The 72,089-nt window shown below is 42.0% G+C and overlaps 2 protein-coding genes across 2 annotated transcripts; one reads left to right on the top strand and one right to left on the bottom strand.

Annotated features, from left to right (window-relative positions):
• The first annotated feature begins 3,670 nt into the window (after window positions 1-3,670).
• On the top strand, window positions 3,671-32,694 carry LOC147429013 (tubulin gamma chain). The gene is made up of 11 exons (XM_086494894.1): window positions 3,671-3,934; window positions 4,828-5,028; window positions 5,273-5,384; window positions 5,457-5,857; window positions 29,709-29,762; window positions 29,843-29,947; window positions 30,048-30,122; window positions 30,265-30,309; window positions 30,430-30,558; window positions 32,090-32,194; window positions 32,284-32,694. The coding sequence occupies exons 1-11, from the start codon at window positions 3,806-3,808 to the stop codon at window positions 32,341-32,343; spliced, it is 1,416 nt and encodes a 471-aa protein (XP_086351020.1). The 5' UTR covers window positions 3,671-3,805; the 3' UTR covers window positions 32,344-32,694.
• A 31,866-nt stretch (window positions 32,695-64,560) lies between these two features.
• Window positions 64,561-65,738, bottom strand: LOC147429014 (uncharacterized). The gene is made up of 2 exons (XM_086495181.1): window positions 65,545-65,738; window positions 64,561-65,391 (listed from the first exon to the last, which is right to left on the bottom strand). The coding sequence occupies exons 1-2, from the start codon at window positions 65,645-65,647 to the stop codon at window positions 64,694-64,696; spliced, it is 801 nt and encodes a 266-aa protein (XP_086351307.1). The 5' UTR covers window positions 65,648-65,738; the 3' UTR covers window positions 64,561-64,693.
• Between the last annotated feature and the right edge of the window lie 6,351 nt (window positions 65,739-72,089).

The following is a 72,089-nucleotide window of genomic DNA, read 5'->3' on the forward strand; positions in this document are numbered from 1 at the left end:
CTATGTAGATTGATGTGTTTTTTGAGTCACTTTAGCGCCATTTTGAATTCTAAGCTAGATTATGAGAAAAAGATTAGGATTTTATTTGTGGAATGTCTCCGGTAGTTGTTCTTTTTCCAAAGATGGATGTAATGATATCTCACAAGTCACACTATTTCTCTTTCATTTTTGAGTTACATGTCTCCGAAAAGGGCCATTTTCCAACACTTAAAAAAAATATATTCAATCTTCTAATTTCCCTCATGTATCTTATGTTTGTCGCATTCATGTGTTTTGGATGTTTTTTGCTAGTTAGTTCACAACTGACCTAACCATGATTAAGACTATGATTGAGATTGTGATTGTATGCATGCAAGCTAGAGCTCGGGGTGGTCGAGAGGTTCCAACTCTGATGCGCAGAGTGTGCCTAATGATTGATTGTAATTGCCAATTCTACAATTCAAGAAACTTTTCTTCCTATTGAATTGCAATTCTTCTCTCTTGTATGCTCATATCACTGTGTCTTTTCATTAATTACTATGAAGACTGGTGATTTGTGTCACGTAGAAATCCCATGGCTTGATTCTTATTTCAAATGCTACGATGAGAGCTTGCTACTTGTCAAGACATCTCGATCAAAAAACATCGGGCTCATTATTGACCATTTAAATGTGAGCCTCCTTCCTTCAATCATAGTGCGTTCATCTTAAAACAAATGAAGAGAGAACCCACATTAAGCTCATGGTACAAGAAGATAACTATATGTACGAGATCTAGGGTTAAGGTGGGTGGATTAGTGTGCCATTGATGCTAATGGCATGCTTTGTAGAGGTTAGTGTAGAGCTTGAGAGAGAGACTATTGCACAATATGATAGAGTGTAATTGCAAATGATAAAACTTACTTTTATTCAGCATAATGTGCCTCTATATAGGCATATACAAAAGAGACAACCTTTTGACACAGGAGCACAAGATGCGGCTACCTATGCACAAACACAAGTGGCTTTTCTTTACACATGGGTTGTAAGGGGTTCTTCACATGGGTTACTGACACATGACACTTTTTTAGGTGGAAGAGATTGTTCACACGAGAGATGCAACAAAAGCCCGCATCCCAACAATCCTCCCCTATGTGGGTTTTGGTTGCATATCCCTCACATCAGATTATCCTCCCCTCAAAACACACTAGGGTGAGGCACACAAAACACATGCCTCCCCTTGAACACAAATCTACCAAACTTTGAAGATATGCATTGACTTTTAGCTTATGTGACAACTAAAAAAGTGAAACAGATGGAATGAGAGATTTAAAGCTCCAAACAGTTTTGAAAGCTAGGTGGGAATGGGCCTTTTAAAAAAAATGTCCAATGCTAAAAATATATGTCAAATAATCACTAGCTGTAGATGCCGACGAGGGAGGTGGGGTCATGAGCAGGTGCGCGGGCCAACCGACATCCGAGGGCAATGAAGGGGGGCAAGGTTGGGCTTGCAAAAGGGGTAAATGGCAGTGGATGAAGGACAAGCAGTAGATAGCATTGCTGGCGGCAATGTGCCAATGACAGCGAGGTATGCAATTCAGTGGAGCAAGTAAGTAAAATGAACGGCACTTGTTTAGTTGAGCGTGTTGAGCGACGCTCAATCACCAACAAATGGCGGGTTGGCTTTTGCAGGTGAAGATGGCGATGAGGCAGTAGGGCCGCTTGCTGTGTGCTTGGTGGTGGTAATAAATAGCACTGGCCTCCGATTGAGGAGCAATTGAGCGGCGAGGATGGAGCTCTAAGTTGGGTCACGAGTGTGTGTTGATTGACCAACGGCTACATAGTGCTCCGACAAAGCCATCAAGCTTTGCAAGTTGATTGGTGGCTATTGCATATGCCAAGGGTAGCGTGTTGATGGCGAGCGAGGTTGGATGCAGAAGCCAACAATGTGGTTGGGCGAGGGTCCACATGATGTTGGGCATAGCAGCTAGTTGCCAGGGCTTTCCATAAAGTCAAAATAGGCTTTTATATTCCTCCTTGTCATTTCTAGGGTGAGCACCACCAAATGAAACACACACACACACACACACACACACACACACACACACACACACACACACACACACACACAAGTTATCGCACTTACAAAATTACAATGGCTAATAATTGATAGATTTAGCAAATGAGGACTTTAATTGAGCTTGGGGCTCAAAATTAAAGCATAAATAGAGCGCTACTAGCATACCGTTTGTACAATCAAGATTCAAAATGGGCCTTTGAATTTGTAATAGAACCAAGTTAAAAGGCACACAAATTACGTAAAAATAATATAATTAGTGACACTAATGATATGCCAATCACGATGCAGCTATGAACAACCGTTATCTTCTCCTTTTAATCAGTTAGCATGGGTAGTGGCACTGACAATACATATCCCATTACTAAAGGACTTGAAAAAAAGAAAGTTAACGATGTAATTGACACGATGATTAATATGCAATGCAAAGGGGTATTGAATTAACAATTGAATGGCTAAGGGAGAGAGGGCCGTTGCAATCTGGCATAGTGAGGATGCTTAAGATCTAAAATAGATTAGGAAACGCTAATCTAAGCCATGCTCTGATACCAGTTGTAGGTTAAGGTGGGTGGATTAGTGTGCCATCCATGCTAATGGCATGCTTTGGAGAGGTTAGTGCAGAGCTTGAGAGAGAGTCTGTTGCACAATACGATAGAGTGTAATTGCATGATAAAACTTACTTTTATTCAGCATGATGTGCCTCTATATAGTCATACACAAAAGAGACATCCTTTTGACACATGAGCACAAGATGTGGCTGCTTATGCACAAACACAAGTGGCTTTTCTTTACACATGGGTTGTAAGGGGTTCTTCACATGGGCTATTGACACATGACATTTTTTTAGGTGGAAGAGATTGTTCACACAAGAGATGCAACAAAAGCCCGTATCCCAACACGAGAAGCATGCAAATTTTTTTTCTTAGGCTACCTTATGCTTTTGAGAGTCTCTCTCTCTCTTTGCTTTGAGGAGACTCCCGACGACGAGGTATCTTCCATCTCATGTGACAACTTCTTGTCATGTAGAGCCGAGTGGAGCGGTTGACCCTATCACCATTCTCCCATGGATACTTCTTTATCAACAACTCTCTACTGGTAGCTTCTTAATTATATTCATACATTCAAAAGATTCCTCCTTCCCATCCTCATGTTCAAGTGCCAATGTTGAAACTCATCTCTCTCATCCTCTAAAAGATAGCACGTAGGATTCAAACACGCATAGGCATATACAACATCCATTGCACAACTCGCGTAACCAACCCCACATCTAGCTGATGCTGTTGTAATTTGCAAACCATAGCTTTACAAAAAGCAAAACCTGCGCCAACAATAGCCTCGCCACATTGCCCCTTCCCTTCCTCGTTTGTTGTTTCCCGCCTCATTGACGCCTCGCATCATGCCTGCACCTCGCCCGATCGCCCCCTCCCTTCCTCGTTTGCTGTCCCTCGCCTCAATTCTCGATGCCTTGCATCAACAATTTCCCATTTTTGAATTAATCCCAGCTGGTACTCCCTACTAATGGAGAAGGGATTTACCTTCTTCTTGTTTTATTGGATCATAATGCTTTTCTAGTGTTTGAAGGTCACATTATTACACCCAACACACAAATACAAGCACTTTCCTTTCAGCCTTGTCATTGTAACTCCAACACTCAAATACCAGCACTTTACTTTCACTATCAAGCGTCGACTGCAAACGTTGCAAGGGCGGGAAATGCCGATCTACGCTGAGCTAGACGCGCGAGGAGAGTGAGAGTTCCTGTTGCGAGACAATGCCGCGCGAGATTATCACACTGCAGGTGGGACAATGCGGCAATCAAATTGGTATGGAATTTTGGAAGCAGCTTTGCTTGGAGCATGGCATCAGCAAAGAAGGCATGCTTGAAGACTTCGCCACACAGGTTCTTGTTCACTAAGCTCCTCTCTCTCTCTCTCTCACACACACACACACACACACACACACACTTTCGCAATAAGGCCATTAGATCCATTTCTTTTGTGATGGATTATCGTAATAGCTTGGTCTGGGAGCGCATGCGCACACATGCACACGTCCCATTTTACATCCCCACTCAAATTTGATGCTGGATGCACTGTCTGCAATCTTTCAAATGCAGCTGCAAGCTCTGCGCATTACATATCAACTTTGTGAACGTTTCAAAAATCCATGTTTTTGCTTACTGGTATTTCAGATCAGCTTGGTCCCTCTTGCTTCACTCGCATTCAGGCTACCTTATTTGAACCCTATTCGACTAAAGAAACCCACAAATTTCCGCCCATGCTATTGTCATTGGATTCTATTCCAGATTACTGTCGCCGTATTTGTCTTGTTCTCATTTTTGCTACCTAACTTGCATCCTTTTTTAACTGTGAGACATACGCTTAATTGTGCTCCTTCATCGTCTTTCGGATGATAAGTACACGATTGTTTTCGTGATAAGTTCATGCATACACTGGCCAAATCTTTGCACCCATTGCTTGTGCTCTTGTCTGTCCCATGTAAAGTTTCACGATGAGCATTGGCATTCTCAGCCTGATAGATTTTGTCACAGATTGATCATAACCTTTTTCTTATGGCGTATATTGCTACCCATTTTCTTTTGATATATTGAAAACTTGTGTGTATTGCAGAGTTAAATCTGAATACCAGTAATGCTGCATTAGATTTTGTTTTATTAACATGTGGTGTTTTCTTTATCAGTTATAAAGGTATTTAACTAATAAATACCTTTATTAGTTATAAAGGTATCTAACTGCCACATGACACCCCTCTTCGCATCTTGAGTTTTTGTAGGGTGGAGACAGGAAGGATGTTTTCTTTTATCAGGCCGACGATGAGCACTACATTCCTAGAGCCCTGCTATTAGATTTGGAGCCAAGGGTAATCAATGGCATTCAGAACAGCGAGTACAAGAACTTATACAATCATGAAAATGTGTTTGTAGCTGACCATGGAGGTGGTGCTGGAAATAATTGGGCTAGTGGCTACCACCAGGTTTTTGTTTTATTTTAACATTGTAGTTTTACTATATTGATATCAAGTTTACTTCCAATTGGATTTCTGATGGCCATTCCTACCACCAGTTTTTGTTTTATTTTATCATCGAAGTTTTACTATATTGATATCAAATTCACTTCCAATTGGATTTCTGATGGCCATTCCTGGCTGTTATTCCTAGCATGTTTTGCGTGCTAGAGTGTTTTGCTTGGTTAGGAATAATATCTGTGTGGTGCAACAGGGAGAACAAGTTGAAGAGGATATAATGGATATGATAGATAGAGAGGCTGATGGCAGTGACAGTCTTGAAGGATTTGTGCTTTGCCATTCTATTGCTGGAGGGACAGGTTCCGGTAAGACTTGTATTAAGAGTGCGTATGAGTAAGCACTTTGCAGCTGGCAGCTCATTGTTATAACTGTTGTAGGAATGGGATCATACCTGCTGGAAGCTTTAAATGATCGATATAGCAAGAAACTCGTACAAACATACAGTGTATTCCCAAATCAGATGGAGACAAGTGATGTGGTTGTGCAGCCTTACAACTCTCTTTTAACGTTAAAGAGATTAACGTTAAACGCGGATTGTGTAGTTGTGCTTGACAACACTGCACTGAACAGGATCGCTGTGGATCGTCTTCATCTCCCAAATCCAACCTTTGCTCAGACAAACTCTTTAGTTTCTACAGTAATGTCAGCAAGTACGACCACTCTTCGCTATCCAGGATACATGAATAATGATCTCGTTGGTTTGGTTGCATCGCTCATACCAACTCCTCGATGTCACTTTCTAATGACAGGGTATACTCCTCTCACAGTTGAACGCCAGGTTAGTATTTGCTCTATGTATATAAAATGAAGCTCACTCTGATTCTGTTTAAGTAAGGTAAGAAAGTATCTTGAACTTTGATGGTCATGTATGCCTTGGAAAGACTGGAGTGCGCTCGAGAGAGAGGAAGTAAGATCCAATAATGTCTCTTAAAGGCCAGAATATCATGAGACCAACAATATGTACAACTGTTGATGATGACATCACATCAAATAAGATCTGAATAAATAAACCTAGCCTGAAAAAAAGGCAGAAGTATAAGCTCTCGTCTGTCTGGGCTGTAGGCAACCTTAGAACTGAACATAAACTGACAAGTTTTTGCAGTAGTCTGCTCAAATTTAATCTCTCTAAAAGATCTTTTTGGAAAGAGAGACTTCTCAACGGCCTTGGTTTGATGGTGAGCAACTATGGTCCCAATATGCCGAGAGAGAAATGAAATGTTTATTTTGCGCTTGCGAAAGGCCTTAAAGACCTGCGAGACAAAAAATTACAGTATTGTTTTAATATCTAATACAAAAGACTCAGGTAAAAAATGCTAAAAATGTTAACAAATAGGTGAAAAAATAAAGCAAGCTGGTAGCATACCTCCCAGAGTCTAATTTCATACGTAGGCTGTCACAATAGGTACAATTGCATAACTTCTCTCATATGCCATTGCATTATGGGATTAATCTCTTCCTTTTAAAAATCTCGTAGGAGCTGCTATGTCGTTCATTCCGGGTAGAATTTGAGAGGCCAGAAGATATATCTCCTGACATAGAGGAGTGGAGAAGACCCGATGTGGAGAGAATGAACAATAGGTGAGGATGTAGAGGGTATAGAGGAACCAATAATCAATTTAGAGGGGTAGTGGTGGTGACAAGGGGTGGAGATGCTAGAAGAGGGGGTGTACCATCTGAATATGTAGGAATGGTTTAATACCAACATGGGATGAAGAAGCTCCAATAAATTCAAGACCAAATCTAGCCTCGTCCAACCGATTTCAAAGTAGGATCCCAGAACCAAAATCCTTTGGATGGAGAGACATAACCATAGAAAATTATCTCTTTGGATTTAGTTGTTAGAGTTTCATCCTCTAACCGATGGTGGCTGCAATATCTCCCAAGAGAAATTTAGGGAGCGAGGGTTGTTTTGTGGCTGTGCTCTGTCATATTTGAGGTGGATGTACCCTTTTTGGTGGTACGAACCATGTATGTGTGTAGGTTGGCATGAGCCAAGACCCTTGTTCCTAGGTTTTTTCGAGGTCAATTTCTTCGTTTTTGCAGTTTTCGTCGATATGTACAAGTTAGTGGTCTAACTATGTCAGGCCCGTTAGGTCCTTTTTATAATGATTGTGGCATTATTTTTGGGCATCCACTTTTATCTAGGTCGTGGGGTTTTTATGTGAGTCGGGCAGATGAGGGGACTCCCAATAAAGAGACTCCTTATAAAGGGACTCCTTTCCCCCTTGTATATCACTCTAGAGTTGCAGATCGTTAGCTAGCGTTTTAGGCTAGCGTTCTCTCTCTAAGGTTTTTGCATCTTTCTCTCTCTCTCTCTCTCTCTCTCTCTCTCTCTCTCTCTCTGGCGTTTTTGCATATTGTTGCAGGTTTGTGGTTGTGTGAGGCCCATGTGTAAGGTGCAGTGAAAGTGAATGTTGAACTTTGCTCAAGATAAGTGCTCCGAACTATGCTCAAGGTTCCTTGTTCTTAGGGAAGGGAGAGCCTTAGGGAAGGGAGTGCTTTAACGAGAGAGTGCAAGTGATCACAAACAAAGTGAATGAACACTGAATGAAGGTGCTGAGACTGAGAGATAGAAGAAGAGAATACGACACGAGAATGTTGTCAAACCCTCCTCCGAATGCCCCACTCCCTATGGCGAGAGCGCTCTACTATTGATTGCACAAATCTCTACAATGCTTGGACTTGCCGACGACAACGAGATGGGCTGAAATCCGAGAATGCTAAGGGCTGAAATCTGCAAATCTTTATCTGCTGAATTTTGACTCTATGTTGGTGACGATGTCGATGGCGACGATGCGACGACGACGCGTTGAAAACGCAGTTGTTGAAATCTGCGTTTTCCGGGCTGAATTTGTAAACTTCGTGGGATCTAATCGTGCGGCAAGGATCTGATGTGGGAGGGTGAGATATGCGAGATTCGGGAGTTGTTCTGCGATGTCTAAAGGCTGAAAACTGAAAATGCTGAGTCTAGGGCTGATTCCGTCGCGAAGATCTGCAAAAATGCTAGGGCTGATTTGTCTTGATCTGCAAAAACGCTGTTGATCTGCTGGTGCAAATTGCTAACGCTAGGGCTGATCTGTCTTCTGCTGTCGCTAGGCTACTGCAAATGCAAAAACGCTGGCTGATCTGGGTGCAAAACGCTAGACCTTCTTGCAGATGCAAAAACACTAGGCCTGCTGGGGTCCTGCTGAGAAGGTGCTTGTTGAACTGAGTTCCTGCTGCCTCTTCTGCCAGAAAGTGCTAGTGCTAGGTTTCTACTTATACAAACTTAGCAAAATTGCCCTCCCTACTTTCCAACAAAAGTCACTTAAAAATAATAAGTGAAAAATGTCAAAAATAGGAAAAATAGTCTATGCACTGTAAAAATGTGTAAGGTACAACGAAATGAATGTTGAACTTTGCTCAAGATGAGTGTTCTGAACTGTGCTCAAGGTTCCTTTTTTTCTTATGGAAGGGAGAGCCTTCCGTTCTTAATGAGAGAGTGCAATGGACAAACAAAGTGAATGGACACTGTGAGTGAAAGTGCGTGAGATTGAGAGATAGAGAGAGAAGAGAATACGACATCAGAGACGTAAAACCCTCCTCCAAGGGCCCCACTCTCGATGGTGAGAGTGGTCTACTATTGATTGCACAATCTGGTACAATGGCTGATGCAAATCTAATGGCTATGTCGAGGCCGATAGTGGTGGCGACGAGGACGAGGTATCTGCTACTGTGACTTGCTGTGCAACAACGTTGTCTTGCGTGCTTGGAATTTGCTGGATCTGTTGCTCTTTTGTCTGCTGAATTGGCTGATGCAAAAGCTGATATGCTGGATCAAAACGCTGCTTAGGGCTGATTAAGACGTTGAAGTGGTATGGCTGAAAGTCTGCTTCAAGTCTTGACTGAAACTGCTGGCTTATTGAAGCTGAAAACGCTGGTTTAGGGGTTGCAAAAACGCTGTATCAAATGGCTGAATAAAATGCTGTTATGCTGCCTGAAAACGCTAGTTCTAATGGTTGAGAAAAACGTTGGCATTGCTGATGGGGAATCGCTGTGGAAGGTGACTGAAGTTTGCTGATCTTGCTTGTTGAAAACGTTGAGGTCTTATTGTGGAAAATGCCAGAGCTTCAGGTAGTCTTGCTTGAGACAGAGGGTGAGGAACCTGCTGCACTTGTGCCTGTGTTCTCCTTGCCCTTCTTCTGCCAGATAGTGCTAGCCTAGGTTTGCTTATATATTATCTTAGCAAAATTGCTCTACCTAGTTCCCAACAAGTCACTTAATAAATAAGTGAAAAATGTCAAAAATAGGGAAAATAGGTTTAATGCATTGGAAAATTCCCTTGATGGATTCTGATGGGAATGCTTTTAATCATGCTATGTGCAACCGGAGGATATGCATCTACTCTACGTGTTTGGTCATGCACGGTCTGCAAATAGACTCACAAAAGTGCTAGAACGCTTCCTATTCTAGATTGACTTGACGGAACTGAACCCTGGTCATGCTGTAGCTTGTCCACGGACACATAGGGTTGGATGTGTCACGTGACAAAATGCTACTGATGGGTTCTGATTGTAATCTGATGATCATGCTGTGTGCAACCAAAGGATATGCATCTAATCTAAGTGTCTGGACATGCACGGTCTGCGAACAGACTCACAAAAGTGCAAGATCACTTCCTATTCTAGATTGACTTGATTGAACTGAACCTTGGTCATGCTGTAGCTTGTCCACAGACACATAGGGTTGGACGTGTACGTGACACCATGTGGTGGGTTGCCCTAGTTTAGAGGCTGATTTGGTGAAGATCCGCTGCGGTAGATCTGTGATCCTTTGTTTGCCCATGTTTTTGAGGAGGTTTGCTTTGCAGTTTCTGACTTGATCATCATCCGATTCACCTTTACGTAGCACCTTTTCGGAGCCAAGGCGCGCTCTTGAGTTGGATTGGTGATCAATTCAAGTTTGTAGTGCTGATTTTTTGCGACAAAGAGGAGTATATGGCTGGTTGCTATTGTTTTTCACGTTCTTGGGGCTGATTTGGTGTTGTTTGTGGACGATTTGGAGAACTCTCTTTTGCTCAACTTTCCCTAGCCTTTTCACATGCCCATGTTTTCCTCAACCATGGAAGTGGGTGAAGGTTTTGATAGAAATTTGGTCCACGACGAAGTACACGAAGAGGTTGCCAATGATGGAGCAACACTGTCACGTGCACATGGCTCTGTGTGCGATGTGGACATGCTTCATCGACTTCTAGAGCCAATTTTCCACCTATTCCTAGATAGGAGTGTTTAGATTCCTAGGAGTATTAGTATCGGCAATTTTGTGAGCCAGTTCGCAACACCTGCATGTATGAACGAGTCCATTAGATTAGGTTTTTCAATTTTGGAAACTTCTTGCATAAATGGATTGTACAAGACTTTTGACAGATGTTACACTACGGTGGGCATGTGACATGACGTGCATGTAGTTTAAGGTTAGAGGATCCAATGAGCCATTTCTCACGTCAATTGGATTCGTGGATCAACAGATGTGCACGACAGTTTCACCCAAAAACGTAGCCCTGGTCAAACTTATCAATAAATCATTTTAATGATTTATTTTATAAGAGTTTGACAAAGGTTTTGTCCTACCAAAGCCTTAAGGAGTTCTTAATCCCAATTTCTCACCTATAAAGGGAGCAGATTAGCTAGCGATCTCATTAGATGCAGCAAGCACTCAATTCAGCACTAGCGTTTTTGCAGTAGGACAACCATCGTTTTTGCCTCAACAATCTTCATGGCGTTTTTGCTCCACGGCGGCAGATCAACTTAGCGTTTTGCAAAATCTGAGCAGAGCAGTCCAACGTTTTCAGATTTCGGCCCCTTTCCTTGTCGGAACAGGTTGGGATCTGTCCTCACTAGTCTGTTTGTTGCGGTCGGGTATTCTTGCAGCCTTTTTCGGCCATGCCCTCACCGCATTGAGTGCTCCCATTGTTGTCCATTGTCGGCCCTATCAGCCTTTGCATTTTCAGTCCTTCATTCCTCTCACATCTGGAGCGCAAATCAGCTCTAGATCTACTTCTTGGTGGCCATCAACAATCCCACATCGAGAAGGATCCAAAGAAGCATAAAATCAGCCCCGGAGGTGCTTCATCTTGAAGAGTTACCGAGGCGACATTCCCCATTGGAGTCAGTAGAGTTTGCACTTGAGGTATTGCACGTGTGTACATTACATTTACACAATCAAAAGCAAATACCACATCGACAATGGTGTGGGGGGCCTTTGAGAGGTTTGGGTGGATCCCATGGGGTGTCATTCTCCTCTCTCTCTTTCTCTGTCACAAAATGATGACGGGGCATCCCAAAAATGGAAATTGACAAAGAATAAGTTGTCACAAAATGATGACGTGGCATCCCAAAAATGGAAATTGACAAAGAATCTAGGTATATCCTGGATTCATCTAGGTATATATATAACTTATGGTACCCCCTTTGAAGGGGCCCAAAGGGACAAAAGGGCAAAAAGTGCAGAACGCATGTTGACGTGGCAGAGCTGTACGGACGGCCCGCGAATCATGCTCACTGTTGACGTGGCATCATACGGATTTCTGGGATTTGCGTTGGCTGTTGGGCAGTGCTAGCTTTTGGGACTTGAAGCTTTTGGACTGATTGCTTTGGCATCCCTTGTATTGCTTATAAGAGCCCTTGGGGCCTCATTTTGCAAAGCATCAAGACACAGAGTTTGAGAGCAGAGGTCCCTTGAGAGTTGTACTTTGCAATGATCAATGATAAAGAAACACTGAAAGGGGCGTCGGACTTTGGGGCCAATACCTCTGGACACGAAACTACGTTGGGTCGTGTCGACTCTCTCTCTCTCTCTTTCTCTCTCTCTTAAAGTTAAGTGATTTTAAAGTTTCTGTTCATGTGTTGCTATTGATTTCTCGCTTGGAGTGTCCAAGCCTGTGACAGTGGTATTAGAGCTCAGAAAGATTCTTCTTCTACGGAGGATCCGATCCTTTTTGTTGTGCGCACCGTTTTTTTTGAAAGAATCTTTGTGTCCCAATCTTGGACATATTAGCCACTAAAGAACCCCAGATTACACATGGGTTTTCGCGGAGAATTTGAGAAAGATAACAGGGAGGCAAAGAAAAGTTTAAATCCGGCGCGGGTACTGAAGGAAAGAATAAAGATTTGGGGCAAATTTTCGGCAGAGAAATTTGCTAGAGCGGAGTACAAGCGTCAACTGCAGGTTGAGACATGTGTGAAAAGATTGATCAAGTACTCCAGAGACCTAAAGAATTACCCGATTGATGAGATGTTCTCGAGATGGTGCGAGGCCATTGATTCTCCTATCAAGTCAGGAGGAAAGCTGAAAGGACAGACGAGTGTATAAAAGCGAAACCTGTACTCGCAGACAGAGCTCGACAGAACTCTTGAAAAGAAGATGAGACCAAAAGACCACCAGAAGATAGGCTAGAGAGTTATAGAGCAACTGCCGAGTGCGGAAGAAAAGGAAAGACGAAAGTAGGGTTGGTACTTGATTTTGTGGGGACCGTCAACCTGATCAGATGAACGAAAATACCGAGCTTTGCAGAGCATGGGTCAAAGTGCGAGACCAAGAAACCCTTATCTTCTTTGATGGAGAAGCCAAGGTAAACTTCAACCGAATTGGTGGCTCGATTTGGAATTACGCCCAAGGAAATGGAGCCACAGGTCGAGGCTATTCTAGTGGCACTTGGACGGGATGTTGCCATTACACTTGTCATTGGCAAACTATGTTTGCATTGTTAGGGGAATTTCCGGCACGAGGATTTTTACATCATGCCTTTGGAAGTGTGTGACGTCCTCCGAGGAATTCCTTGGTTCCACAAGAACAACGCCTTGGTTGATTATAGGGCAAGGAAAGTCATCTTGAAGAATGAGAAGGGCAAAGAGATTATACTTGATGTAAAATTGAAAGGTGAGTCCGTCCCACTTGATGAAATCCAGTTTTTTTTTGTTTATTCGATCTTCTTGGAAGAAGTGAATGATGATCAAAGGTCAAATATGTCTGACCTCGACAAGGAACGACAAGAATTTCTGCAAGCTCAGGCTGACTGTTTCCCTAAAGGCTTACCAGGAGAGTTACCTCCTGCACGTCTGAAAGATCATACGATTTATTTGATTCCTGGTAGTACACCACCGAACCGGCTACCTTACTGAGTTAGTCAAGTCCAAAATGAAGAAATAATGAACTAGAAGAGATTTCCCATTTCGAGGATCGATGATAAACTCGACAGCCTTCAGGGTTCTACTTGCTTTAGCCAAATTGATATGAAGAGTGGTTATCATCAGATTCAAATTGCTCTTGGAGACGTCTACAAGATAGCTTTCAGGACGCCTTTTTGAGTATGAATGAATATTTGGTGATGCCATTTGGCCTTACAAATACTTCAGCTCCGACTACATTCAACCGCATGATGGATAGGATTTTTAGAGAGTATCGATCATTTGCGGGTACTTTCTTTAACGACATCATCGTCTTCTCCAAGAGTGAGTCAGAGCACTAACACCATCTGTTATAAGTTTTCCAGACAGCGGCAACATAAACTGGTTGTAAGTGTGAAAAAGAGCGATTTTTTCTTGCGAGAGATACACTTTTTGGGAGTTGTATATTTTAGTTTACCCATCAGATCGTGGATGAAATGCAGATTTTTTGTTTAACTTAGTGCCAAAGTTTTCAAACAAATCACGCAAAAAAGAGATGTGAGCTTTGTATAACGATCTGACATAATTGATTTGGGTAGACCATACAATGGATACCAATGCTTATGAACAATCGTACATCTTGTGCAATAACATTGGTCTTGCAAGGGATGAACATGCAAAATTTGCTAAATCTATCAACGGTAATCAAACATTGTGTGTTCCGTGCAGATTAGAAAGGAGATAAATTAGTTACAAAATCCATTCTTACGTCCTTAAACGGTTCGTTAGGGATAGGCAACGACATGAATAGCCCTTGTTGCTTACTATGAGGGACTTAAACTTTTTGACATAAAACACATTCAATAACATAGTTGTACACATTCTTACGCATCTTTGGCCAATAGAAATATCGTTTAACTTTTTCTAGTGTAGCATTGATACCTCTGTGACTACTCGTCAATGCATCATGTGCGTCATGCAAAATTGGTGTTCTGCAAGAAGATAACACACACAAATGGTTCCTAAAGAAAAGACAACCATCATGAAGGACATAATTGCACGGACTTGGTGCATTAAGTGCTTGTAACCAACGCTATTCAAATTTTGAATCCACGTAATTATCTTTTAGAGCACTAAAACCAACACCTTTAATAGAGAAAAAAGAATGCGTTTCTAACGAGAGAACTTGGCCTTTGCTACTCAATGCATCCGCAACATGTCAGCTTTGCGAGGTACATACTCAATCATACCACCAAATTGCTCAAAAATTGAGACCATCATGCTTGTCTATGACTCCAATGTGCACTAGGCATAGATTGCTAAGGGCTTGGTGATATGTGCGAACGACAAACTCACGCTCATAAATGAAATGCTTCCAATGTGTTAATGCATGAATGATAGAGAGAAGTTTCTTATCATAGACAAAATAATTTTTCTCAGCATTATTTAGTTTACTAGAGAGAAATGTCACTAGATGATTATTTTGCTGTAACACTGCGTCTATGACAATGTTGCTAGCATCAATCCAAATCTCAAAAGGCTCCTCTGAGAGGCAAGGACGAGGCATGGTGTCTGTGTGATGGTATCATGTCTCATCCTTGCCTTTTGGGAGGAGCCTTTGTTCGCATAGACACCATGCCTCGTCCTTGCCTCTTGGGAGGAGTCTTTTGAGGTCTGGACTGATGCTAACAACTTACCTTAAGCGCAGTGCTGCAACAAAATAATCATCTAGTGGTTGTGATGGCACCATGCCTCGTCCTTGCCTCTTGGGAGGAGCCTTTTGAGGTTTAAACTGATGCTAGCAACATTGCTATAGACACAGTGCTACAATAAAATAATCATCCAATGGCATTTCTCTCTCGTAAATTAATTAGTGTTGAGAAAATTATTTTGTCTATGATAAGAAACTTCTCTCTATCATTCATTCATTAACACATTGGAAGTATTTACTTTATAAGCGTGAGTTTGTTGTTCGCACATATCATCAAGCCCTTAGCAATCTATGTCTAATGCACGTTGGAGTCATAGACAAGCACGATGGTCTTAATTTTTGAGCAATTTGGTGGTATGATTGAGTATGTACCTCGCAAAACTGACCCTGTTGCGGATGCATTGAGTAGCAAAGGCCAGTTCTCTCGTTAGAAACACATTCTTTTCTCTCTATTGAAGGTGTTGGTTTTGGTGCTCTAAAAGATAATTACCTGGATTCAAAATTTGAATAGCATTGATTACAAGCATACGGTGGGACATGACTCTTCCGTTACCTTACAATGGCCTAGTGACACAAAATCTGCCATGCATCATCATACAATCATCTCTGAGGAGGTAGTGCTCATTATGTTGCCCCTCTTGTAATTGTTCAAAGATCGTTGCAAAATCTTCATCAGCAACATACTGTTCCTTCACGTCATCCAATTCATGATGATAAGGAATTGACACAGTGGAAATTTGTGGCTTCCTTGATAACGCATCAGCCACAACATTCTTTTTGCCTTCCACATGAATAATCTGGAAGTGGAACATAGAAAGAATGTTTGCCCATCGCATATGCTTTTTGGATAACTTTGACTGTGTCAAGAAGTATCGCAAGGTGTGATGGTCTGTCTGGACAACAAAATCAACACCTAAGAGGTAGTGCTTCCAACTAAAAAGCGCATGAATCACGGCCAAGAGCTCTTTCTCATAGACTTGCATAGTCTTCTTTGGCCCTTGCAAAATTCGGCTTTCATAAGCTACTACCCGTCCAACTTGCATTAGCATTGCTCTGATGCTACTACCATACGTGTCACACTGGACCACAAATGACTTCCTGAGATCTGGCAAAACAATTATTGGATTTGAAGTCAACTTTTCTTTTAAGAGACTAAAAGCTGAAATCTCTTTTTGGGTCCATCTGAAAGTGACCTCTTTCTTTTGCAAAGCGTAAAGAGGTGATGCTATCTCTGCAAAATTCCCGATAAACCTTTTATAGTAGGAACATAATCCCAAGAAGCTTCTGACATCGTGCACAATCTTCAAGTCTGGCCATGTCTTAATAGCTTCGACCTTTGCGGGATCCATTCTGACACCATCCTTTGAGACTATGTGGCCAAGAAAGTGGATCTCTTCCAGGAAGAATTCACTTTTCTTAGGATTGACAAGTAACCTGTGATGACTGTGCAATTCTTCGAACACAATGGTCAAGTGATGCCTATGCTCCTCTTCATTCTTCGAATAGACTATCATGTCTCGAAGAACGTCCAACAAACTGTTGATGCGAGTAGAAAATCCGGTCCATCATTCTGTTGAACGTGGCTAGCGCATTTGTTAGCCCAAACGACATCACTAGAAACTCATAAAGACGAAATATCGTTCTAAACGCAGTCTTGTGCACATCCTCTGGCCTTAAACGAATCTGATAGTACCCACTCTTAAGGTCTATCTTGCTGAAAATTGCAGCATCCTCTAATTGATCGAGAATATCATCAATCCTAGGAATAGGAAACCTATTCTTGATGGTATTCTTATTCAACGCATTGTAATCAATACACATGCACCATGAGCCATCTTATTTCTGTACTAGGAGCACTTGGGAGCAAAAGGGTGAAGAACTAGGTTGAATCAGCCCCTTCTCTAATAACTCCTCAACCTGGCCCATAATCTCCTTCTGCTGCGCTGCACTAACCCTCTAGGGAGGTTTATTTGGTGGGCTACACCCTGGCACCAAATCTATCCGATGGTCCTCAGGTCTCTATGGCGGCAATTGCTACGGTACTGAATCAGAAAAACAGTCACTAAACTCTCGCAAAAATGTTGACCTTTCTTTATCTAACACATATAAATTTGATTGACAATTATCTGAGACATTACGTGCAAAAATCAAGTACACAGGAAGATGATTCTTTATTACAGAAGTGATAGCCGAAGCACATACAATAGGGGTAGACTCCCCTTTGAGCTTTACATCCAAAACATGAGTTTTGCCCCTATGCTGAAGGGTGATCGTCTTGCCGAAGGCATCCAGCATGCCATGTACTCTGAACATCCACGGAATTCCAAGTAGCGCATCGCACCCTTCCAATGGCATGATATAAAATTCTTCTGTGTCTACATACGACTGAATATGCAGACGCAACTTTCCAATAGATTGGCCAAGACATGCCAACCCTGCCTCTGCTGTGTACCCCATCTCTTCAGCTTTGATGCCCAGCTTCAAAGCTAACTCTAGTGAGATAAAGTTTGCTTTGGCACTTGGATCAAAGAAGCTGAGTGCCGTCTGATCTCTAACTTTACCCCATGCTTTGCATAACTCGTTGGTATCTGTACTGGGCATGTCACCCACCATATTTGGCACCAAACCTGTTGTGGGTTTAGGCTTCTTGCCTTTCTGGTCCTCTTTATCATCTGAGTCAGTTGGTCTTTTCCTTTGTGGACAATTGGTAGCAAAGTGACCAGGCTGCTCGCATATAAAGCATTTGTTTTCAGCTATTAAGACCTTCTTCTCCTCGAGCGACTTACACACAAAAGGCTTCCTTTTCTATTTCTTTGCCTGCGCTCTAGAAGTCCCGGTTGAGTCCTTATCTTTGTTGGCCTTTTTTGACCCTTGTGACGCTTCAGGAGCCGTTTTCACAAAGGGCTTCTTCGCTGAATTTTTCTTCTACTGCCCTCCTTTTTCATTGCTCGGAAACCCATTGTCCTCTCCTTTCAACAAGGCAAGACCAGTGTTAGCAACTTCCATGAGCTGGGTGAGGGTAGCTACTTTGTTCTTGGTACAATAGTCCCGAAGCCATTTAGGTAGCCCACAATAGTACTCCTCTATTTGCTCTGTCAATGGCACAAATCTGTAGGAAGTTATTGAGAGTAATGCTTTACAAAACCTCCGATTGTACTCCAACAAGCTCTTGCATGTAGCCGAAGTAAGCTGGTGCCGATCTGTCATGATGCGGCTTCAAATTCATTTGATAGCCAAGCAGATGCAAACATTTGTTTGAAGTAGACCCAAGTGGCAGGTGCCTGTCCTTGCATTATCAATGTCGTCCACCATGTAAGCGCATTGTCCTTCAAGAAAGTGGCAGCTTTCTTGACCTTAGAGGCCTCTATAAAATTCCTTCTTGCATAAGCTGTATCAAATTGTTGGAGGCAGGTGAGAGCCTTTTGCCTTATTCTTGAAGTTGCTAAAAGTGTTAAACTTTACAGCTGCACCACCTTCTTTGTAAAGCTTTCGGCTGTTTCAGTGCCCTCAAATTGTCATAAGGAATTGTCCGCAACATGGGCACTGTAGTAGGCATCATCGACACATCTTGGCCATTAACATTTTGCGTCAGAGGTGCCATATCTGGCTGCTGTCCAGAAAAACCAGCCATGCCAAAATGAGCCTGTGGCATCCCAAATTGGCCTTGGTTGCTTTGAAAACCTTGCTGCATGCTGATGCTACCATACATGGGGTTTGGCATCATGCCTTGCATACCCCCAAACACTGTTCCTAGCATGTACCGCTGACTTCCAGCGCATAACCAACCATACTCTAGAACAGAGATCCACCCCTGAAATACCCAGGATGTATCGTGGGTGGTGGAAAAACTGGATACATTGCTTGGTAACCAGTTCCCTGTCCATTCAAGACAGCATGCGGGCTCTGAAAGGTGGCGGGCTGAACTGGCATAGCCTGTGGAATAGGCGTCCTAACCACCTGTTCAAGGACGGGAGGAACGTATTTTGGAGTCCTTGACTTTGCAACATGCGAGTGTTCCCTATCCTGCCTGAGACACATGAAGTACTTGGGCTTGAGCCTCAACAAGCTGTGTTCGCGGTGTAGGTTGTCTATTTTGCTGTGGCATTGGTGGCAATTGCAAGAACTCTATAAACCTTGGGTTTTGCACAAGTTGCGAAAACACATTCATCGCGGCAACTAACTGAGTTCGGAACGCATCATCCTCGAGTTGCCCAGTCATAAAGCTTTGTACTGGAGGGACATTCACATCAACAGGAGGTACAAACAGACGTGGCCGTGAACTCTCGCCAATCTCGAACACCATAGGAATTTCCTGTCTGTCCTTCGAAGAGGAACCCTCTTCCATAATGCCCTTCCCTTTGTCGGCCATAGTGTAATCCGGCATTTCTGTACTCTTTGTCTTTACCCAAAACAATGGAGGCTCACTTCTTGAGGAAAAAGTGGTTTATGTCCCGGCGATGGAACCTTGAAACTGGCCCGTGGGGCGCTAGGCTTTGGTTTTCACCCGAAATTCTTTACTTTACTTTAGACACAGAGAGAGAGAGTACTTAGCAAAGGTAACCTGCGACGGGAATTAACACTTAAAGCACACACACGGCTCGAAAGCTAAAATGCTTCGAGCGGAGGTCGACAACTTGTAGGCCCCAAAATTGGTGTCCCTTTCGGTCTTTCTTTGTACTTTAAGAGGGTAGATTACAAAGAAGAGTCTCGGGAATTCTTTACCCGTATCCAGCTAGATACCATCTGTTTTGGCAAAATTTCGGCAGCATAACAACCCCAAAACTTGCCCGAAACCAATTCCCCACTTGGAAGTCACTTCCATTGACATAAACCCTCTGATTTCTGCCCAGGAAAACAGTAAATTCAGCACGCTGTATTTACTGATTTTTGCCCTGTTTTCAGCCCTAAACAGTCCATGAACTGTCCTCTAACAGTGGGGCACTGTTCCCAATGGTTTTGGCGTCCGTATGACTGAAAAACAGTCAAAATTCAGTTCATAACCAGCGCTGAAAATGCACCTGTACGGTGAGGTTATCACCCTCACCGGTGTCTGCTTTTGGAGTAGCAGTTAGCTACTCTTGGTCCTGCTCAGAGAGGCTCTTGCCTCAGCAAAAACGCATGTAACCACACGGCTGTACATGAGTCAAATGAAGAGCCCTCTTGTGGGGCATCACATTACTGCACGTAGGGGAGAGAGAGAGCACTGTGAGGTGTGCAGGACATGACTTCTTGCACCACACTGTACATGAGAAGGAAAGCTTGCAGTCAATAGCTCTTAACCTGTGACAGACTGCAAATGAGCTCTCTCTCAGCTAGAAATCGAGCGCCCAACTTCTTCTGCATGAGGCAAGTACACAGGAAAGTGCCACTTGGCACATTTACAAGCAGTTTCCCGCTTTGGGCTTCCCGCTTAAAAATCTCCCGATTGGTTGCCCAGTTGACTTTACAATAGAGTTCTAAAATGTTCCCCTTGTTATTCCGAAGGTAATGACGCGAACAGATTTGGTGGCCCAAAATAGCAATTCCCTAAAATTTAAGAGATGCTTCCATTGGACTCCCACTGGTCATCTGACCATCTATCCCCATTGGGACCGCATCCAAAATTGCAATGTGGCCCAACTGTTGGGTACTTTCCCTTGGTGACCCCACCTTGGCACTATACCTTTGTTGAGTTCACTTCCTATATCCACCAACTTGATGGGGGGACCTACATGATCTTTAACTGAGCCTAGACATCCTCTTACTATACGAATTCCAGTGCCGACCAACTTCCCCTCTGCGGGTGAAACTACTGTTCACATTGGCCATACAATGTTCGACCATTTGCAACTTCAAAAAGAGGGTCTCAAAAATAAAACAGGCATACCAAAACCTTGCTTGGCATGTCCCCCCTGTCTCTGAATAGAATCAGACTATTTTTGCAGGCAAAATTGCTATATCTCTTTGGGTAGACCACAACAAAACCCGCTCAAACCTCAATCTGGTCCTTCAAAGCGATCCTCTGAAACGAGGACATTGGCAAAACGATATCCCAAAACCTCTCGCAGTAGTCATCCAAAGTGTCTTCTTTCTTCATTCTCAAATATGCCAAGCCGTGATGACATCTTCTTCGTGAAAATTCTTTTGAATTTTATCCGCTTCTTAAGTGTTTCTTTGTGCAACAACAAAGTGGACCATCATTTGTGTGCGTTTGCTTTCAAGTAAGATATCGCCCTTCATATCATCCCGAGAAGGCGATGTCAAATTGTTGTATGAATGGGTGTCATGATAGTTTGAAAACATGCCAAACTTGACTGCTAGACCCCCTCTGTCAATGTGACTTGAAGGGTGATTGGTTTTTCATCATAATGGAGTGTAATGACTTGTTGTTGAATGACAATGTTGTAATCATTGTGATGATGCCTTGGTATGCCGTATGTCCTACAATGCAGTCACAACGCCCCAACTTAATAATGCACTTTGTTGTGACATCCTTGGGATAATAACTGAAAGACTTTACTAGTACTGCCGGTAGCTATCTCTGCCTCTATTTTTGAACCGACTTTGATTATAATAAACTCCCACACTCTTGACAAAGCTTGTTGAAATGAAATTCTTCGTTGTTTTGGTGCCTTGAATTTTGCCATAAGCTTGGGATAAGTCCTTTGATTGAAAGAGTTAGGGCCCAAAATGTGGAACTAATCCCATCGTGGCTTTTGTCTTCTTGGTGGGAGATTGCTTTGTAACTTGTTTATCTGTTTTGTTAGGGCAGTAATTATAATCGTGTCTTGTTTCGAAACATTCGAGACATCTGCCTTCTTGTTGAAGAGTCTCTCTTTGTTAGGTGCAGCGGAATGAATGTTTGAACTTTGCTCAAGATGAGTGCTCCGAAGTGTGCTCAAGGGTTCCTTTTTGTTCTTATGGAAGGGAGAGCCTTCCGTTCTTAATGAGATAGTGCAATGATCACAACAAAGTGAATGGACACTGTGCGTGCAAGTGTATGAGACTGAGAGATAGAGAGAGAAGAGAAATACGACACCAGTGACGTTGTAAAACCCTCCTTCGAAGGCCCCACTCTCGTCGGCGAGAGTGGTCTACTATTGATTGCACAATGTGGTACAAAGTGGATGCATGTGACTGATGCAAGTTTAGGCTAGATCGATGATGACGACGGGGATGGCGAGACCGATCTAAGGGCTGAATTCTGCTGTTCTTGTACTGCTGTCCAAAAACGTTGCTGGCTGAATTCTGCTACTGCTGAAAACGCTATGGAAAACGCAGATTTGCTGGTCCTTACTGCTGAAAATCTGTTGGTCTTTATCTGCTGAAATCTGTCGGTGCTTATCTTCTGAAAAACACCAATAAAAAGGGGGCGATTTGGGTCTAGAAAACGCTAGGGCCGTGGGTCTTCTTGCGGTGGAGCCTTGATGAAAAACGCCAGCAAGGGCTATGCGATGCTGATAAAAAACGCTAGGGAAGTCTTTGCTTGGAGGAGAAAACGCCACCAAGGGTTCTTGCTATGAAGTTGCTTGTTGAGCAATGGTGCTCCTGTTGCCTCTTCTGCCAGAAAGTGCTAGCCTAGGTTTGCTTATATACAAGCTTAGCAAATTTGCCCTACCTACTTTCCAACAAAAGTCACTTAAAAATAATAAGTGAAAAATGTCAATAATAGGAAAAATAGGCCTATGCATTGTAAAAATGCTATTGATGGGATCTGACTGGAATCTGATGGTTATGCTGTGTGCAACCAGAGGATATGCATCTAATCTAAGTGTCTGGACATGCACGGTCTGCGAACAGACTCACAAAAGTGCGAGATCACTTCCTATTCTAGAATGACTTGATTGAACTGAACCCTGATCATGCTGTAGCTTGTCCACGGACACATAGGGTTGGATGTGTCACGTGACATCCCCTCTTTTTCAAAGTGAGGTACTGGTACCGAATTGTATGGCGTCGAGGGAGATCGCCAACAGGGTCTGGAATCCTCGAAAGGACTCTTCGCCGGCCCAGTCTGTGGTGTGGGTCGTGCGATACTTGAACTTCATAAAGGTTTGCAACGCTTGCTTCTTTGGGCCGCGCCGAAAGCGACAAAGTCTTTTGAGGCTCCTTCGATGCTTCAACTTCATCTAGAGTCATGCTTCTTTCTTCTTCAAGAATCTCCATGGCTGAAAATTCCTAAAACCATTTCCAACACAAAAACATGAACATACCCATTCCATGTAAAGTAATTGGAAAAAATCTTGTCGTCCTAATAGACTGTGCATGAAATGTAGATGAACAAAGAGATGGAGTGCCAAACCGTTCACCACACACACACGCAAACAATGAGATCGAATCTTTCTCTTCTGCTCTAAAGCAATCAACTGTGGCAATTCACAACGGAAATGCCCATGCTTGATGCTCATACTTTCATGTGCTCTTTCTACAATTGTGTCGTGCCAAGGAAGAGACATGGAATGTGACTTCCTTACATACTTACTTTTCAGCTTTTCATGAACAACTGGCATACATTCGTGCTCATTCATGAGTGAAACGTGCTCAACGTACAATATGTCATGCTTAGGAAAAGGGATCACAAAAAGAGCTGACTAAAATACAGGAACGATCATGAATGAAACACTTGAACAATGCATGCGTACTAATCATGCGAACACATAATACTTTCTGTGAGGGTTCTTTGGACCGAGGCTCGAGAGCCAAGATCGGTTCTCCCTGAAGGGGTGCTTTGGACCTAGGCTCGAGAGCTAAGATTGATCCTTCGTGGTTGATCGAATCTGCAATGAGGTTAGCTTCACTAGAAACAATATCAACTACCCTATCATTCTTGTGATCAATCACATTGTGGGCATACAAATCATTATGCTCGTGAGAAATTACATGTTGCTCATCATGCAAATCATCATGCTTGTCATTGTCCTCCAAATCATCATGCTCATCATTATCATTCAAATCATCATGCAAATCATTGTCATTCAAATCATCATGCAAATCATGTGTGTCATGCTTTGGAGAAGAAGAGACTGAGAGAGTCTCTTTTTCCTGAATCCTTTCAATCTTCGCTTGCACATTAGAAATGAGAGAGGAAGAATGAACAACGTTCTTGCGATCCAATTCTGTTTGTCTTTCGGTGTACTTGCGATCAAATTCTTTGGCCTCCAAGCGTAATTGCTCGCGCTCACGCTCCATGGTTGCCATTCTTGCTTCATGCCACGTTGTCATCATGTCCATCATCGTCTTGCACCAAGCCTCTATAGGATCTGGTGTAATCCTTGGCGTAGATGGGGAAGGGGGAGGATCAGAAAAAGCTCTTGGTGGGGAAAATTCTTCTTCGCCTCTCTCATGCTCATCACCTGAATGTGAAGTATCCATTCCGCTTCGGATGATGACCATGCACTATGATCTTTGGTTCTTAAGTTCACGAGGAGCTTGGGTTCTTGAGGGTCTTGGGTTCTTGGGTTCTTGAGGTCTTGAGGTTCTTGAGGGTTTTCTTTCGCTTGCAATCTGTGTTTGAGAAGGATCTTCTCTTCACCCGAGTTCTGCTCTTTTCTGCACCCCTTGGCGGCCTTGCGCTCACACCAAGGTTGCTTTTTCCCACCTCACGTCGATTGGCCGGCCGCTAAGTGCACGGTCTGCTATCAATGACTGAAAAGAGGTACAAGGGGAGGCTGGACAAGCCCTTCGTTCTTGGGATTCCTGTCACTCTTCAAAAACACGATTAGGAATCGACATGTCCAAGCGAACTTGGGTTCGTGCGACCGCAACAAGCAAAAAAAATTCTTTTGATTCTTGTGGTTCTTTCCTTGAGTGATATAGAACACTGCCAAAGCTCTGATACCAATGTTAGGTGCAGCGGAATGAATGTTTGAACTTTGCTCAAGATGAGTGCTCCAAACTGTGCTCAAGGGTTCCTTTTTGTTCTTATGGAAGGGAGAGCCTTCCGTTCTTAATGAGATAGTGCAATGATCACAACAAAGTGAATGGACACTGTGCGTGCAAGTGTATGAGACTGAGAGATAGAGAGAGAAGAGAAATACGACACCAGAGACGACGTAAAACCCTCCTCCGAAGGCCCCACTCTCGTCGGCGAGAGTGGTCTACTATTGATTGCATAATGTGGTACAAAGTGGATGCATGTGACTGATGCAAGTTTAGGCTAGATCGATGACGACGACGGGGATGGCGAGACCGATCTAAGGGTTGAATTCTGTTGTTCTTGTATTGCTGTTCAAAAACGTTGCTGGCTGAATTCTGCTACTGCTGAAAACGCTATGGAAAACGCAGGTTTGCTGGTCCTTATTGCTGAAAATCTGCTGAAATCTGTCGGTGCTTATCTGCTGAAAAACGCCAGCAAAAAGGGGGGCGATTTGGGTCTAGAAAACGCTAGGGCTGTGGGTCTTCTTGCGGTGGAGCCTTGATGAAAAACGCCAGCAAGGGCTATGCGATGCTGATAAAAAACGCTAGGGAAGTCTTTGCTTGGAGGAGAAAACGCCACCAAGGGTTCTTGCTGAGAAGTTGCCTGTTGAGCAATGGTGCTCCTGTTGCCTCTTCTGCCAGAAAGTGCTAGCCTAGGTTTGCTTTTGTACAAACTTAGCAAAATTGCTCTACCTACTTTCCAACAAAAGTCACTTAAAAATAATAAGTGAAAAATGTCAAAAATAGGGAAAATAGGCCTATGCACTGTAAAAATGCTATTGATGGGATCTAACTGGAATCTGATGGTCATGTTGTGTGCAACCAAAGGATATGCATCTAATCTAAGTGTCTGGACATGCACAGTCTGCGAATAGACTCACAAAAGTGTCAGATCACTTCCTATTCTAGACTGACTTGATTGAACTGAACCATGATCATGCTATAGCTTGTCCACGGACACTTAGGGTTGGATGTGTCACGTGACACTCTTGCTTCGGATTAAATCGTGCATGTTTTTGCTGAGGTTGATTTGAGTGATCTCTAGAAGCAGATCGATTTTGTTGGCCTAAGCAAAAGGGTCTTGGGTCTTTTTCAGGCTCAAAAACAAGGTTGCCTTTCATAAGATTATAGACGTTTGCGGCGTTTTTGTGAGGTCTTGCATAGTGGTTACTTGTTTGGAAAGGCAATTTGCTTGTAGCCGTGAAGGTAGTCCAATAGTGTATCACTCACATGGATCCTCCAAGGTTAGAATTTCAAAGAAAATAACTTATAGATACACATCCCAGAGTCTGTGATTCTAATTGTCTAAAGTTTCAATAGAAACCATCTTAAAAATTATTTCACTTTGCAATTAGTTGCAATCCAAAGAGAGATGTGAGGTAAGTGTGAGCAAATGTATTCTTGAAAGCTTGCTATGTTCTTGGAGCATGAGGCTTTGTGAACAAAGAACTCCACCACTGCATAGGATTATCTTTGACGAAGGTGGTTGCAAGAGAACTATTGATTTCCTTTGTATAATTTCCCAGTAAATAAATATTGTTCAATTGTTGTAAGAATTGAAGTTCTTTTTTCTAATGTTTAACCCCGGAGACGGTAGAACCACTATCCTTAAATTCTTTGATTGAGGAAGAGCAGACAGTGTTGGTGGATAATCGAAAATTAACAATTGGAAACAATTTTAGCACTTTAAATGCTTCAACTAAAAAGATCTTCACACTTGAAATGATACACGGAGTGGTGAAGTTCCACTTGTAGAGACAGTGGCGCCCTAACTAGGCACCCCCTGCGGTACTTCTTTATTATTGCTCTTCACAGATCCAACTGTCGCGAGGAGCTTATCCATAAACTCTCCAATTGAGGCTCTCCCAAGGGTCATATTTGAAGGCCCTTGGCCATTGCTTTTGCAACAAGTCAAAAGCTCAATCGCTTTTAAAAATTGGGGCTCCAAAGCTGCAAAAGTCAACCGATTTAAAAATAGATGCCAAAAAATCTCCGCCCAAAATTGCTTTGTCAGCACCTTGCAATTTGCAATGCAAATTCCATCACAAATTCTGTCGCAAATCATGCAAAATCCCTCTCCTTTTCATCATAACTATGGCAACAAGGAGAACCCTAAGGCTGCCGTCATCCACCAAGCTCCCTCCATCCCACCCCGCTCATCAAAGAATTGGCATAGGAGTCTTGCCTCATGGAGGTATTGAAGACATTATAAGTGGAGATGGGAGCTATGCGGCAAGAAATATCCAAGAAGGAAAAGCAGATTTCAGAGTTGAAATCCTAGATGCATGCCATCAAAGATTGAAAAAAGAAGAGCACGAGTCCCTGTAAGGTGCAACGGAATGAATGTTGTATTTTCGCAAGATTAGTGATCTTTATTTGCTCAAGGTTCCTAGGGAAAGAGAGAGCTTTCCGTCTTATGGAGAATGCTATGATCACGAACAAAGTGAGTGGATATTGTGCATGCAAGTGAATGAGACTGAGAGAAGGAGAGAGAAGAGATACGACACTCGAGAGGTTGTAAAACCCTCCTCCGAAGGCCCCACTCTCGTCGGCGAGAGTGGTCTACTTTGATTGCACAAAGGTGTACAATGCGAATGCAATGGACTGATGTAATGGGTCTATGCCGATGACGACGACTGTGACGATGACGACGACTTGATGGCTGAAATCTGAGATCTTCTAATCGTTGAATTTCGGGTCTGTTTCGGTGGTTGAAAATGACTGTTTTGGCTGCATTTTTATGGCTGAAAATGGGGGGAACCTCTGCAACCGTCTAGGGGCTGATCTGCTACTGTGTCATAGGCTGAAAACTGCAAGAATCCAACTGCTGAATTCTGCGTTTTTGCTACTACTGAGCTGGCGTTTTTGACAAGGCTGAAAAAACATTGAATCTGCAAGTGATGCTGTTGTTGTTTGTCAAGGCTGAAAAACGCTGGCTGGGATGTATCTGCTGAGGTTGGAAAACGCCAGGCAAGAGAACTTGTAGGCGATGGCTTGTTGGGAGGAAACGCCAAAGGGAAGGAGTGGATGGCGAGGGTCTACTGCTAAGGGGGGGTGCTGCTGAGAAGTTGCCTGTTGAGCGGGAAGCTCCTGCTGCCTCTTCTGCCAGAAAGTGCTAACTTGGGTTTGCTTATATATTAACTTAGCAAAATTGCTCTACCTACTTTTGTTGGAAAGTCACTTAAAAATAATAAGTGAAAATCCCAATAAATAGGAAAATAGGCTAAATGCATTGGAAAATTCCCCTAACTGATACTAATGGATTCTGATGGGAATTCCGATGATCATGCTGTGTGCAACCGGAGGATATGCATCTATGCTAAGTGACTGGGCATGCACGGTCTACGAATAGACTCACAAAAGTTCCAGATCATTGCTAATCTAAACTGACTGAACTGACTGAACCCTGCTGTGGTGTAGCTTGTCCACGGACACATAGGGTTGGGATGTGTCACGTGACAGTCCCCCATGCCAAAGACATCGCAACAAGAAATGACAAAATAATTGCTAAAGGTGAACTCATGTAACTTAGACCATTTTGTGCATGAATACCGATAGAGAAGAAGGAAAGGGCTGAGAGCATTACGAATGAAGTCAAGTGTGGAGGTCCCCCTAGGTTGGGATAGGGAGGACATTGCCGAAGAATTGAAAGATGACTACATACTCGAGATAGAGGTTCTTAAAGCAGAGCTTAGCAAGGTAGTTCCCTTTGTGGATCCATCATAGTTAAAGGCACACATGCAAAGGTGCCTATTTGGAAAGATTTGAGAAAACAGCAGTAATGAAGCAGCCGAAATCACTCCAAGGGGCAACAGTATGGATAACTGATGAGCTTGTGCCACCACAGCTCAAGAATAGGCCAGCAGAGCTGGTGGAAGCAAGATGGAATGACAAATGGGCAGTATACAGAGGAGGAAAGGCAATCATTCGAGATTTCCACACCTCACTCCCTAGGACTGAACCCACTCCTTTTAGATATAGCTATTTTCATCCCATGTAATGAATCTCACTGTAATTGTAATTCTTAGGACTCCTAAGAGCTCCCGTTTTCCTGTTGAGAGATCTCTGCTACTGACGGGGCACATTAGGTATGTTGCCAGATACTATTCATGCTTTTCAGAAACCCCCGTGAATTGATTTCGCTACTGTGGTTGCAGTCACCTTATGGATGATTTGGAAGGCTAGATGCTTACATGTTATTGGTGTTCAGTCTTCCGCTTGTGCGGATACACTCAGTGGGTACCGGTATCTGGACAGAGCTAGTTCACACTCTCTGGGGTACTTCAGTTAGCTCCTCGAGGGCAGTGGAGGAGTGCTGCCACGCTTTCTTGAGACGGTGGGCGTGTACTGCTACGTTCTGTACAGTGTCTCGAGGCCGGACTACCTGGCAATTTTTCCCCCACCTTGGTTCATCTTCTATGACTACAGACCGCCTGGAGCTTGGAGTCCTTGTACGTATGTTCTGATCTGTACAGCTTCTTGAGGACAGGCTGACCCAAGCATCCTCAAGGACCCCTAGTACTCAGCAATACAGACTTGTCTTCTCAAAAGAAAGAGCTCCCAATAAGCTATTCTCATTTTTATTTTTGCTTTATGCCTCTATGGCATTGATGCATTGAGTGGACTGCAACTCAGATCTATTGATTTGTCCTCTAGGTCGGCTTCAGCCTCAAAAGGACGTTAGTATGAGTCAGTATGACTTTCTTTCTTTCCTTCTTTCTTCTCTCATTAAAAGGTAAAACCCGCAGTGTTGTTAGAGGAATCATGAAGTGGACACCGTTCATTGTGGTATCATTCATGCCAGCCATACTAGAAACAATGAAAGAAAGCCCCCTTCCCCCCCAAAAAAAAAACCGTATTGATACTGTTTTTATTCTCAGGCTAATGCAATACGGAAGACAACAGTGCTTGATGTCATGAGAAGGCTTCTTCAAGTAAGTGCTGAAACTCTTATTGCAGGAAATTACAGAATGCAAAGTAATTAACAGCGTTCCTTTTCTTGCAATTCAATCAGGCAAAGAATATCATGGTTTCCTCTTATGCTCGTACGAAGGAAGCTAGTCAAGCAAAGTATATCTCAATTTTAAATATTATTCAGGGAGAAGTTGATCCTACTCAGGTTAGGAGGCAGCTAGAGTTGGCATTTTGCTTTTGCAAATCGTGAGGAATTCTGATTGTCCTATTAAGTGGGTTTACTTGATCGTTTTAAAATGTTTCAGGTTCACAAAAGCTTGCAAAGGATACGGGAAAGAAAACTTGCAAATTTTATTGAATGGGGACCAGCCAGCATACAGGTGACTAAGTTATTAGCTGTTCTGGTTGGTTTGTGTCTATTTGTCTACGTTCTTGTGCTATGTCATGTTAGCATTTGCATTTTGAGCTTGGGCTGTGCAATATTTTTCTGTTCGATAACATAAAGATATGTTCGGATGACAGGTTGCTTTGTCAAGAAAGTCGCCATATGTTCAAACAGCTCATAGAGTGAGTGTTTCACAAACCTTTTTGTTCAGTAATTACTGGTGGGTTGTTTGAGTCTAGGGTGATGTTTCATGCAAAGTTTTTTTACTTAAACCTTAAATTACCATGGTATATTTTTTCCAGGTTAGTGGTCTCATGTTAGCAAGCCATACCAGTATCAGGCATCTCTTCAGCAAATGTATTAATCAATATGAGAAGCTGCGGAAGAAACAAGCCTTTCTCGACAATTATCGAAAGTTTCCAATGTTCGCTGTAAGTGTACACGCTTTGAGTTGCTTTCATAGGTGCAAGTGCACTATTATCAGATCTTTGCATGCCAAGAAGATTTATGATTTCAAAACTGTAACGAGCAGTCATGAGGGAGAAAAAATACCAGACTGAGAGCCAGCAAAGCAGGGGATGCAAGCTGGTAGCATATGCAAGCCTCTCAAGGGGATAGGGGGGCAGAGGAATAGGGCTATTGACCAATTGAGTGGAAGCCAGTAGCACTTATTCAAAAAGACCATGCATGGAGTATGATGCACCATTAAGCATGTGGCTGATATCAGCCCATAGTTCAGCATCTGCACGGGAGTGGTCTATCACGTCAAGGATTAGCAAGCTTTCCAGATCTGCCAGCAGCCATTCGTGCGACCAACCACTGAGTATATTTCTGCTCTCCCTTTCATGTTTCGAATCTCCTTGTGAGCGGAAAAGAGTGTTATATCCCTGTACCGATAGTGAAAGCCACCACCTACCAAAGGACAGTGGAAGATGAACCTCTGATCTCAAGGGAGAGGGAAAGGATATGAGAGAAAATGTAGGAGGAGAGAGAGAAAGAAAGAGAGCAAAGGAAAAAAAAAAACAATGACGCCTCTTATAGGCTGAAGAAACCAAAGCATATACAACTGTCTGTATATTGTCGGCAGCATACAAGTGCAAAACCAAAATCAACTGTAATTAGATGAGGGTATCATGGAACATGGATATAACAAGATGGAAAAGGAAGGGGGGGGGGGGGGGGGGAAGCTGAGGGCTGGTAAGGCTCAATGCATATCCATACGATGGGTTGTACACATGTAGGGTCTTTCCCCATGGCACTTAGTGTTGCACCTTTTGGGGTTTTTCTCTTCCAAACCAATCTCATATTTTGCCTCTGATATATACCCAAGAGCCCCCTACGACAGCGTGCAAAACAGCCCCAACACAAACCAAAGCTTCACTATCTCGAAGTAGAGAAGGTGCCTGGCTAAAAGCTATGATCCCTTTCCAGCAGACCTGCTTGTAAGGTGCAATTGCACCTCTTGCTTATACATCTCATCACATTTCTGCAACACAAAGTCTTTGCTTCATTTCTTCAGATTCTCTAGCAAATGATGTGCCATGGGCAACCACCCAAGCTCCGTCAACACGGTCTCTCAAAGCCAGATCGCCTCAGTGTAGCAAGGAATGAGGGCGCTGAAAGAACAACCAGGGTAAACTATAATTAGGGGTTTTGGCTCTGTTTCATAAACCAATATTTCAGGATAATTAGTGACAATCAAGTTCCCATGTGGCAGAGTTGGAGAAAGAACCATAGGGTTTCTCAATCACAAGGTAAGCATTGCCTGGGCTAGGCAGTGGAAGTAAAGAAAAACTGCCTAATGCTTGTTTTTGCCGTATACTCGTTTCGCTGCAGTTGAACACTGCTGTACAACAACATTTATGCGAGTTAGCAAGTTGCCGCAATTAGAGAATGACACATTCTTGTCTTGGGTCCACATCAAGACAGGATCATGAAGATGTTTGTTTATTTCCATTACAGGATAATGATTTAACCGAGTTCGATGAATCTAGAGAGATTGTACAGAGCTTGGTTGATGAATACAAAGCTTGTGAATCTGCAGACTACATAAAATGGGGGATGGAGGTATTGTTTTCTCTAGTAAGCGGCTGATGAAAACCTTATTTCTCTGTTGGGATATTGAAATTGTTGGTTTTTTCCCTGTTTTTCTGCAGGATCGAAGCAAGACATTATCGGGAGATGGAACACTGGATATGAGTGCACCTAGCTCATAGAATCAATTTAGGCTGGACTTCCCGACATAATTGCACAGGTCTCAAAAGGATGACCGTCAGAAAAAGGGTGGCTGGTTCCAAGAGTGCAAAGGACGGCCCATGTCTATTAGGGTGTTTTACAAGTATTTATGCCCCTGATGTTCCTTTGGAAGGGGGTTGCCTACCACACTCACAGTTGTAAATTTAGTTATCACAATCGTCAGAAGCAAGCATAGGCCTGTATTCTTTAGCTTTGAGTGTTTCATCAAAGTGTATATTTTTTGTACGGTTGAACCTCTTTTCGGCAGATTTTTACTTACTTTACCCCTGCACTGCTGTCTGATTTTGCCTTTGCTTTTGGATTTAGCTTTACTTCATTTCTTGTTGCATTTTATGGTGAGAGACATTGCTATGAGTTTTACTTTGTTCTGGTTCATGTTCCATTGTGGCCTTCAAAAGGTGATGATATCCTTTCTTTCTTCCTACGTGTTTTTGGCCTACAAAAGGCTGTAGTAAATTTAGCATTGAACTCTTGGGAGCAATCGTGGACCATTGGATAAAGCTTCTTGATTAGTGCTGTTTCTTGTATGAGAGACGTTAACTAAGCATTATCTTTTGTATATGTAGGCAATTGGGAGATAGTTGACATTTGTTGTGTAAATGGCCTTCGTGCTTTTGCCTATGTCGGGCCGCCCACACCCACATTTAATCTTTCTAACATATTCATTAGTTTCTTGATATGTAGAGCAATAAGGAGCTGCAGATGCTGGTTTAGGAAGCTCCACCCTACCTGTGTGTTCTCGCCTTCCAACATTTGTTTTCCTATTTCATAGAGAGGGGCATTGAGTGGTGGGTCACACTTTCTCATCCTCTTACGTAGGCCATTGTGACCTTGTTTTTGTTGCGTCGGTCATGGCTGTGCCATATTTGACATAATTCCTGCAGCTTCATGGACCCCATCCAATTGGTACAAGGATTTTTTTTTTTGAAATTTAACCCTCCCTCCATTGAAGAAGAATCACATGAAGAACTCTGAACCCTACCATCCAAGCTGAACCTGCTGTATGGTTGTGTGTGTTCTCCAAGCAAATAAACTATCAAAAAGGACTTGAAAGCCACAAATGTACGTTTGTATGATTTAGCATATGATGTAATTTTGGGCATCTTTCGTGTCTAATCTATTTTTCGACTATCTAAATTTGCTAGCTTGTGACTTTCTCCCTTTTTTCTCTAGTTCAAACTTCGTAGTCACAAACTTGAAATAAAAATGCTTGTGGGGTGGCATGTGTATTTGTCTAATCTTCGTGAATATGATCTCAGTAAGAACATATTGAGCAGGCTGTTAAAATGGATATTGATCCAAGCTACCAGAGCCTCTAGAAATAGACAGCCCCTTTAAGTTCTACCACATAGGCTTTGCTTGTTACATGGACGTCACGTCTCAGTTGGAGAGCCATGTGATGTGCGACCATCTCACATGGATTGGTGAACACCTTTTGCATAATTCATTGGCTTTCTTTGCTCATATAAAGGGTTATTATATAGGGCCTTGAAGGGAGATTTCAAAACAAGCCACTTCTATGTATGACAATGCCCTTCTTGTGGGCTTACGGTCTGGTCGTATGTTCCCTTCCTTGTCCTGGTTCTTGCCCCTTCAAAGTAGATTGTAGATTGCAACACCAAGTCTCTACTACATCTATGCTGTTCACGTGAGCCCATGGTTTAATTTGTTGCCATTTTTTTGTGTTCGCATAGTGTTTCCACCGGAAAATTGGCAACAGTTTGCCAACAAGTTTCCAATGGGCTCCATGTCAAAGGGGTTGAGCAGGGTGGTAACCACAAGTGAAGACAAAGGGTAAAAGGTTTTCTCTCATAGGGAGGAAAATATCAAAACTGTTCAGACACTCTCATCTCACTTACTTTTTCCCTCTAGTTCTCCTAGAATGGACTCCTCCATTTTCTCTTATCACTTGCTACACCGTTTCAAAACAATTCCATGAGCACTTGACATGGTGAGTTTTTGGTTGGCTACTACACCATCATGTGAACCGGCTCTATAGCTATTCTATTTGTAGTGAAACAAGAACCCATATCGACAAACTACCTACCTTTTTGGATTCCAATAAGCTTAATCCAATAACTATCTTATTTTGCTTCATGCCATTTATCTTGGAGTTTTGCTAGGGTGGTCCTTTATTTCTTACCAGTACTTCTGCTTGTTTATGTGTATGGAGTCATGGCTTGGTGCCACTTTAATCTCTTAGAAGTAGAATATTGTAGCTCTTAAACTAATGTTGGGAGGCTATCTCATTAAAGTTTGGATGACTTTATATGATCAATAATACGTCTAAGTATGAGAGATGCCATTGGGTATTGAACATGGGTCTCTATGCACCCACACATCCAACTCGCTAGGTTAAGATAGTCGTACCTCTTTAAATAAAAGGATTGAAGTTAGTGAAGGATTTAAATAGAGTCCCTATTTTCAAGTCTAGTAAGATTGAAGTTAGTGAAGGATTCAAATAGACTCTCTATTTTCATTTCTAGTAACATTGTGGACAAGATTGCATAGCTCGATCATCACCTCATGCATAAATTGGAAGAGTATCATAGCAAACCAAGGAGTAGTTTCATATTTCAATTCAATTTTTGGACTTCGTTTCTCCTTCTTTGAAGATAACCTTAGTCTTCTTAGACTTTAATCCACGAGGCAAGCTAAGAGATCTAAAAACAAAAGCGATGCATGCTAGTACTGACAGTGATAATTTGACAACAACAGTGATATTTTGCTTTAAACATGATCCATGTTGGCAATGCCCTTCTTCTGCTTGCGTTACAGAACGCACCTATCGACAACGCCCCTTGGCAGCGACACCACGTGCACCCGGTGGCCTACTTGGTGTCGATAGCGGCCGTGCTTCCCACCCCCTCACCCCCCTTTTTAGCCAGCATTTTAAACGCTACGGGCACGTTGTCGGCATTGCCATGGATTGTCTTGGAGCGGAATCTTGCCGAGAGCATTGTTTTTTTTCTGGGAGCGGCTTCGTGCCAACCCTCTGGTCATTGTTAAAGAGCTTTGACGTGCGGCTTGGGAGACGAAGAGGCGGAGATTAGAACTCTAGAGAGGGACAACAAATTTTGAAAAGCGTCTTGGAGATTATTTTGCGACTTTTGGAGTGCAAGAAGGCATTTGCTACAAGATCTTGCAACTTCAACATGGCTCCCCCTTGCTCTAGCGCCAACGACAAACTGAACAGCAATAACTATGTCCATTGGAACTTGATTATGCGATTCTAGTTCTCACAGGATTCTAGATCTTGCAACTTCAACATGGATCCCCCTTGCTCTAGCGCCAACGACAAACTGAACAGCAATAACTATGTCCATTGGAACTTGATTATGCGATTCTAGTTCTCACAGGATCCTAATAACATGTACATTCATCATCTTGTCTAGTTCTCACAGGATCCTAATAACAGGTACACCCATCTTCAAGATGACGAGTATCTAAAATCGTGTGTCGATTGGGAAGCTGCTAATGCGAAGGCAATGTCGGCCATTGCGTAATCTTCTTGCAAAGGACATTTCTCCAACCATTCAGACTTTGAAAACTGCCAATGATATGTGGTTTAAGATCGTTGAAATGTTTGATCGGGATTCTACGATGCGAGCAATCACCCTTCTTAGACAATTATCTGCCATCTAGTTTCCACGAGGAAATCCCATGCAATCATTTCTCATGAAGGCTAATGTTATTCATGATCAACTATCGACTATGAAAAGTGCACTCACGAGTACTCAGTTAGTTGATTTGGTTCTCATGGAGCTGCCTGAGGCCGCCTGAGGCATATGAAACGGTGTCTAGGACACTGGCAACTACAAATCATGAAGAAAAAGCTGAAATTTAATGATCTTAGCTCTTTTCTCATTGAGACAGAAGCCGCATAGATAACTCAAGGCAAAATTCAGATTTTTGAGAAAGGTTTGGAAGAACTTGTTACTTCGGATTCCAGAAAGAAGACCAAGAACCGTTATTACTATTGGAATTAGGGTTGCAGAGAAACGCACACAACTTGGAGAAGACGAAGGAAACTCAAGGCACACAATATAGAGTGTGTTACTTAGTGTGCAATGGAAAGATAGATAGCCCTAGAGTGATGGGCGTATATACAATGCTCGGGGGAAAAAACCTTCTAAAGAGGGAAAAAAATGCCCCGGCGGTCCTAGTGTCTTCACACACATCACTACCACATGTATATGGTAACAAATCTCCCTGGAGTGATGCGGTGAACGAGAGCTGGCACATGAGTAAAGGGAAGTGCCATGCCCTAAGGACATGATCAGTCCACAAAGGGGAGTAAGCCCAAAGCTTGGCGGAAAGCTTCGAGCTTCTCACGAGACAATGTCTTTGTGAAAAGATCTGCAAGGTTGTCCTGTGTTGGCACATAAGCCAAGCTGATCTCTCCTACTGAGAGTGTCTCCCTGACATAGTGGTAATGCACCTCAATGTGCTTTATGCGAGCATGAAAAACTGGGTTCCTTGCAACTGCCAATGCGCTCTGATTGTCAGTGTAGATAGTGTTGGCATCGTCCTGTCCAACACCCAAATCAGCAATAAGGCATATGAGCCATACACACTCAACCGTAGTTGTGAAGACTGCCCTGTACTCAACCTCACAACTGGAAGTGGCCACAGTAGGTTACTTCTTGCTCAACCATGATATACATGAACTACCAAGCATGAAACAAAAACCACTTGTGAACACTCGCGTGTCAAAACAACAAGCCCAATCTGAGTCCAAAAAAGTATGTAAGTCTGGCGGCAATGATCCCCCCATGGGCTAAAACAAGCCAAGATCTAAAGTGCCACTAAGGTAGCGAAAAATCCTCTTGAAAGCTTGCCAATGCTTAGACCCTGGGCTATGCATAAATCTGCTGACCTGTGAGACTGCAAACTGAATATCTGGCCTCGTGTTGCATACATAAATGAGGCAGCCAACAGCAGTTTGGTAAAGAGTGACATCAGCAGGATCGCAAGCATCATGTAGACTCAACTTCAAACCTGTTTCCATGGGAGTGGCAATAGGTTTGCAATCCTCAAGTCCAAACTTACATAGCAATGTCTCTATGTAACTTTTCTGACACAAGGCAATACCACCATCACACTTTTTAAACTGTATACCCAAGTAATGATGCAACAGTCCCAAATCTTTCATCTTGAAAGTAGCATTCAAATCAACCTTAAATTTAGCAATATGTCTCTCATTTGGTCCAATGATCAACAAATTATCTACATAGAGAACCAGAATGAGAAGTACATCACCCTCATGCTTTACATACAATGTGCTTTCTGTTGGACTGTTACAAAAGCCTTGTTTGACCAAATGAGTGTCAGCTCTCTCATACCAAGCAGGAGGATATTGCTTCAACCCATACAAAGCCTTCTTACATCTGCACACTTTGTTCTCTTGTCCTTTTATGACAAAACCGCGAGGTTGCGTTACATAAACTTCCTCAAATATGTCATCATTCAAGAAAGCAATAACAATGTCTGATTGATGTACATCCCAACCAAAATGAGCTGCCAATGCACATAGAAAACGCAGAGTAGTCATACGACAAGTGGGAGCAAAAGTCTCTTCAATAATCTATGCCTTTTTACTGTGCATAACCCTTTGCAACAAGTCGAGCCTTATGGCGATCGATCTCACCATCTGGCTTGCGTTTCAACTTGTAAACCGACTTCGTACTAATGGAATTTTTACCAGGAGGCAAATCACATAAAGTCCATGTGTCATTTTCTATGAGTGCATCATATTCTGATTACATGGCAGCCATCCAATTTTCTGAATTCCGTGCTTCATCAAAAGAGAGAGGTTCCTCAACATCATGTAAGCTAGACACAACCAAAGCATAACAATCTGATGCATAAGCTGCATGGTGAGAGCCTGAACGAGTACGACTAGACAAAGGTGCATCCAATTTACTGTCACGCAATGTATGCACCAACCATTTTACCTCTAGCCTGCTCATTTTCAACCCTTTCCTCATCAAGTACATCATGTACATCTGCATCAGTAATAGATTGATCTGTAACATTTTCGGAAACCCCCATAGGCTATACATTTGCCGCATTGGAATTTACATTCGAACTTCCACCACTGAAAAGAGGCAATAAAGTGTCATAAATATCTTGTGAACTTACATTACTGTCTCTAGTACATGACAACAAGGGCTGAACAGAATCTTTCACAAACACTACATCCCGTGAAATCAGAATACACTTTGTTTGCGGATGATACAACCTATAACCTTTGCTTTCAGCACTATAACCAACAAAAATACATTTGACAGCCTTATCATCCCATTTTCTGCGCTGTGTTTGTGGCACCAAAGCATATGCAAAACAACCAAAAACACGCATGTGCTCAATAGAAGGCTTTCTATCATGCCATGCTTCATATGGAGTAATAGACTGAAAAGCTTTCGTAGGACACCTGTTGAATACATAAGTGGAACACATGATGGCCTCAAGCCAAAAAGAATGCGGCAAAGCTTGACTTTTGACCATATATCGTGCCGTTTCCGTAAGTGACCTGTTTTTCCTCTCAGCAACACCATTTTGCTGAGGTGTATTAGGCACTGTACATTGGTGTTTTATCCCATGACTAGCCAGAAATGCATTAAATTCATGAGACATATACTCCCCCCCTCAATCGGAACGGAGGGTGTCCATAGTACATTTCGAAACATTTTGAGCCATAGCTAGAAATTGTTTGAAGCACATAAAAACTTCCTACTTCGCTTTAAGCGGAAATACCCATGCATGCCTAGAGTAATCATCAATGAAAGTCACAAAGTACAGGTAATTGCCCAAGGACGGAGTTTGCATGGGCCCACAAACATCACTATGCACAAGATGCAACCTGCATGTGGCCCTAACTGAACGATCCTTTGGAAACTTAGAATGCTGCATTTTACCCAGAATACAGCCTTCACAAACATGTTTGACACGTGCTTCAAGAGGCGGCAAAGAAGCAACCATATTAGATTTCTGCAAACGCAGCAAACTGGCAAAATTCAGATGATCAAAACGTGCATGCCAAAATTTTGCATCTGAAATAGCCCTGGAATCTGCAACAACATTTGCAAAATTTTGTCCACACTTGTCATACAAAGTGAGCTTATACAGCCAACGTCACAAAAGGCCAGATGCAACAATTTCATCACCAAAACTGAGATAATGAACTGTACATCTGTCATCCACAAATTTGACTACAAGTCCAAGTCTAGCAAGTGCGCAGATACAGACAAGAGATTCTTCTTGATCCCAGGTACATAAAGTGCATCAACAAGTGTGAAGGAACTGTCATTTGCAGCAGTAAGCACAATCTTTCCAACTCCCTGAACCGGATAAGAGGCATTGTTGGCACAAGTGACTGAATTCCCATGAGAGACAGACTCGAGAGAGGTGAACAATTCACGATGTGAGGTAATGTGCTTTGTAGCACCACTGTCAAAATACCATACATGTGAATTTGCAGCAACTGACATGCATGCATCACGGACAACAGGATTGTAAGTGCACTCTGCACTAAAAGCCCATTCTGTATCAACATCAGCAACACAGTCTCCTTTCACAGAAGAATCAACAATGGTTGCATTTGTAGTGGAACCAGTATTTGCAATGGAACCACCCTCTTTCTTCTTAGCCTCTTTGGCCTTCAACTTAGGACATGACTTGATCAAGTGATTATTAGCTTTACAATAATGGCAACACATTTTCTTTTTGCCCTTATCCCCAAAATTTTCAGACAAATTCCTACCAGCAGAAGCATTAGGAACATAATTTTTTTCACTCGCAGCAAAACCATAGGAAGTGGTTGTATTGCAGTTACCACCCTTTCACTGAGAAGCAATAAAAGCCTGTTCAACTGCACGCTGCCTAGTCCTGTTTTTTCTGGAAAGTGACTATTGCAACAGCAATGTGCATAATGCATCAAACTTGACAACTTCAGGATTTCCTTGGGTCATAAGTCTCCAAGTACTAGCAAAAGTCTGGTAAGAATCTGGTAAGGCATCAAGAACAGTCTGCACAAGGGAACTGTCTGAAATGACATTACCCCTCAGAAATAAATTGCTCATTGATATCCTTGACGCCAGCAAGGAAAGTGTCCATATGATCTTCCTCATGCATATTCTTCGATTCCAGCTCTTTACGCAGCAAAGCAATTTTAGCCTCATTGCGGCTTGCATAAAGACCTGCTAGAATATCCCAAGACTGTTTTGCAGATTTTGCTAAATGAATGTGAGGAACAATGGTGCGCTTCACAGACAATGCAATCAATGCATGAGCCTGCGCATCCTTTACATCCCAACGAGCTTGTTCTGCCGTAGGCAAAACAACTCGTAGCAGCAATCCTGGCAGCAAGACCTACAACATCCTCAACATCGCTTACATCCTCAGAACCAGGACGTACATCAATGCCCTGCACAATGTTCTAGACGCCCTTTGACACAAGAACATGTTGCATCATATAAGCCCACATAGGGGTAATTGTCCCCATCCAACCTATCCTGAGCAGCAAACATCTTGAACACATCTGTATTGTTGTCAGCCATGGTAAATGCTGCACCTGATATGAAAACTGTCTAAAAATAGGAGAAACGAAGTGGGAACAATACGTGCTATATAGCACAAACCGTAGAAGACTGTAAGGCACATGTTATGCACAAAACGGCACTGACAGAAATTCTGCACAAAATGACGAAATTGCATGTGCAGACCTACCTGTAGTGGAAACGGAGGCCGAAATGAGCCCGTATCAAAAATCTGAGTAGACTGAGCTCTACGATCTCACCAATAATATTTGTCGACCTGCGGAGCTCGCCAAACCTCACTGAAATTGAAGAAAGTGAGCAAGCGTGTGCTGGAGCAGCTGACCACTAAGCTCGAGAGGATGCAACCTGCTCTAATACCAATTGTTGGAATTAGGGTTGCAGAGAAACGTACACAGCTTGGAGAAGATGAAGGAAGCTCAAGGTACATAATAGAGACTGTGTTACTTAGTGTGCAATGGAAAGATAGATAGCCCTAGAGTGATGGACATATATACAATGCTCAGGGGAAAAAACCTCCTACAGAGGGAAAAAATGCCCCGACGGTCCTAGTGCGTTCACACACATCACTACCACATGTATATGGTAACAGCTACAATTGTGAAAAGTGTGGTCATTTGTTTAAAGATTGCAGATCCAAAGGCAAAGACAGAGACTTTACAAAGGACAAAGGTAAAAGCAAGCATTAGGAGGAAAGCAGTGATAGTGACTCAGGGAAGGACAACAAAGAGGCTGTTGGTGTAGTAAAGTCTACACTAGCAAGGACTCCCGCCTTCTAATTACATGGAGACCAATGCCGCCACTAGCTTCAGCCAGAAAGAGGCTTGTGAGTGGCAAAGAGGGACATCAGTGCTCCCTATATTAATTTGGACCCTTGTGTTGGGGTTCAAGTTACCGGTGTTTGAAACTGTGGCCAGAGTTCAAGGCACATGCATCTGGTAATGAACCAATCAGACGTATCTAAAACACTATGGATCAGTGCACCAATCCATTGTTTTTGGTCGCATTATGGATAGTATGTGTTCCACAGTTCATTGTTTTATGAGTATTTTGGATGTGATGTGTTTATAGTTCATGAATGGGGATTCTTGGACGTAGTGTGGTCTACAATTCAAATTTTATAAAAGGCAACCGATGCTCAAGATGGCATTCTTCTAAGGTACAAAGTTGAGGGTAGCAAGCATGACCGGTGTTGCTGGAGTGTCCATGGTAGATTCTTCATCGACTTGGTCTCACTATTTAGGCCCACTATGAGCTGCAGAGAGGGGCTCTCTCCGCTTCGTCGACTTTGACAATAATAAGTGGCAAGGATGACCGCAGTCAAGGAAACATCAATGATACTTTAGCAAAATAAGAAAAATGTGATTTTTTAAAACCTAATTTTATGCCTTGAAGAAAACGGTGGGACATGGAAAACTATGGATTTTGATGAAGAGCCCATTGTCGTTTATGGTATGGTAAAAATAATTTGGTAGTCTAGAAAATTCTCTATGCTGTGTACAATGGGATTGAAGTAGAGATTCTGCTGTTTTGGTACAGCAGTGCATGGAATTTGGAAGCTTATCGTGGCCAAATAGTCAAGAGTTATGAATGTTACTTATTTTTAGCATAAAAAGTGATGCCTTATCTTTAAACTCAAGTAAGGGCAAGGAAAAATATACTATGAGTATTAGATTTTTTTCAAAAACCATGAAAGGACGCTTTGATATCCTGTTAAGTTACCAATCTACTGTTAAAGTAGGTGGAGCCACAGAAAACAAAGCAAATAGGTTATTAGCAATGACATTCAACTTTGATATTCGGCATGCAACCTTAGATGTTTTGAGACAAAGGAAGCAAAAGTCTGTGGATTTTAAATGGCCATTTTATCTTGTAGGTGTGCATGTAAGTTTCAGACTTTTTGAGCGCTCCTTCTTCCGTAGTCACTCAATGCCCATGTCCATGCAAGCAAGGATACATTGTAAATGAAATGGCATATTCCATTTCAGTCTAGTATCATCTCATTGATGCATGCTTGGTCTAATGTGGATTTCCTAGCAAGCATACTAGGATTTAACAGAAATGAGGAAGTGCAAATTTCCTTCTTGACCACCTTGTATGAAGGAATAATACCATTATAATGATATCCAATTTCTCCAATGAGAGGTTGTAGCAGGCTGTCCATAAACATTTCTCTCATGGCATTCAAAAAGATCATTGATTCAATAGCTAACAACAAAACGGACTACATAGTAATGCAAAAGTTAGTAGCATTGCTTTAGAATGAGAAAACACGAGTGCCACCCAACACCACCTGCTAAGAAGGAAAGAAAATTCTTGCTAGCATGGTGGTGCTAACATACTTGAAAGTATCAAAAGAGCACATAACTAGTCTGTGTGCGTGCCACACACACAAAGATGGATAAAGCACTAACATTGATTAGCTCGGAGTGCCAACAACAATCACATATCTGCAAACATTCCAAAAATAAAGCAATCGGTAACCCCCCCCCCCCTCCAGAGACACACACACACACACACACACACGTACGCGCGCACACATGCACACACACACACACACACACACACACACACACACACACACACACACACACACACACACACACACACACACACACACACACACACACACACACACACACACACACACACACACACTTTAGCTCTAACAGGACCAAGATCAGCTTACAAACTAAGTCTCACTACCTGACAGAATCAGGGGATTTTTTCACCAAAAAAAACCCATGGAATGGGTAGTTACTATGTATGCATCGGAATCCAGGACCCCTTCTGACTAGAACTTAAAGTCTCCCCTTAAAGGGCATCCGCTTGATCTTGGTGGGATAAACCCCTTTACTAGAAGAGCTTAAACTCGAAATCCCCATATGATGGGGCCCTTCACTGGGCGCTTAGGCCTCCTTTGGTAAAATCTAAAAGTAAAAATGTTTCCCCAAATGGGGAGCCTGGCTCATTTATGTGATACATTATTACTTACTGGCATGTGTTCACTCTTCACGTCCCACTCCCTGCCTCGCTCTCGAGAAGCTCTCTCTCTGCTATACATATACACCGATTGAGTGTAGGGCTCCTTCTCTCTCCCACTGAGGTTACCATGGCGACTGTCGTTTGTATCATAATACCTCGGGATTCTGACATGTTGATGAACAAACGTGGAAGGGATTCTCCTTGCTAGCGCTACTGAGTGTATCCATCGAAGGTGCTCCACTATTTAAACAAGGTGAGGGATGCTCTATACCCCTCACTTAGCCTTGTCCTTTGCATATTGTGTGTGTATGTGAAAGGGAGTTTTTTTAAAGGCTTTCTCTGCTCGATTGACTGCTGTATATCTATGGAATTGGTGGAACATGGGGATACTTCTCCGGTCGGTGGCTTACCGAAAACTTCTCATTTTTTATTTCAAGCATAGAACCTACTCTCACTTGGGTGGTGATGTGATTGAGTTGAGCTTTGTTTTTTTACGCTACATTGTCTTGTTTTATATGGTGGATGTTAATATACCTTGGTTTGCAGGTACCCATCTTTTACCTATGCAATTATGGTTGGGATTGTTTGGTATGGGGTTTTATTGGCTACGTACAGGAGACCAACTCGTTTAACTCTTGTTATTTTCGTTCTCTCTGGCTTTTTACTGTATTAACCGACTTCTTTATACTGTGATGTACGCTAGAAAATGGGCTTGAACATTTAGGTGGGTTTAAAAAAAACATGTGGTTGGCTTTCGAGGCTCATGCAGAATTACTATCTTAAAACTGTGTAATAAGCCGTTTTTTGACAGATATTCGATTGATATGATAACTGGTTACGCCATAGAATTTGGCTTGGTTTAAAAAAACATGCTGCTTGAGTTGGTTAGGGAAGAGTGGGAGGTTAGACCCTTGTTGTTTGCAAGCCTAAACTATTGTATAGGCATCTTTGGATACGCCCTGCCCAAAAGGTGCCACTCACATGTACTTTGGATTTTCTGAGTGTGGGAATTTGAGTACTATATTTGTCATTTTCTTGCTATGGGTGGTTGTTGTTGCATCTGATACCGGGATGCGCTACTAATGTAATGATGATTCCACCTTTGGGTTATTGTACTACTCACTAGTGTTTTGATCATACTACATGTTTTTATGGTTTTTTTCAAAATTAGTCCTACGGGTGTACGCTTGTTGGTACAATCTCTGTTTTTTACCTCTTATTCAATCTAGTCTGGGTGATTTATTTTGGCTTGATATGCTTAGCTGAGCTTGATACCTAAACCAAAAAAAAGACATATATGGTTCGTCTTAGGGACGTATCTAATGATCAAGTATAGGCTACTATGGTCTACATGATGGCCTTTTGAATAGAGGGGGTAAGTGGGATACCGTGTACACTTGGTTGATCTAGAAGTGTTGTTTAAATTAGTTTTGCTACATTAAGAAAGAGCAGGATAACCTTGCAAGAATTTTATGGTGTTATATGGTTGAGATATAGGTACAAATATCTTTGGGCTTATAAATGGTATTAGGACACTTGGATCGGAAGGAGTGGTGGCCTTCCGATTAGAATAATATGTATGTTAATATCTATTTAAGGTCTAATAAAAATAGGTTTATATAAAAACCTTACATATAACTACTGCCATATTTCAAAAGGATAATGACCTTTTTACAAGCATTGAAATGAACTTAAAAAACACACACATTGTACTCTACAAAGCTGGAATACATATATACTTTGAGCATTTGTTTTAAGTTAAAAAAATTGTAAGTTGGACATGGATAACAACAACTGATATAGTCCATTGACACCTGTAAAGCACATTTAAGGCTAACATGCTTGTTGTCTTGTTTGGATGGATGCAGGTGAGGACTCTATCATTTCTTGGAAATTTTTCTTTTAAAGCAAATGTTTGTCCTTGACATACCAGGATTTTGTCATTTCATGGAACATACACTGTACTTCTACACTAGGATGAGACCTCATTCTTATAGCAATGTACAAAAATAGTTCTAAGACTAAGTTATTTCTGTACTAATCACTGTCACTTGTCTAAACCAACTGTCTTTTGAACTGAAATACATTTATGTTATATTATTTAAGTAAAACAACTATACACACATCCTATACATAAGGCTTTCCTAGTTCTCTGAGAAACCAGGACGTTGGCTTTAGGATTTTGCTTGAATTATAGTACTAAGTTGGACCCATTGTCTATAATTCCTATTTAGGTTGGCTGGTGTTAGGTGGTCCTTTGTAGAATATAATTTTGGATACATGCTCACGGCTATCATAGTCGTTTTGACTTTGCCGGTTTAAGGGTTGCAGGTCCAGCCTATAATACTAACCTATACTTTGTATAAACTTTCAGGATCACACAGGCTATAAATTGACTACTCGTATGAGGATAATCAACGACCCAGAGAAGCATACAAGAATTTTAAAACAAATTAGATTTTACTTAAAGGACCATCCTCCTAAAAAGCCATGGCTACTAGAACTAGACCTTTTCTTGCTAGAAAGGCCAAGCGCATTGTAACCTCTTACCCTAAGTAATCTCTTGCTAATTGAAAATTTTGTCCATTGCAGACTGTAGAAGGCAAAGACGGCTCCAACAGGTACAAAGTATCCCCTGGAAGCCGGACAGTGGATTGGTCACACAACAATAATTCCCGCGGCAACTACTACAATAACTTCTAGAGGCTATAAATAGGACCCATTACTTTGTAATTGGGCTGCTTGTCTTTTGACTTCTTACTCCTTAGTTCTCTTGGTTTAGCTTCCTAAGCAGTTCTTGAGCTACAATCTCTTCCCCTGTAACTCCACTTTGTAATCATAACTACTATAGTCAATTGAGCTTCAATATGATATACCTTGTACTGGTTATTCATGAATTATGAATCTGAATCTGAAACTGTAAACACTTTTTGTGTAATCCAGTCTATTTCTCATTCCATTATACTATTTCAGTTCAGTTAACTATTTCAGTCCAGTTTTCACAGTTTCTTTGACAGACCTGACGACTTACCAGTAGCTGTAAATTCTAACACTGGAATTAGCTATCGGAAAGAGCTCATCTCCAATTCCATTTTGGCGATCACGGTGGTTAGAGCTGTTTGCTCGTTGACCAGAAAACTCTTCCCCTGGTTAGAATTTTCAGCTGAAGTCATGGCACCCAAAACCAGTCGTGGTCGTAAACCATCCTACCGTGTTGACCCTATCCCTGAGGAATCAAAAAGAGATTCTGATCCTAAGAATGGACGGATGACTGATACTGAGGCTCAGGAGGAGCACAATCATGCCAATGAAGCCAATGATTCTCAGCACTCCAGTCAGTCTAGAAGAAGAAGGGCTGAGAGGGAAGAACGCAAGGCCAGGAGTTCTTGGACCACACAGAGGGATGAAGGAGCCAAAGACAGTAAAGGTAGTCGCCACAGTTCCAACAAAAAAGCCAGAGAGAAGACAAAAACTAAGAATGATGAAAAAATTGATTAGGATGCCGACACGGACCATTACAAGAAATCTTCAAGAAAGAGTCAGGTTCCTAAGGTCAGAAGAGGCAGAAACGATGTTGATCGACATGATTATACCTCTTCATTAAAAATTTCCTTTCCAGTGTTCAAAGGTGGAAAGAAAGATGATCCGGATGTTCATTTCCAAGCCTTTGAACAGTATGCTGAGTTGAAGAGTATCCATGAAGATGACTGGGGAGAATACTTTCCTCAGAAGTTGAAGGATGCAGCAACGAAATGGTACTACCATTACCCAGCTTGCCAACAGATCATACAACAAACTGCTCAAAGCTTTCCGACTGGAATATTTAGACAACAAAGGAGATAAGAATATCCTCTATGAACTGGATAAGATAAAGCAAGGAAAATTATCAGTCAAAAGTTATGTTGAGAAAATCAAGGAGCTTACTAGGCAGCTGCAGGAACCACCATCAGAAAAGAGGTTGCAAGCATGGTCTTTAAATGGTTTCCGCAGTCAAAAGCTTAGGGAACAGGAGGTGCCCGCACCAACAAAGAAATTCAACGATTTGGTGCAGTGCGCTCTGAAGTTGGAACAACATGCAAAGAAGGAAAGGAGTCATAGGAAGAGGAGGTCCGGTAGTAGTAGTACTTCTACTGAGAATTCTGATTCCAGTAAGACCTCCAGTAGCTCAAATGAAAAGAGCAAAGACAAGGCCAAGAAGGGGTCTTGGTCCAGAAAGATTGATGAGATGGTCCGGCAGATTGCTGAAATCAGCTAGACTAGACAACCAGTACGAAGAATGGAAATTTGGTGTTCAAAGTGTAAATCTAAAGATCATGTTTCCAATGAGTGTCCATAGTGTACTTACTACAAAGCCTATGGCCATTTATGGTTCATCATTTCAAGAAGGGAAAATATCTGTCTGTGGTGGCATTTACAAATGCTGAACCAGTTAGAGCAGAGACTACCAGTGTACCCAAGAAGAGAAATCAGGTACCAGTGGCACTGGTGCTTGGCGTGGCAGATACCACGGAGGTACTAGCCGGGGCCAGGGTCGTGGTACTTTCCAGATAGGAGCATGAATTGTTATACTTGTGGCAAGTATAGGCATTTTGAGGCTCAGTACCCGGAAACACCTACTACTGCGGCTACTTAGGCAAAGGCCCCAGAGCCAGTTCCTGTAAGAGCAGTTACACACAGCAAAGGGGTGGTCATTGAGAAAATTTCAGATAAGTCGGTGAAACTAGTCAATCCTGAAAGTAGCAAATGGGATCAGTAGAGAGAGGTGTGGAAGGCAAGGGTAAAGAAAAGGTAGTTGATGAATGGCAGGAGTAGAGAGAATTGGCGGCAAAAATCACAGAGGATTTAGCCAAGAAGCTGCCAGAGCAGCCAGAGAGTTCTGATGCTTGGGTCATTCAGAAGATCCCAACCCAGTCTTCTGAAAAAACACAACTAGATCAGTCAGGATCTGGGATTCCTAAGACCATGTTGGCTGCAGTTCAAGGACTGAAGGAAGAATTAGGGACTGATAGAACAACTGAAGGCACCAAAACAAAGGAATGGTAATGTGCGGAAGTTTTTGATTCTTCAAGTTCTGATAACAACGCTGATCATGAGAGGGAGAAAATTCATGTCAAAATTTGTGTCAGAATTCAGAAACTCACAATTGAGCTAGATGACATTAGAAAAACTTTGCCTGAAGCGACGAAATTCATCAGACAACAAAGGAACGTTGAGGCGGAGGCAAGAGCAGTTGACTTGGCCGCTGTCAGAGATGATGAAGTGCCGATGATCCAGGTACATTACAAGGTTAGAAAATAGTGGCTCCTAGGGACACACCTTCAACAAAGAATGGGTATCACAAACCTGAAACCAGCACCTTTCAAAGTTTGAATGACAGATCATCGAGTGGTGCAGGCAACAGGAATGATAGACAATATGCAGATAAGAGTAGGCAAAGAAAAGTTCAAAACTAGCTTCCTAGTACTAGACGTGCAAAGTGCATATGGAATGCTATTGGGGCGCCCGTGGTTGTGAGCAATGCAAGTTGTTCACAACTATGCCAATCAGACTCTAACAATACAAGGTGCGAGTAGCATAATTCAGATTCAGACAAACAACACTAGGAGCTAGCGAAAGGAGCTACGACCAGAAGAGTTTTGCCAGAAGTATAAGGTGAAGAAATATGAGAGGATGCTAGCGGCAATGAATATTTTTCCACTAGCTGAAATAGACCTCAACGTAGTTTTACTGGACAAAGATCACGCTGAAAAGCAAAAGAGGCAATTTCCAAATCAGTTCACTGAACTAAATTCTGGGGAGCGACTAGTTCAGCTAATTGGAAGACCAGAAGACCCAGTTGATTCTAGTATACCAACAGCTTCTGAATAAGAATATTCTGTAGACGACACTGAAATTTAGAATAGTGGTTCAGAGCTCAAAGGATCGTCTTGGAATTATGCTGAGGAGTCAACCAAACGAAAAGGTGGTGGGACTAAGTGGTTGCTTCCAGATGATCAGGGCATAGAGGAATGGAATTTGGGTTCAAAGAAAATCCTAAAATGATCAAAGTCAAAAAGCATCTGAATCCAGTAATTTAAGAAAAGGCCCGACACATGTTTCAACACTACAAAGATGTGTTCGCATGGGAACTCAAGGGAGTAGATCCAGAGGTATGTCAACATCGAATACCATTGAAACCAGATGCCATACCAGTACGGTTGCAAAGGTACATAATGAATCCCAATTATGCCAAGAAGGTCAAGGAAGAGATTAATAACCTTCTAAAGGCTCGATTCATTACTGAAGTAGCCAGTAGTGATTGGTTATTTCCCATTGTGGTGGTACCTAAGAAGAACGAAAAGCTTCGAGTCTGTGTGGATTATCGGAAGCTAAATTCTCAGATCATCAAGGATCCATTTCCCTTACCCTTCACGGACACGCTGCTTGATGAAATTGCAGGTTATGAGATGTATAGCTTTATGGATGGTTATGGTGGCTATAACCAATTATAGATTGCTCTTGAGGACCAAAGTAAAACGACCTTCATTACTGAGTGGAGAGCATTCATGTATCTAGTGATGCCATTTGGTCTTTGCAACGCTCCAACGACTTTTCAACGGTATATGATGGAAATATTTAGTGAATTTCTCCACCGATTCCTTGCTATCTTCATGGATGACTTCACTGTATATTCAACAGAGGAGAAGCATTTACTTTTCTGGAAATGGTTTTTCAGCACTATTAGAAAAAGCGGATCTGTTTGAAAACATTCAAATATGTTTTCTTGGTCTGGAAAGGACAACTGCTGGGAAATGTAGTGTCCAGGAATGGTATAGAAATGGCCAATGACAAGATTTAGTGTGTCCAACAGGCCAAGGCTCCTCGCAATGCATCAGAGTTAAGTTCTTTCTTGGGATATATCAATTTTTATAGAATATTTGTGCACAAGTTTGCTTCCCAGGAATTACCTTTGTATGAACTCACGAAGAAGACCAGCAAGTTCAGTTGGATTGCTGAATGTGAGGAAAGTTTTCAGAGTCTAAAAAATGCTATTATCAGTAAGCCAGTACTTCAACAACAGAATTGGGATGTCATTTTTCATGTACATGTAGATGCTTCAGGACTGGCGATGTGAGAAATATTGGCTCAACCAGAAGGCAGAACTGATTATCTAGTATATTTTGCCAGTTGAAGATTCAGTCAGGCTGAACAAGGGTATACCACTACTGAAAGAGAAGCCTTAAGAACGGTTTTCAGCGCTACCAAATTCAGACATTATTTATTGGGCAAGCTATTTCATTTTTATGTGGATCATCAGGCGTTATTATTTTTTATCAACAAAGCCATTCAAGGCAGACCGATAAGATGGATCATGCTCCTCATGGAATTTGAATTTTGTATTTTTCATAAGCCTGGTAAAAACCATTGTGGTGCTGATTTTCTCCCTCAAAGTCAGGGAGTTTCAAAAAAGAGATTTGGTTCTGTTGTATCCTTTAAAACTGGGTCCTAAGAAACCGAACTTAAAGATAGCTTGGGCTGCTCCATATGAAGTTGATTGGGTGTTTTCCAATGGCATAATAATATTGAAAGATTTCTCTGGATTACTGTTGCCAGGCGTTTATAATGGGGCCAAAATCAAGCTATACTATTCCAATGACAAAGAGACTTCTAGGGATGAGGATACTGGTATTCTCGGAGCTGAAAACCAGGAAAATTCAAAATCAGTTATTCTAAGTCTGTTTCATGTACAGCCAGTACCAGATCCAGTCAAAGAGGTAGCTCAAGGGTCAGAAAAGTCCCAGTATGACAAAACTGTGTCAATAGCAAAATCTGTAAAGTGTTAGAACCAGTATCAGTTTTTATGGAAAAAAGGCCCAGTTGGACCATCAATAGTAATCATTTCAAGGAACATGGAGAGTATTAGACAATGCATGTATGCCACATCATTTGCAGTGCACAGGACTCTAGGAACGGTAAGTAGTGGAGCTTTTATGGCGCAAACGCGTATAACAGTAAGGCGAGCAAGCATTTTTCCTCATAAATCCCCTGCACGACGATTGCCTGCTATCACACATTCGCCATCGCCAAGCTCCGAAGCTTCGTCCCTACAACCACAGAATTCTTCATCAGAAGCAACAGTTGATTGCTGTTTGTCTCTACCCAACACACCTGGATACGGATTTGAATATTCGGGTAAGTCTTCTTCTTCTTCCACAGAGGCATCGTCTTCACCTTGTAGGGGCCAAAGAAAATATTGGATAAGATGCAGGACCCTATAGAAGAGACCCAAGCACTTAACACCTCTGTCAAAGCCTCCCTACCACTCATTCCCCATAGTCAGATATATAGGTATGTGTTCACTGAGCAAGCAGAAGTGTTGCTACGACTGTGGGATTTGCATGTGGTGGTGCAAGCCACAAGAATAGAGTTCGGCACAACCATCATTAGGCAGGTTCTTGCTTCCTTCAATGCTGATGAAGGCAGTGCTATGGTGTATGGAATGGAAGTGTCAGCAACTCTGGACAACATTGCTTATGCTTTCAAGATGCCAAATGAGCCGAAGCTAGCTGTAGCAACTGCGAAGCAGATAAGTGCAGCCCTGAAGGAAGATGATGCAACCAAGAAAAAACATAAGGCTAGTGCGCAAGGAGTTCCAGTATAGCAGGTCTGGACATTCCCATTGCTTACCGAGTTGTGGCTGAAGCTGTGAGTTTGAATATGTTTCAAAAAAGTTGTTTGCTATGTTACTGGCAAAGACATTGGATGCCAAGGCTTCAATCAACCTATGTCAGATTCTGTCTCATGATGTGCTTCAGTAGACCACCAAGCTAAAGTCTTAGACTGTTTTTAAAGCCTGGTATGTTTGGCAGTTTCTCTACTAGGCAACTTCCCCAGATGCTCATCATCAAGTACGGATGGCGTGGAGTCAGAAACCCATCCCAACAACTAGCAATGTTGACTTATCCTCTGATGAAGAAACCCCAGGTACTTAGTTGGCTCTTACTGGTCAAAAGAGAAAGGTCACGCCGGAGGAAGCTGGCAGCTCTAAGAGACCAAAAACTACATTGGCTAAGAGCAGTGCTCTCTTAAAGCAGCTAGAAAGTCAGGTCAAAATTGTGTCTACTGAAAATTCTCCAGCAGACCAGACTTCAGCTGGCCAGACAAACCAACCTCCAGCAAAGACTATTGTTGGGACTAGCCAACAAACTGAGCAGAGTTCATCAACCACCAATGCTGGAAAAGACCAGCGTGAGAGGACCAGTGCTCAACAGGTGGCAACCCACAATGATAAGGGAAAAGGTTCAATGCCTGCTAGCCCACTCGGTAATTCTAGTATCCCTTTCAATGATATGGCTTTGGCCTTAACCAAGAAGGATAGATTACAACATCTGCAGACTCATCCTCTCAAAGGATGATTAATCCTGCACAAGCCTGATTATACTACACTACCATATATGGCTCCTGTTTACAGTTTATGAGCCAGTTGCCTTTGATCTAGCAACGGTCAATGATGGTTGCTCAATGTTAATCCAGTCATCATGGAATACGATTGTCCATGCCTTGGGACAAATGATGGATGCCTCAGTGTCCACTGATGAAGTGACCAAGTTACAACTTGAACTGAGGAATAGTGAGCAACAAGAAGATATAGGGGCACAGTCCTTGAGACATAGTGTTCTTGAAAATCATTCAGCCAGGACAATTCAGACACCGGAAAGTAAGCTGACAAAGATTGAGCTTGAGATGAGGCAATTGAGAGAAGAAAAGACAGAGGCTGAGAGAGTTGCTGACAGATTTGAAACTATGCTAAGGATGAAGAGAGTTGAATTCAACTCATTACTAACCAGCCACACTGCATTGAAAGCCTCTTTAATAGAAAGATACATAATATAATAATTTGGCTAATCTTTTGAATCCAGACGGCAACGCAGTCTTCAATATGGATGATTTGAGGGCGCTCATGGAAACCATGCAAAGTGATTTGCACGATAAACTTTCTGAGTATAACAGTGCTTTGGCAAATCAAGCCATTATGGACTATATTGAGAAGCAGAGTAACCTTGATGAGGATTCTAAGAAAGCAAAAGAGAAGGATGAAGAGGAGGAGGATGAACCAGCAGATAGGAACAATGATGATAATGACTTTCCTCCATCTCCACCTCCAAGATCTGGTGATGGTGGATCAGCTGCCACAAGGGGCAGTCAACCCAACACGGACCAGCCAGACTAGTATAAGGGTCAGTAGTCGCGAGATCAAGGGACTGAAAATCAGCAAACAAGCAACACTGAAGACTCCCCAATACTCCAGTCACAGTACTGTGCAGATGTGAAAGGGAAAGCTAAAGTTGTGACTGAAACTCTGGAAGGTGATGAGCAACATTCACTACAGTTCATCACACTGAACAAAAGGCTAAGACATCAGCAAGCTCCAATAACCAGGATGCATTTGGAGGATGATGTTCTTCTTTCTGATTTGGAATGTTTTTAGAGACTATATGTAGGTGCCAGAGAAATGGTCTAGCATTGGAAATCAGCCGCCTTTCATGATCAGGAAGTGTGCCAATCGCCTGAGCATCCTAGCCAAATTCAGTTGCTAGAGAGAGTACCTAAATAGGTACTAACCTCTGATGATAAGTGGGTTAATGCACACTGGCAGCGGCAGTCTACTGCAGACTGTCACTCCTTAGCCATTGAATTAGAGCTCCTGCTTGGGAATAGGCCCACATACGAGTGTATGAGAGAGGTGAGAAATCAACGGAAAGAAGTCCTACTGCAAATGCAGATTGCCAGAGGAGTTCTGGACCAAAGGGTACAAGCTATGATTGAAGATCAAGCTTCCAGGAGTAAGGGACCACAAACTCAAATGACAATAGGGGCACAAGCGACGGCTCTCCGAAGTTTGTTCCAGCTGGTTAGAGTCACCAAGAAGATGATGCAGTAGGAGAACCAGACTGTTCTAAATTTTTAGAATTTGTACCTAATTCCCCAATTCTCTTGTATTCTGCTGCTTGTCTTTTGACTTCTTACTCCTTAATTCTCTTGGTTTAGCTTCCTAAGGAGTGCCTGAGCTACAATTTCTTCGACTGTAACTCCACTTTGTAATCATAACTACTGTAGTCAATTGAGCTTCAATCTGATATACCTTGTACTGGTTATTCATGAACTATGAATCTGAATGTGAAACTGTAAACACTTTTTCAGTCATCCAATCTATTTCTCATTCCAATATACTATTTTAGTTTAGTTAACTATTTCAATCCAGTTTTCACCTTCTATCCCAGTTTCTCTGACTGAATGGACGACTTACCAGTAGCTATAAATTCTAACACTCGAATTAGCTATCTGAAAGAGATCAGCTCCAATTCCACAGACCCTTGCTCTCTCACAAGGCCTGAAGTCAACTTCTGAACCTCTCTCAACCTCCTTTGTCCTCAGATGTATAAGCAGCTTGGATGCTTCTCAACCTATTTATGAATTGGCCTTAGCTACGGATAAAAATTCTTCTAGCTTGCACATGATTTCTTTTAATGATTGGGTCAAAGTCTTGACTACTCTAGACAAAGACACGAAAGATGGGGTTGCTAGGATTGCCCAATACATTGCCCAACTACCCATACTTCCATTACAATACCAACAAGAGCTAGCTCAGTTCTCTTCATTAGGAGCTGAATCCAGCTATCCCTCAAACGGGCGGCATCTTTTGCAGGGATAGTGCTACTCTAGAAGCCATCAAGGAATTTCAAAATAATCTCTACTCCCTCAGCGACGCTAACCTTTTAGAAATGGTGCCCAAAGTTTCTAAATTTTTTCCTTTTTTACCAATTAGACAAATTGAAGTTGAGTCCTTTGGTGTGGACCATCATCTCTGGGTTCTCCCCAACAATGCCTTTTTGGCACCAACCCTTAGCGAAACTTGGGTTTATTTGGCTAATCTACCAGCATCCATAGTTGTAGAATGCAGACTCAGAATCTTGAAAGGAGGACAATTTTTAGACAAAGGAGAACTCATTAAAGCCCCCTTCAACTTTAACTTGTTAACCATTCTAAGTGCTCCTCTAGTGCAGGATTATACATTCGTACAAAAGGCAACATGGAGTTTGCTAAAAGCAATCGTGATTTTTACATTGAATCCATCTGGAATGTTTTCCAGCCGTATTTAAAATGTGCCTGCAAATTTCTTGACCCCAAAGCCTCTTCTGAGTCCAACATCATGTGGTTTGACCATGCTATCTGGTATATCCTCAACCACCTTGATCAACTCTTCCCTGAGAAACCGGTGGACTTACATTTATCCCTCATCTGCTCTTGGCTAGGGGGACATGCCAAACATCTGGTGGTAATGCTGGATATCCTTAAAGAGCTCAAATCTGATAAACTAGGGACTTATCTAACTACTTATGCCAACTATAAAGGTGTCAAGATCATCACTAGTTTACTCAAGCCGCCCTGCATTGAGGATGATGATTCTCCCTCACTAAAAAGACCTAACTCTTTAACCACCCCCAATAACTCTTTCACATCTTTTTTGACCCCTAGTACTTCCTTCATCTTTAATAGGGGAAAATCTCGTAGCTTCACTAGAGGAAGAGGTAGAAATACTCCCATACAGCGCCTCCTTGACTTATGATCATCTATAATGTGCAGGTTGCTTTTGGCCCATGTGGAAGGATGCATCTCACTAAGAAGACCGCTACTTTGGAGTATATCTATTTCCATTGTCTTTTCCAAAATGAGCTTTTGGATTGGTTTCCCCCAAAAACAATATTCTGTGAGTGCTTTGACTTACTTTCTGGCAACCATAAGATGCTTGATAATGTCCTTATTGATTGGAGGTATCAACAACCTATCAAGAATCTTGTCTACAGTAATGATTTTCTATGTCACAACACTATCCCAGAATGCGCTTGTGATAAATATAACACGTTTTGTAAAGATTTTGATGATTTGGGCAAACATGTCTACACTTGTGACCTTAATATAATTGATAACACCACGGTCCGGAAAATCCTTGCTAAAAGACTGAATCACATCCCTAGTTTTCTAAAAAACCCATATCTTGCCCTATCAACTTTACTTAGCTGATTAACCGAACTTGTCAGTTCTCTCCGACTGGAGAAGACAGTCCTACTGGACTTAACTAAATTAGTTCAACAATGTTTTGTTTAGAAAATCTCTTTTCTACCGTACAAATGGCTGTCCACTAACAGTACTTGGATCACACCACACCTTGGACTTCAATTTCAAAAACTCACACATAATTGGTTTGTCGTAGAGCTTGATAAAAGCGCCAATTGTCCTAGTCTAATGTGCAAAAACTTGGCTTGGAAAGCAACACATTTTTGAATATCTGTTAGGGAATTCACATTGCTTATACCCCTAGTATGATTACTGATAGGATCACTAAGCACCTAATAATATTGGATATTCTCTTAAGACAATCAAGCTCCATGTGCTATTTCCCACATATAAACATCATAAACATAAATTCAAATGGATATTTTCCTCAAATGGAATATTCATCAACATTACTAAAGATATCACCCTCTGCCATGACCTTATACTTTCTAAGTTTGAATCTGTGTGTGCAACTAAGGAAAAAATTTGTTCAAACTTCCTCAAGATAGATTATAACCCCTTTTGGCTAGTAAAAAACTTCACTGAAGTGACTCAACTTACGTAGGCAAATAATTCATCTCTTTACTACAGATATCACTCATTGCTATCAAAATATACCCTTGAACGGGGAATCGAGGCTGAAGTATATTCTAATAAAGATGATCGAGATATCATTTAAGCACTCTAAGGAAAAAGGATTTTTTAACATCTCCCTCACTAATAAATCAAGATGGATTAAGAAACCCCACTCATCTCACAACTACCACTTTAATGAGGAAAAAATTGGTATATTGCATTACTTGGATTCTTGACAACTGCTCTATCATGTTCGGAGGCCAATGTTTTAACCAAAACCTTGGCATACTTATGCGTTTTTCATGCTCACCCCTAATGTGTAATTTATATTTAGCTTTCTTTGAATACAAATGGTTTCTCAAAACCTTGAAAGATAAGGATAATTGTCACAAACTTTCCCTATTTAAGCGTATTACAGATACATGGATGACATTCTAAGCCTCAACAATAGATCTTTTTCAGAGGAGATTAACCTCATTTGCCCAAACTGCCTTAAAATTGAGCCAACTTATGGTAAAGATTTCACTACATCCTCTGGTTTCTTTTCCACCTTTGCTCAATTCCTTAACTTTACAATTATGCTACATAACCCCTGTAATGGCGGCTATGATTACCGTTTCACCTGGAAAAGAAATCTTTTGAATATCTCTTCCTTTGAGTTCATAAAAAAGAAAAGTAACCAACCTCATAAAGCAGCTCTTAATACATGCATAACCTCCTTTGCTTGATCTTGTATTCATCCTCTAGCTGCTTTTTAGCGTGGGAAGACATTAGGATCCTTATACACAAATTTTGTCTTAATGCATTTAGGAGGAATGATCTAATTGCTACAATCATCAAAACTATTTCCTAGAATGACTTACATGGCTTGCAATTCAGACGCTCTAATCTCATCTCTTTAATTAGGCACTAGGCCCATGCACAATGGGCCTACTGCCAACCCATTGTGTATGGTGCATGGGACAGGGCGGGTACACACGCACGCACACACACACACTTTTTAAATTACTAATACAATTGTAGCTCTACACCGGACCAAGATCAGCTTACAAACTAAGTCTCACTCCCTGACAGAATCGGGGATTTTTTTCCACCCCCCCCCCCCCCCCCCCCCCTAGAATGGGCAATTACTCTGTATGCATAGCAATCTAGGACCCCTTCTGACTACAACTTAAATTCTCCCCTTAAAGGGCATCCACTTAATCTTGGTGGGATAAACCCCTTCACTAGAAGAGCTTCAACTCTAAATCCCCATATGATGGGGCCCTTCACTGGGCGCTTGGCCTCCCCTGGTAAAATCTACGAATAAAAATGTTTCCCCAAATGGGGAGCCTGGCTCATTTCTGTGACACATTATTACTTACTGGTGTGTGTGCACTCTTCACGTCCCACTCCCTAACTCGCTCTCAAGAAGCTCTCTCTTTGCTATACATGTGCATCGGCTGAGTGTAGGGCTTCTTCTCTCTCCCACTGAGGTTACCATGGAGATTGCCACCTGTATCATAATAGCTCGGGATTTTGACGTGTTGATGAACGAACGTGGAAGGGATTCTCCTTGCTAGTGCTACTGAGTGCATCCATCGAGGTGCTCCACTATTTAAACAAGCTGAGGATGCTCTATGCCCCTCAATTAGCCTTGTCCTTTGCGTATTGTGTGTGTATGTGAAAGGGAGTTTTTTTGAGGGCTTCCTCTGTTGGACTCACTGTTGTATAGCTGTGTAATTGGTGGAACATGGGGATACTTCTCCGGTCGGTGGCTTACCGAAAACTTCTCATTTTTTATTCAAGCATAGGACTTGCTCTCACTTGGGTGGCGATGTGATTGAGTTGGGCTCTGTTTTTTTTATGCTGCACTATCTGGTTTTATATGGTGGATGTTAATATACCTTGGTTTACAGGAACCTATCTTTTAGCTATGCAATTATGGTTGAGATTGTTTGGTATGGGGTTTTATTGGGTACGTACAATAGACTAGCCCATTCAACTCGCGTTATTTTTGTTCTCTCTGGCTTTTTACTGTATTAAACAACTTCTTTATACTGTGTTGTACACCAGACATTAGGCTTGAACATTTAGTTGGGTTAAAAAAACCCTATGGTTGGCTTCGAGGCTCCTGCAGAATTACTATCTTAAAACTCTGTAACAACCCGTTTTTTGACATATATTGGTTAGGTATGATGATTGGTTACGACATAGAATTTGGCTTGGTTTAAAAAAACATGTTACCTAAGTTGGTAAGGGAAGAGTCGGTGGTTAGACTCTTGTTGTTTGCAAGCTTAAACTATTGTATAGGCATCTTTGGATACTCCCTACCCAAAAGGTGCTAGTCGCATGTGCTTTGGGTTTTCTAGAGTGTGGGAATTGGCGTACTATCTGTGTCATTTTCTTGCTATAGGTGGCTTTTGTTGCATGTGATACCGGGATGCGCTGCTAATGTAATGATGTTTCCGCCTTTGGGTTATTGTACTACTCACTAGTGTTCCGATCATACTATAGGTTTTTATGGGTTTTTTTCAAAATTAGGCCGCGGGTGTACGCTTGTTGATACAATCTCTATTTTTTTTACCTCTTCTTCAATCTAGTATGGGTGATTTATTTTGGCTTGATATGCTTAGCCGAGCTTGATACCTAGACCAAACAAAAGACATATATGGTTCGTCTTAGGGACATATCTAATGATCAAGTATAGGCTATTATGGTCTGCGTGATGGCCTTTTGAATAGAGGCGGTAAGTGGGATGACGTGTACACTTGGTTGATCTAGAAGTGTTGTTTAAATTGCTTCTGCTACATTAAGAAATAGCAGGACAACCTTGCAAAACGTTTATGGTGTTATATGGTTGAGATATAGGTACAAAATAACTTTGGCCTTATAAATGGTATTAGGACACTTGGATCGAAAGGGGTGGTAGCCTTCCAATTAAAATAATATGTATGTTAATATCTATTTAAGGTTTAATAAAAATAGGGCTATATAAAAACCTTACATATAACTAATGCAATGATTCAAAAGGATAATGACCTTTTTACAAGCATTAAAAAGAACTTTAAAAACACACACCTTGTACTTTACAGAACTAGATTACATATTCACTTTGAACATTTGTTTTAAGTTAAAAAAGTTGTAAGTTGGACATGGATAACAACTGATATAGTCCGTTGACACCTGTAAAGCACATCCAAGGCTAACATGCTTGTTGTCTTGTTTGGATGGATGTAGATGAGAACTCTATCCTTTCTTGGATTTTTTTTTTCTTGTACAGCAAATGTCTGTCCTTGACATACCAGGCCCTTGTCATTTCATGGAACATGCATTGTACTTCTACACTCATTCTTATAGCAATTTACAAAAATAGTTCTAAAAGTGAGTTATTTTTGTACTAACCATTGTCACTTGTCTAAGGCCAGCTAGCTGTCTTTTGAACTGAAATGTTCATTTATGTTGCATTATTTAAGTAAAACAACTCTACACACACACACACACACACACACACACACACACACACACACACACACAAAGTGCCTACACTCAGAAATAGGTAGGTTTTCTTTATAAAAAACCCGTTCAAATAAAAAAATGACTGTCTCAAACTTTTGCAAGAAGGATTTGAGGTCGGGTCAAATATCAAGATTTTTAGTCGAAAACAACTCAAAATTATGTAGAATTTTCCTTCTCAAAAATGGTTTTTGAGAGAGTGTTGAAATAGCACATCCAAGTACATGAGAGTGAAGGGGGTGTGATGCCTTGAAAAGGAAAAAAGGTTTCAATCTTCCATCAGTTCATTCCACCTCCATTTGATGAGCAAGATAAGGGAAAATTACATAAAGAGAACAAGATGAGCAAAAAACTTCCTATTGTTTCATGCTTTTCTATATTTTAGTTGGTGTTCCCTCCTAGCAATGCCTAGAAGCAATATTGTGCCTTTCCTTCTAATGTGGTGGAAATTGCCCTTTCTGCACATTGTCCTCACCTCGTCCTCACATTATAATATGTTTAGCCCCTGGCTTCCCATTTGATCTCAAATTGAGCTAAATCGGCTTCAAAGTCTTCCTTTTGAAACTCGCCCTTAAGTTGTGCAAGTTTGATCTTCAAGTTGAGTATGTTTGGAGGTTGTGCCATTGCTTCTTTGCCCTGCAATGGTATAATTGCTTTTAGGTTAACTTGTTTGGTCCTTTCCTGTTGTTGTTGTTTCACCTAAAAACATAGAGTAAGGATTATGAAGGTGTTTTTCATCTATGTTTGTTGAGATGGACCATGTGTTTCCATTGTCTTAATTAGTGCTTGATCATACCTTTCTATCGAGCATTACTTTGACGTTTGTTTTGGTGTTTCTTGATTCTCACTTGTCAACGTCGACAATACAGACGTATAGAACTAAGAAGAGAATGCACGAGAGAGAGAGAGAGAGAGAGAGAGAGAGAGAGAGAGAGAGAGAGAGAGAGAGAGAGCTTGTTGAACCAACCAACTAGGTAATGAATTAATTATAATTATACAATGGGGGCTTGGGTGTGCTTATATACTACAAATAAATACCTAAAAGACAAATTAATAACTAGGATCACATATGGCATTCACTCGAACACCCTCTTTGTAGCTCATAGTGGACATATGTAGGAAGATCAAGTCGATGAAGTGACCATGGACACCCAGCAGAAGGCCTTAGAATATTGTGGATACCACCAACTAGTCCTTATATAAAATGCCATCTTAAGCACCAACTAGTCCTTGAATAAAATGCCACCTTAAGCACCGACCGCCTTATAGAAAGTTGAATTGTAGAGCACACTATCTCCAAGAATCCCCATTTGTGAATTGTGACGACATCACATCCAAGATTTCCAAGACAATGAACTTTGGAACACATCCTGTCCATAATCCGGCCAACAATAACGAATTGCACACAAATCCATAGTGTTTTGTATATGTTGCGTTGGCTCCTTGCTAGATGTATGTGCCTTGAACTCCGATTGACAGGTTCAAACACCGATAACTTGAACTCCGACATACAGGTCCAAATAATGTCTAGGGAGCTCCTTTTGCCCATCTCTGCCGCTCACAAGCCTCTCTCTGACTGAAGCATGTTGCAGCACCTATCCCTTGGTTAGAAATATGGCATCGAGGCCATTGTAGCTGGTGCCACGTGGGCATGCCATGCCAATCTCTTTAGTGGAAAGACTGTCACGAGTATCCTCATCAAGCTTGCATTTGTTGTTGTCCTTATTGATGCATTTTGATTTTCCTTTGACTTTCGAATCCGAAACCAATGGACAAACACTTCCTCGAGGACTTTGTGTGTGCCGAGGCAACTAGTTTGAGTGGTAATCCAACCACTTTCAGTCAAGGCAAGCCATTGCTGATTTTGAGGCCTCACAAGACCATGCAAAGGACTTCATAAAGCTGTCCCTAAACTCTATTCAAAGAGGCTTAGGCCACTGTGTTTCAAAAGGAATGCCTTCTTGTTCAAGCAAGCAGACCCTACTCATTCGAATAGCGTTTCAAAAAGTTGTGAATATAACTCCCAAAACATGCCACCAATTGACCCCTCCCAACAACCTTTGAATATGCATAATGTGCTTCTCCAACAAGCCAGGCAATATCTCAAGGTGCTCATACATTTCAAAAGGCTTCCTCCCAACAGCCGACTCTGCAACGACGGCCTAGTCTAGCTCCCCGAGTATTACCTTATCACCATTATTTGTCGGAGCTTTGAGACTTCTTTGTTATCTTTCTATTAGTACTAAGTAAAGAGTTCATCATGCTCAAGGTAATACTCTTTAGTGGTTGTGAATGTTGATTTGGTGGTGGTACTTCCCCATTTTACTCAAGGCTAGAACCGCCCTCCACCTCCAATTTTTGCAATTATTTTCATGAAGTTCCTTACACAATTTGGAGGTAGGCTTTGTGCAAGGGCCAAACAGTTGCAGCACCTTTGATTGGTCTCAAAATGCTAACATCTTGGGTCTTTGGCGATGGCTTGAAAGGCTACAAGTATCGGCAGCAAAAAATTGGGCTCATACACCTCGAAAAAAAATGGCAAGTGCCTTGCAATCTCGGCATAAGACTTTGATGGTTGTCATGAACCATAACTTAAATAATACACAAATCTTTGAATATAGCAAAATTGCAACAATGCAACCCCCATCGACACACTAGGTAAGGATTTGTAGCCTTAGTTGAGGGAATCTCTATGATGCAGCACTATGGAGACAACATCGACAAGGTACAAATATTACAAAGAAACCACCACTCTACAACCATAACAAAAGACGAAAGCTGAAGACCGAGGATTTGCAAATAATTTTGTGAAGTGAGTTTCTACCTTGGTAAATGGCACTCTCTAGGATAGAGCTACAGAGATGGATGGATGTCGACGCCCCCATCCCTCCTGCAGATTCCGCAACACTATTTTTACCATCACTGTATTCAGACGATAATTGAGACACGGGGCAGTTTTCACATGGTTAGAGGGTGAAATAGTAGACAAATGGATCCTCAAACAAAGTTGTTGTTTGGTAGGGAGATTGTACGACATTGGTGGACTGATGACAATGAAAACTAATGTTCACAGTATAACTACATTTTTTTCTTACAAAACAGTGTCACATTGCCACTAGGCATAAGAATGCAGAGCACAGCCAAAACAGAGTTTGCGTATGCCAAGAAGAGACCAACTCATCTCGGTCCATATGGCTGCCTTGCAGAATTACAAAAAGGAGACTGCGACCTTCAATTTCTAGGGACAAGCATTTCGCACTTCATTCATAGTTGTAATTTGACACTTAACCTGAAAGGCAAGTATAATGATGATACATTCCTGGCGGTTGTCACCTTTGAAATTGACAACACCAACCTGCTTCTACATGTTTCCTATCTGGTCGACGAGACCACAATCAGTTTTAGACTCGTCCATCAGCACAAGATTCATCAGGCAAGGAAAAAGCTCACCTCTAAGATGTGCTGACCTGTTAGAATGCATTTTAAACCTTTGATTTTGACAAGCCATAAGACACAGTTTGGCCGTATTTACATTAACATTGTATCATTGCAAATGCACACACCACTGCAATGAAGAAAAAAGGCAGCCTTGAGTGTAGGACTACAAAAGGAAGATTATGCATGAGAGCAAATGAGCACCTATTGTGAGTGACGTGACAAAGGCAATCCCCCGGCCACGATGGAAAAAGGCACCTGCCATTCTTGTGATTTGTTGAGAAAGGAAAATGGTACCCATGCGCCCATATTCCTGAACGTTAGCAAAGAATTGAATAGGCTTACCAGCCTGCTTCAGCTGATATGCCAAACCACAAAAGACTACTGATGACATGCACACCTCTATCATGACAGCATGGTCGAGGGGCGGTTTCAAAGCCAAAAACATCCCACCCCCCCACACTAGGTGGACTGCACCCACTGCAAACAGCACATATGAACATCTCTTCATATTCACCATCATATCTTGTTGGGCTTGTCGCAATTCCCTTACCAATGGTGGCACCTCTACGTCCGCTCCGGAACCGACCATCTCTTCATGATTATCAGGCTGTGTACTCGCATCCTTTGGGTTGGTTTCCCCTTCACTTTCACTTCTTGATTCTTTGACATTGCTGGAGCTTGAATATGTCTTGCCTGCTTTCCCAAGTGTGAGAACACTAGATGGATCCACAAAATAGTTACTTTTCCGAGTAGAGTGATCTACGTTGGAACATGAGTGGAAGACATTGTGGAGACATATGGCGGGCGGTGTGCAAAGAGCGCTTGCTGCTGTCGACTGATGCCAATGGTTGCAATTAGCATCTGCATTAAAGAGTTCAAAGGTGTTTAAGCTCTTACCAAGAAGCCCTACTAGCACCATGGCCTGCATGTTTTCTCTCTCTCTCTCTCTCTCTCTCTCTCTCTCACACACACACACACACACACACACACACAGAGCAGATCGGATCTCCTTACTAGTAGCAATCGTAGGCTCGTATATGCAGCGGTACGTTAGGGCTTGCTCTGTGCAGACTGGCAGCTTCCTCGACCTAGCCTGATTGAACAGCCCTCTCAGCATTTTTGAAGACAGAAACCTCAACTTTCATCGGCAATACCATCGATCATAAATCCTCTTACGATTCCTCGTCTTACTATTTGGTTACTTCTCATTGTGATTTCAGAAGGACACTTGAGTAGGATACCACTCACACATAGTAGTGGGCCATGTCCTCACTCCCGAGGGGAAATCTGAGTCGGTTCACTCCACTTGGGGGGGTGAAACAAGGTTGCCCGCTCTCCCCTACTCTTTTCGGTATGTATGTGGGTGAGGTTCAGATTACATAGAAGGGAGGATGATAGAGGAGCATAACTGACAGGGACATGGATTCCATTGTTGCTAAATGGCGATGATATTGTGTTGATTTCTGACTCCCCACAGGGAATGCATCGTCACTTGGATACCCTGCACATTTTTGCTTAGGATAGTGGCATGTGAGCTATGTCATATGGAGCAAGAGACAAAGCTGCATCAGATATGCCATTGTCCAGTGTACTACGAGATATGGGACTGTTTTCACTATCTTTTCAAAGAGAGTTTTGGACCATTGTCTAAAGTTATGAGATACTAGGATAGTGGCATGTTAGCTATGTCATATGGAGCAAGAGACAAAGCTGCATCAGATATGCCATTGTCCAGTGTACTACGAGATATGGGACTGTTTTCACTATCTTTTCAAAGAGAGTTTTGGACCATTGTCTAAAGTTATGAGATACTAGGATAGCGGCATGTTAGCTATGTCATATGGAGCAAGAGACAAAGCTGCATCAGATATGCCATTGTCCAGTGTACTACGAGATATGGGACTGTTTTCACTATCTTTTCAAAGAGAGTTTTGGACCATTGTCTAAAGCCATTAGGATTCAAGCACCCCATGGGGCTAAGCATAGGGAGAACCTGACATGTGAACTTGTGCCCATTGCGAGTGAGAGACTAAGTCAAAGACATCCCTAGCTTTGGAGCTCACCCCCTTCTTTCCAGGCACCTCTTTGACTCAAGCCCCTCAAGCACCATACCCTCCAATCCTGGGAAGCTTCTCAAGCACCTTAGTCAACATGTACATGCTTAGTATGAGCATGGGTTCTCTCTCTCTCATGCCCCTAGCTTGTAGGCTTGCCCCCCTCCTTGTAGGGATCAACTTTGAGTTGGACTTGGACACCTCAAGCACATGGCCGTCTTGGTTAAGGACCTTAGCTATCAAGCATGTCAAGCACCTTAATTATTAACACCTAAACATAAACCTAGCTTAACCTAAGGTCCTAGGTCTAAGGACTTTTAACACTAACCTTTGGAGGTCTTTAATGAAGCTAACCCTAAGGTCTTTCAAGCTCCATTAGCTAGCATTGCTCTTTGACAGGCAATCTCCCATCTGAACCCATTGACTTTGGCCCCGTATTGAGATAGATCCATAAGCACATGTCTATATTCTAGCTCTTGTTCCCGTTTTTTCTCCCATATTAAATGATCAGTTTCATATGAGAAAATCATTTGGGTTAGTTAGATATTAAATTTTATGACATTACCTCTCTCTTGAAATCATAGTCGTCCTCGACTATGAGGTAGAGGAGATAAAGCCTTAGTAATTAGTCTATGTTTCTTAGTGGGTAGAGGATCCCTTTTTACCCTACGACATCATTCCAAGATAGATGACTAATCCATTTGGGGCTTGGCTGGAGTAATCTAGGTTGCTTTCCTCTATGATACTTCGTCTTTTGGCATACCACACATTTTGAAACATACTCTTGTATGTCTACTTTCATTGTAGGCCAATATAAGTACGTCTCTACTTCTCGAAGAGTAGGTTGAATGTCTCTATGTCCCGCATAGGGAGGAGCATGGGATTCATACACGACTTCTCACGAAGGGAGTGGGTAACACATAGCCTATTACCGTGGAGAAGATAACCATCCTGCAAGGTGAATGGTTCTTCTTTCTTCCCCATTGCAAGGGCCGACATTATGTCTTTAAAGTCAGGGTCGGTAGCATACTCATCTATCATAGAGGATAGATCATTGTGAGTTGCTATAGACACCGCATTGACTCTTGGTCATCGTGAAAGTACATCGGCCACTTGATTATGCTTACCAGCAATGCTTACCATCGTGAAAGTACATCGGCCACTCGATTATGCTCACATTGCTTACAAGCAATGTGAGCAATATGAAAATAAAATTTGCCCATCTCATTTGTTTGTCGGAAAGATTGGTTTGTGTCATGAAGTACTTGAGTCTTTGCTGGCCCGTTTACAAAATAAATGGACTCCCAGCAAAGGACAAAGGTGATCCTTTGTAATGAGCATCCTCTTTTGGAGCTTCTATCGTGGAAGCTCTAGGAGTCTCATTGCAGGCATTTCTTTTGGGGCAAGAATGATAGCCATGTCCTTGCTCCCCACACTTAAAGCATTTGTGGTCCTTATGAAAAGCTTCTAGCTCTTCAAGAGAGAGTTTATTTTTACCTTTGTAAACTCCCTTCTCCTTGGACCAATTGTTGTTGTTGTTGTTATTATTATTGGAATTGCCTTGGGAAGAGTTTTGGGCATTGTTCTTCCCTCTTGATTCATTTTTGTCTTTGTTTTCCATGGGCTTGGCATTCCTTTTAACCCCTTGTTGGAAATTGATGCATAAAGAAACCATAGTGTGGTAGATTACTTCGGTGATAGGACCAGGCCATTAAGAGTTGACATACTCGGCCATTTCTTCAGGTAATCCCGCACAAAATTGTTGTTTTTGCTCGGCGAATGGAGAAGAGGGTGACCTCTTTCTTGCCTTTTTCTTCCTTTGTTTCCTCTCTTCCCTTTGGGAGTGAAAGGAGAAGGACTATAGGTTGATCTTTTCCTCTTGGGAAGTGTTGGCGATCGTTTAGACCGCCGTCTTCGTGGAGCCACATCTTAAGAGGAACTTAGTGATTTACTTCTTTCTCCTTCTTAGGATTCCTCCTCTCTTATGGAGGAGAGTCTTCTTTAGGGAGTCTCATCATCAAGAGGCTTCCTAAGCTCTCTCTCCTCTTGGAGAGGAAGGAAAATCCCATAGACACAAAGTTGTTGAGTAACTTTGGCTTGCAAAGCAGGGTTGCCCTTAGCTTGTTGCAACCTAGTAACAAGATAATTAACAAACATGGGGGAATCATCATTAGCACCTTCATGTGAAAAATTAAAGTTGTCAATATTCATTGTACTCTCTTGATTATTGTCAGCCATGATAATTAAACTTATGTATAAATTACTTTGTGCTTTGGTACCCTCAAAAACCTTAGTCGCTACTCTTCTTTACCTTTGAAAATTAGTTCTCAAGCAGCCACACCCATGGTTTAGAGACTATTGATTGCAAAGACTAGTGGAGAGGGTCTAACATTGCTCGGTTGATTATGGTTCATGTTGAGCTTGCTAGTAGCTCAATAATGGTTAACCCAAAGGCAAGCCCCGAGAGACTCCATTATTAAGACTATAGTTCCCAACGGTGTACCTCAAACTAAGTCCTTTTCAACCAAGATAACAGACCCTTGTCCCACTTACCCTATTGCAATGAATAGGTCCAACCTTTCATGGACAACTTAAGGACCTCTCTTCTTAAGCAAGAAAAGAAAACCAATATCTCTGATACCAATGTAATGGAATTGGCCTATGAACATTGAGAATAGTGGAATTAAGAGAACTACTTTGAGAACATAGAGGGTGAACTTTATTAGCAGTAGCAACATAGCCATTATACTTAATTAACTTGGCATGAACAATACTTTTGCGAGAGAGAGAATTAGAGAAGTTGACAATAGTTGAGGACCGGATTTATGTGGAGCCGGTCCCCACTCCAAAAGGCTTTTGTATTATAATTTCTCCCATAAAGAGAGACTTGATACAATACAAGCTTTGTGTTCCTTGAGACCTTGATGGTGCAATGAAGATAGAAAGATTCATGCACCACAAATTTGCTCGTAACTTAGCTAGATGAAAGCATTAACTTACCCCCGGCCTCAGTCCCAAGACCTCAAAAACCTTCGAAGGTGGAGAGATCTAGGAGGGAATGAGGGTAGCGAAGAGGAAGAATAAACATTCATATGAGAAAGAAATAGTTCCTCACGTATCATCACTCTTCTTGCTTAGCATAGCATAACATCATAGTAATGAAGATGGAGAGGATGACAAGCTTAAGCATTGAAGCATGGCTCTTGGTTGGATTTGCATTTCATATCCAAGAGTGTTGGTGTAGGCTCTCAACTTCTCAATAAGCTTGGAGAAGGAGATGGAGTTCTTGCACTTTCACCAAGTGAGAATGAGCATGTGAGAGTGTGTGAGAGAGAGGGCTTGATAAATGCTAGCCAATCACATGCATAGTGCATATCAAGCAACCGTGGTAGCATTAGGACAAGAACCGTGGTAGCATTAGGACAAGAATCCTCCTTGCCCCTTTGAGAGAGAGGGCTTGATAAATTCTTAAACACATAATTTAATTATTCCAAATGCTCATTGGACCCCTCTTGTAACATTTAATGCACTAGTAACTTGTGTGTAGCGGAAATTGATAACATAGTGAGCATTTCATTAAGAACAAGTTCCTAATGAGCATAGAGAGAGTACTTAATTGAGAAAGCAACATAGCATTTTATACCTAGTTAATTTGGCATTGAAAATACTTGAAAAGAGAGAGAAATAGAACAATTGAGGACCGGATTTACATGAAGCCGGTCCCCCCTCCATAAAGGCTTTGTGTTATAGCTTGTCCCATCAAAGGAGACTTTTGTACAATACAATTCTTGTGTTCCTTGATGAAACTCGTTGGTGCAATGAAGATGGAAGCTTCATGCACCAAATTATGCTTGAAAATCACACCTAGTGTCCGTAGCCTCAGTCCCAAGACCTCACACACCTTCAAAAATGGTGAGAGCTAGCAAGGAATGAGGATAGATTGAGAGGAAGAAGAGGTATCTTACAAATAATTATTCTCCTCACATAATCACTCTAATAGCATAGCTTAGCTTAGTAATTAGCATGCTAGAGGAGATAAGCATGCCATTGAAGCTTGGCTCTTGGTTGGATTTGCATTCCATAGCGAATAGTTTTTGGTGTAGGCCTCTACTTCTCAATGCTTGGAGAAGGAGATGGAGTTCTTCTTGCACACATGAGTTGTGTGTGTGTGTGTGTGTGTGTATAGCAATGAGTTAGAGTAAAAAGAAACCTTGTCTCTCATCTTGGTCGACCCCTCTTGCTAATTGCTCATGCTGGCATCCCATTGGCCCCTGTAAAGCTTAGCCAATCATAAATTAGAGGCATAATCGATAGCCTTGTGACATGTGTACCCCTTTCCCCTTTTGTGAGAGCTTTAGGTATTTAAATAATTCAATTAAACTCTCATTGGACCTCTTAGTCTTCTGACCAGTGGGAATCAGGCAAGCCATGGGGCTGCTGAATGCTCATTGGACTCCTTGGTAGACCGTCCAATAGTCTTCTAGGGAGCTTAATTTCTATTAGTTCTTTTACCAAGCATTTTTTAATGGATTAGACTAAATTTACTCTAGCCTAATTCTCATTGGTCCACCTCTATGGCCATCCAATAGGATTTGAGGGGCAACTGGCCTAGAAAGCTTGACATGTGTCCAGTATTCCCTTTGTGTAAAGGGGGCTTTGAGTGTGTGTGTGTGTGTGTGTGTGTGTTTCTCTCTCATCCCCTACATATGGGCTTGCCCCCTCCTTCCTAGGGATGTGGGAAGACTTTTTAGTCTTTCCATGACCATCCAATTTTTCCCTACATTGGCTTTTGGACAATTGAATAAAAAATTAGGAACCTTAGCCTATGGAAGTCTTAATGGAGCTGAACCTTAGGTCTTTTAAGCCCCATTGAAGCACATTGCTCTTTTGCAGATTGTCCCCCTTTGGATCCCTATTTTCCCTCCTTTGGATCCCTGACAAAAACCAGTTTGGCAGCTTTATCAATATTCTAGCTTTTACTCCCCTGGTACTTCCCCATATTAAATGATCATTTTAACATGAGAAAATCATTTGGAAGTATTAGATATTAGTTTTTATGACATCTCTTTAGAATTTCGGTGAGTGAGAGGCTAAGTCAAACACATCCCTAGCTTTGGGGCTCGCTCCCTTCTTTCCAGGCACCTCTTTGATTCAAGTCCCTCAAGCACCATACCTCCAATCATGGGAAGCCCCTCAAGCACCATACCCTCCAATCCTGGGAAGCTTCTCAAGCACCTTAGTTAGCAGGTACAAGCTTAGCATGAGCGTGGGTTCTCTCTCTCTGATACCCCTAGCTTGTAGGCTCACCCCCGCCTTGTAGGGATCAACTTTGACTTAGACTTGGACACCTCAAGCACATTGCCAGCTTGGCTAAGGACCTTAGCTATCAAGCATTTCAAGCACCTTAATTATTAATACCTAAACATAAACCTAGCTTAACCTAAGGTCCTCGTTTTTGCAAGTAAATTCAATCGACAAAAGTAGTGCTCTTGAATTTTGGCAAAA

This window comes from Adiantum capillus-veneris, chromosome 22 (genome assembly GCF_014529385.1).
Source record: "Adiantum capillus-veneris isolate H3 chromosome 22, ASM1452938v2, whole genome shotgun sequence".
NCBI lineage: Eukaryota > Viridiplantae > Streptophyta > Polypodiopsida > Polypodiales > Pteridaceae > Adiantum > Adiantum capillus-veneris.

Coding starts and splice junctions, on each gene's coding strand:
- LOC147429013 (XM_086494894.1), top strand. CDS start 3,806: ATGCCGCGCGAGATTATCACACTGCAGGTGGGACAATGCGGCAATCAA. Junction 29,763..29,842: donor TCATGAGAAGGCTTCTTCAA/GTAAGTGCTGAA, acceptor CAATTCAATCAG/GCAAAGAATATCATGGTTTC. Junction 29,948..30,047: donor GAGAAGTTGATCCTACTCAG/GTTAGGAGGCAG, acceptor AAAATGTTTCAG/GTTCACAAAAGCTTGCAAAG.
- LOC147429014 (XM_086495181.1), bottom strand. CDS start 65,647: ATGCTGAGAGGGCTGTTCAATCAGGCTAGGTCGAGGAAGCTGCCAGTC. Junction 65,392..65,544: donor CGAGCCTACGATTGCTACTA/GTAAGGAGATCC, acceptor TCTTTAATGCAG/ATGCTAATTGCAACCATTGG.